General features: G+C 49.5%; 1 protein-coding gene across 1 annotated transcript; it reads left to right on the top strand.

Moving 5' to 3' along the window:
* The first annotated feature begins 40,284 nt into the window (after window positions 1-40,284).
* Window positions 40,285-70,308, top strand: TEKT3 (tektin 3). Its single transcript, XM_031467579.2, has 8 exons — window positions 40,285-40,316; window positions 48,151-48,758; window positions 50,830-50,913; window positions 56,835-56,905; window positions 59,265-59,408; window positions 62,233-62,455; window positions 63,611-63,765; window positions 69,969-70,308. Exons 2-8 carry the CDS (start codon window positions 48,180-48,182, stop codon window positions 70,183-70,185), a joined length of 1,473 nt encoding a protein of 490 aa, XP_031323439.2. The 5' UTR covers window positions 40,285-40,316; window positions 48,151-48,179; the 3' UTR covers window positions 70,186-70,308.
* Window positions 70,309-70,997: the final 689 nt, after the last annotated feature.

Below are 70,997 nucleotides of genomic sequence, written 5' to 3'. Positions count from 1 at the left end.
CCAGGTCTCAGAGCAAAAAGACCAGTTCCGTCTTTCCGTGTCATCTCTGCAGACCGCCCTGCTTTTCACCAGCTCGTCCGGGTTCTTGTCGGCCCCTCATAGACCGGGGCAGAGGGTGCCTTTCAGCCCAGGGAGAAGGCACCTCGTGTTTCACGGTCCCCCTGCTCTAGCCCCTTCCCCGCTTCCTCGTGTCGCAGGGCCCCTCCCTTTCTCCCCGCCCCACCTTTCCCTCCTTCCTTTCCATTTGATCTTATTGCTATTTTTTATTTTCGTGTCATTGCAAAACTAAATGACGCTTGTTTTAAGGGGCACAGGCTCCCTGCAGTGTAAGTGACCAAGTGGCCTCGCCTGCACAAACTTTAGGAAAAGCATGTCCCTTTGAGGCTCAGACGCTGAGGACCTCGGGGAGGTCCCAGGTGCTCTCGGGGAAGTCTGAGGAATAGTCCACAAGCCCGCCCCTCGTGGCTGCCTGTCGCCCTGGCCGTCCTCTCGCCCAGAGCAGCTCCTTCAAGGTCTCGGGTCACTGCCGCCCTGCTTCTCCCCAGCCCAACCAGTGGGACCCTATGGCTTCCCAAAGCACAGCTCTCCTAGGTTGTGACATCAGTAAGTCTGCTCTGAAGGCCTGGGGGTTGCCGAAGCCCAGCGGAGTCCGTTACAGGTCCACTGGAAGTGTCTGAATTCTGGCCCCTGGGGCGGGCCAGCTCCACCTCCAACACGGGCCTCAGTGCATCGCCCCTGCTGGGAATGTGGGTCCAGTCCCCGGTCAGTCCTGGAGATACTGGAGCCAGCTCCACCTTGCTTTCTCTTGTCAAAACCTCCTTCTCTTCCCCATCCTAGACAAACTGCCACTGGGATGCCGAGTGCCTGGCCTGTAAAAGGTGGCTGAGTTCTCCTGGCCTGTTGAGAACGAACCCCACGGGGGTAGCGTAACAGTTCAGCCCTGGTCTGGTAGGTAGAAATGGCTAAATGTTTAAAAAAAACTTCACAAGTGATTTTAAAAATATACACAGGAATCACTCCTCAAGTGGAAACTGTCCCTTTCCAAGTCACCCATGGGACTCAGTGTGAAAAGTTGTGTCCTCGTTCCAAAAACACTGGGCCTGCTCAGAGCCTTTTGGTCTCCATTTTTGGTCCTTATTTTCTGCGTCAGTCCGTGCATGGGCTGTACCCAAGCCCGGCTGCTTTAGAATTACAGAATGGTGGAGGCCGTGGAAGCGTTGCTTGAGATCACTTTACAGAGATCCTTTAACCTCAGCCAGGCATTGTGAAGATAAGGAAACAGAGGGTCAGAGAGGCCCCGGGATTTGGTTGAGGCTTTGAATTCCGTACACCCAGTTCTTCCCGATCCACTGCTGACGTCCGTCGTGGACCAGGGAAGGGGCCGTGCGGTGGGCTAGGGCGGGCGGGCTCCTGAAGGAGCTGGGCTTGAGGAAGGAGTCCGCTGCGAGCGAGGGTGGACGAGAGGGTGGGGGCGTCCCAGATACATCCCAAAGTGGACTGCTATCTACAATTCCTTTTCTTAAAAAAACCGGCAGGCTGTAGATTTTCCCCAGAATTTTGCTGAGATGTTTTTTCCCACCAGAGCACAGCAGGCAGGTGTTGCTCGCGTCCACACCCTCGTCCCAGGGTGGGCCTGCTTTCTCCCGCTCCTGGAGACTTGGGTTTCTCGAAGCTCTCTGAGCTCGTCTCCAAGCCCGCCCTGCCCCCTTCTGTTTACTCCATCTTCGTGTGAAACGAGTTAAAGAGCAGCACTCTCCATGAAGGTCAGGGTGAAAACCACCAGCGGGACACACCGTGTCAGAACTTGCTTTTTTAAATTGAAGTGTAGTTGATCTACAATGTTGTGTTAGTCTCTGGTGTGCAGCATGGTGACTCAGTTGCACATATGTGTATACACATCTCTTTTTCATTATAGGTTATCACAAGCTGTTGAATATAGTTCCCTGTGCTGCACAGTACAGCCATGTTGTTTGTTTTATGTATAGTAGTGTGTATGCTAATCCCAAACTCCTAATTTATCCCTCCCCTGCTTTCCCCTTTTGCAACCATAGTGTTTTCTATGTCTGAGTCTGTTTCTGTTTTGTAAATAAATTCATTTGTGTCATTTTTTAGATGCCACATATGACTGATATCATGTGATATTGGTCTTTCTCTGTCTGACTTACTTCACTTAGTATGATGATCTCTAGGTCCATCTGTGTTGCTGCAAATGGCATTATTTCATTCTTTTCCATGGCTGAGTAGTGTTCCGTTGCATATCTGTACCACATCTTCTTTATCCAGTCAGCCTGTTGTCAGTACTTTAAAGGGCAGAATGGGCTCTGTGGCAGGTGGTCCATGTCCTCTCCCCTCTCTGCTCCCTAGGCACCAACTCCACCTGGATCTTTTTGTTGATGCCTCAGAGGGGACAGGGAGTTAAAGTACCCGGAGCTGCCGTCAGTAATGGCCAATAGGAGGTGAAGGACAGATAGCCCCTAAGTCGACTTCTTTGCCCCTAAGTGGGATGGATAAGGAGGCAAGTCCTATCCTGTCTCCAAGTTCCCAGCAGGACGGAGCCTTGGGTGCCCGAGTAGCCGTCTGCTGGAGGACTCCCCGTCCGTCAGCCTCCTTTTCTGTCCCCCTTCCATGTGCTTCTGCCACCGTCTCCGGGTTTACGTCCCCAGTAGACTCCTTGTTCTTGAATCCTCACCTCAGGGTCTGTTTCAGGGGGAACCCAACCTAAGATGTCATCCAGGCAGCCCCTAGGTTATCCGGTCACCCCATTTCCCCAAGTCCTAATCAACACCATGTACCAGTAAACTTTTTAATTTTTATCAACCTGATCAGTAGATTATACATATTTCAATTTGCTGTCTCTTTTTTCTTTGCATTTGTTCGTATACCATTTGTATTTTTTCTCCTGTGTGTGTGTGTGTGTGTGTGTGAACCACTTGTTTACACGTTTAAGTAGTTTGAAAAATTGATTTGTTGGTCTTTTACTTGTGGTTCACAAGTCCTGTGTTTATATTAAGCCCTTCAATCCTTTGTTCATAACCTGTTTTTCAAACATTTTCCCATCTTTTCATTTGTATTTTGATGTCATTTTAGAATTTTCGATATGGATAAAATTTAAAATATTTGTACAGTCAAACTCGTCAATATATACATTTTTGCTGGAGGTACTGGGGATTGAACCCAGGACGTCGCGCATGCTGAGCATGTGCTTTACCCCCTTCCTACCTCATCAGAATGTTTACTTATGGCCTCTGAGTTTTGTCTTAATTAGAAAATCTTTTTCCTCTCCCAAGACTATGAAAAAATTACCTCACGTTCCCTGCTAGCACTTTTACAACTTTCCTTTTTTTTAAATATGTATTTTCACCACAATTTATTTTAGTATAAAGACTTCAAGGAGGGTTCAGTTGAACTATTCCCCCTGTGGTTGGCCGGTTTTTCCAACAATGTTTATTAAAAACTCAGTCTTTCCCTCGGTGATTGGAAACTCGCATTTCTTAGACAATAGATTACTCTATGTTTTCCGGTCTCTTTGGGGACTTTCTGTTTTGGCTCATTGATCTGTCCGTCTATTTGTGGGCCAGAGGCAAATGGTTTTCATTACTGCAGCTTTAGAATCTCTTTTACTGTCTGACGCAGAGAAGCCCAGAGGGCCTTTCTGAAATTTTTCCTGATTACCACTGAGCCTTTCAGCGAGAGTGAGAGCGATTTTCAGGGAGTAAAACTGCCCTCTATTCTCTTCGGTGACCAGCAGGGTGAGGGGAAGGCAGGCCCTTGATCCTGCTAACTGACAAGCCCCGTTTTCCGGCTGGAAAGTGGAATGTCATAACAAGGCGATGGCACAACAACAGCTCCGTGTATTCCTTCACTTTTGCGAAGTTGTGACCTGCCTGCCGCCTGCTGTCCTGAAGCCGCGCTGAGAGGTCTGGGTCACCTCCAGCCCATCTGCTGGGAAGAGTCCAAACTTGGACTTGCCAGTGCAGGTGGCAGTTTGAAGGCGTGCCCTTTTCCACTTAGAAAAATGATGCCAAAGTAGAAGACAAATGCGAATCAGAAAGAAATTCCTCCCTTGTCGCCCTCGGAATAGGACGGGTGGGGACGAGTTGGTCAGATATATAAGGAAACCGAAAGCATGAAGCAGGGGGCCCCGGCTGTGGCGCCGCCGCGCAGCCCAGATGCGCAGCCCGGCCTCCTCCGCCGGGGCCGCCGGGGTCACGGGGCCCCGAGGCAGTGGGAGCTTGGTATGGCGTTCATGTTTTCAGTGGGTGAGGCGTAGGAAGCCAAAACAGACACATAGACATTTTTTCCTTCCCGGCTTCTTTCTCTTAGAATTTTCCTGGCTTCCACAGGAACAGACCTCCATTGTGCACCCCTGCCCTGGGTGGCCTGGCCAGGGTGCCGTCGGCCGCCTCATGAGAGTGTGCGGGGCGCCCAGTTTGCAGAGCTCGGCCCCTCAGAGAAATGGGACAGCCCAGACTTGCCTAGCGCGGCCCCACCCTGACCTGGGGGAGGGTGCCTGCTCCCCTCCCCCAACATCCATCCCTAGGGCATCACCCAGACCTCAGGGGTACCCAGGGCGTGGCACTTCCGAGCCCAGATGAGCCCACCTGTCCTCACACACAGGCCAGTGAGCTACACGGACAGCTGGTCTCACCCCGTTCTCGAGGACCATGTTGAGATGTGTCTGGGCTGAGAAGGGCAGGTGGGGAGAGCGGCGGGTGAAGGAGCTCTAAGTCCTGGTCAGAGGAGAAGAGGGTCCCCTGCCCTCAGCCCAGCACCCCCACAGGGCCCTCCCCGCAGCTCAGGGTCAGGCTCAACCCGCAGGTGTTTGTTCGCAGGACCTGCCCCGGAGCTGGGGCAAGACGGGCCGGCACACCCGGGAGTGGCCCAGCCAGTGGATGTCCTCTTGGGGCTGGTGCAGGGGCGGCCCTTGTCCCAGCACCGCTGCCCCAGGGCTCGGGCTGACCGTCGGGTTGGTCAGTGAGCCACCTGAGGGCAAGCTTGTGACGCTGTTTTGGGCTAAGTGTGCTTTCCTGTTGCAAAAGGTCCCCATGAGCCTCGTCTGTCTCCTCCCAGAGTTCTCCACTTTGTCACCATGTTAGTCAGGGTTCTGCAGAGAAACAGAGCGGTGGGGTAGGGGGGTGTGTGTGTGTGCGCGTGCACGCGATCTCTCTGTCTCTCTCTAGAGACTTGTTACAGGAATTGGCTCACGCAGTCATGGGGGCCAGGAAGAGCCTCGGTCTCCTCTCTACAGCCTGGAGAAGGAGGAAAGCCTGCCTTGTAGCTGAGCCCGAGTTAGAGGCCTGGGAGCCGAGGGGCTGGTGGTGTGAGTGCTGTTCTGAGGCCGCCAGGCCGGGAACCGGGACTGCGCGACGTGTCGGCCATGTGGAATCTTGGCCATGGAGGGAGGATTTACACCACGGAAATCAGCAGACACTACACATCAGGTTTTTCTGTTTTGCTTTGTTTTGTTTTCTGAAGAGCCTGCTGCACCACCATGACTACTGGTATCATACACTCCTGTGGACCCAGAGATCATCTTAGGATCGGCCCCTACTAACACCAGCACCCCCGAGAGAGGACCCACTCGTGTCTTAACTGGAGGAAACAGCTTCCCCGTATTAATGATGAAGTCCAGTCAGGGAAGGGTTTTACCCCTGAGGGCTTCAGCAGTGGGAGCAGGAGAAAATACTGCTTGGAAAATCTACTCTTTTCGTTCAAGTAAGGGGATTTGCTCTATCTAGAAAGAGCTCCAGAAGCCATCTAGTCTGTCACAGCCACGTACAAACCCTCTGTTCACAGAAAGCTCTGAGGACTGTCAGTCGTGGCAAGTGCAGTCACCGGGATTTTCGTGACGTCTCCTTATTTTGGCGTGAACCCGAGCGTGTGTCGGGAGGAAAGCGAGCCGAGCTGTGGTTCGGGTGTGATGGCTGGCAGGCCCTGTGCGTCTCTGACCAGGCAGTCGGGCCCAGGACCCTGGGGTTGTCGGCCCGGGGCCCCTCCTGTCCCACCAGCTGGCCGTGATCTGTCATTTGCAGTGATCTGTTATCCTCCCCTCCCCCCACCACGGATTAGGAGGTAGTTTGAGGGCAGGGCACAAATTGTATTCATTTCTTCATTCAACAAACATTCCCTGAAACCTATTATGTCCTCCAAACGAGATTAACGGGGGACGAGATAAAATTCTTTTGTTAGGGGCTCACGGGAGGGGGATGCCAGAAAGGGAGGGTGGGACGTTGCTGGGACAGGGTCCTGGCGGGTAGGTGTAGCCTGAGAGTGCCCTGGAGGTAGAGGAAGGGCGGGCTCAGTGGAGGCGGGCTGGGGGTGGAGGGGGTCCGGAGACTTGGGACCGAAGGTGGCAGCGATGCGGGCCCTGCGACTTCAGGGGGAGAAGCTCAGTAGCGACAAGGCCCCTGTGCTCACACGAACTTGGCTGTAACAGAGCAGTGAAAGGGGAGCCCGGGGCCGGCAGAAATAAAAGGTGTGTGTGCGGTCAGAGCCCCCAGAGCAGGGCGAGCGGCACATCCGAGCGCAGCACGAGGCTGCGCGGAGCCCTGAAAGCTCAGTGGAAGGGAGCAGGCCGGGGAGGGGCGCTCGGGGCTGGGCCCCGACCCCGACCCCCGGGCCGGCCGGCTGCCTTGCGAGGAGCTGCGCGCGCCCCGAGTGCCCGCCGTTAGCCCGGCTGCTGGCTCACACCCCTCGGGAGTCACCGGAGACCCTGGAATTCGGTGCTCGGAGCCCCAGGCGTGCAGAACAGGCAGGCCGAGCAGGGAACATCGTGCCTTCCCCCGCCCGGAGCTGATGCCCGCTCTGCAGACCGGCGCCCCTGAGCACGCGCCGGGGGGAGTCCGGGCCCCGCCAGGTGGTGGGGAGCGGCCCGTCCTGAGGGCATCAAGAGTGCCAGCTGAGGGGGTGTTCCAGAGAGGCGCCTTGCATCAGCCCAGGGCGGGGGTTAGTGGAGACGAAGGTTGTTTCTCACGCTGAAACCCTATCCTTCTGTGCAAAGGCACTTGTGCTGGCCAGAGATATTTATAGACCAGGAGTCCATAAAGAAAGCCTGGTACTGGGAGGGCAGGGCAGTGTGCCCAGAAAGCCTCGCTAGGTTTCCAGTTGGGCCTCTGCCTCCCCTGGTGCCCCTGGAACTAGATCACCTCACACAGGGTGTTGGGCCATCTGTGCATAGGGCCCCTTCCCCAGTGACATGGGAAGCCCCCTGGAGGCCAAGACCCTTGTTCCCCCAGCACTGAGCTGGGGGACAGGAGCCCCCACTCAGGGCTGGGAGCAGAATTAAAGGGGGCCTCAGAGCCGGCAGCCACGCGTGGCTCCCCCCAGCCGCCCTGCTTACTGCGCCCCATCCCCACATGTGAGAACTTTAAGTCAGGAAAACGGCCCCTCGCCCTGTGTCCTTAGGAGGTGCACCTTTGCAGCTGGACCGCCCAGCTGCGGGGAGATGCCCAGCCCTGTGAGCGCGGACCTGCCTTTTCCAGAAGGCGCTTTCTGGGGAGGCAGTGCGAGCTGTGGAACATCTCCGTGCTCGTGGCCTTTCTGGGGAAGAAGAGCTGGTTGTCTCAGTTGGCTTAACAATGAAGCATTAGTTTGATACATACAGGACCTGTCAAGAACATCCCAGCCAAAGCCTGTCTCCAACCACATAGTTCTTGATTTTGGCGGCTGGAGCGTCTTCCCTGGGGACCCATCTCCTCTCACACTCGAGCTTGTTTCCTGCTGTGTTGAAGGTGACTGTTCTCATTTCAGATGAATTATAGACACACATGTCGACTCCACGTAGCAGATGTGATTCTGAAGAGAGAGCACAGGTAAGTTGAATGTTATACTTTGAATGATTTTATACGCACAGAGAACTCATTAGCTAAACCAGTGGCACATATTGCATATTTATACATGAAGTACATAAAACAAAATATATTTTAATATATAAAATAATATGGCTGATACATACTATATTATATATAATATTTATCTACTTTTTGTAATCACTGATATCTTTCTTCCAGTGAATCATGTTGGGGAACTGGTGTGTCAAACAGGTGAAAGCTGGGTGGTCTGCTTGGAGGCAGGGAGGAAGGAGGGGCTCTGGAGTCTGGTCCAGCTCTCTCCCTTTTCCCTGGAAGAGGCCACTGGAGCCTTGGCGTGAAGCCTTAGCAACACCCTGGGACCTCAGGAGGAAAACGACCAGTTTTAAGAAGCCCTACAATTATGAATCCTCTAAGACATGATTTAAAACATTTTCCAAATGTAAATTGCTACTGTCAGGCACCGTGCTCCCCCCACCTGGTATTCCATGCCGAGGATCTGGGTTTAATGCAAACCTTTCGCTCCCTCTATGGAACCAGGAGGGGGACTCCTTCCTGCCTCGAAGCAGCAACACACCCCTCCCCCCATCATCCAGCCGCTCCTCCCAACTTTCCTCCAGCCAGACCTCTCTGTGCACTTGTCCGCCCGGCTCCAGCCTTCATCCTAGGGGCTCTGGGTGGATCATGGGAGGGTCGTCCTTAACTGAGCTGAAACAATATTCTCTAGCAGTGCTGTTAATTCAGCCTTGTGGAGTCATGTTAACTTTGAGTTTAAAAGTCCAACATGTGCATATACCCAATAGCAGAGGAGAAAACGCTTTAAAGGGGTCTTTAAAAGTCTGCTGCGATATACTGTGTGGTATTATGACATCGATCAGATTGTCTTTACATGGTAATGCCTTTTACATGTTTTTATTATATTCCAACTCAGTGCTTTGTAATCATATAAAACAAACAACATTTTTAATAAGGTGCTAAATAGTTAAATATGAAAATTTAATGTACTACTTTGATCATGTACCCGGATTTAGGGAAAATTAGATTCTTTTATCTTTCATTCCTGAATCCCCAAAATAAAGAATGTCAGCGTAAGGAAAAAAACAAAGTCCTGCGTGCAACAGCCATCTGCCAAAACAGCCTCCACGGATCCCAGGGTCCTCTCGAGGGCTGTTGGGGTGAAAGCTTCAGGCTTATTCTGTGGACACAGGAGATCCAGAAAATCTGGACAAACTTGAGGAAACACCCCCATTAGAGGGAACGTTTTAAACCAAACTCTCTGGGATTTTTGCATCACCGCACAAAAGTTTGCCATGACTGAGATGACTGAGAGGGAAAACAATGCTGTTTTTCATAAACACTTGGATCCCTCGGCTCAGGGGACAGTGATCGGGGAGAGATCATGGACATGCCCCCAGGCCTCTGCAAGATCAGGTGCAGAACCCCCAGAACTGTCGTCCAGCACCGGTCCTGTGTGGCGGCTGGCTGTGGTGGAGGTGAAGACGCGCTGTGTGTCTCACTCAATGCCCTCCCTGGTGGCGGAAAGTGAACGCCGAGATACCTGGCATCCTTAGCGAGCATTCTAGGCCGTCCCGGGGCGCCTGGCCAGCCCGGGCGAATTTAAGAGGAAAGAGAGGGGAGGGTACAGCTCAGTGGTAGAGTGTGGGCTTAGTATGCACGGGGTCCTGGGTTCCAGTGCCTTCATTAAAAAACAAATGAATAAAGTAAACAAAAAGAGGAAAGAAATCATTGTCTTCTGGGACACCCCCGTTACCAGAAAGGGACCCTTGGTATCTCGTGCTCTCCAATGGCTGGATCAGCACGACCCCCCCAGCCCGGCAGCTCCCTCCTCCCCCCTTACCTGTGTCTCAGGGCGACTCAGAGGAGGGACACAGAAGTCATCTCCTGTGGGTGGTCGCTTTCTCGGGGTGCAGAGTCTGCTCACACCCTCCCTGTCCCGGGAAGCTCAGGGCTGCTTGACTCCACAATTAGGGGCTCTTAAAGTCAGCGCCCCTCCCCCCGCCGTATATTGTACAGGAAGATCCTGGCAACTTCAGAGAGATGGTACTGGGAATTACGCCCAGAGGCCACGCCCACCCCCATGTCACAGTGGATCTGATTTGCCAGTGAGGGGTTCGGTCCTCGCCGCCCCAGCCCCCTGAACTCCAGGGTTAGGGTACTTCCAGCTGGACTTTCAGCAACCTGACTACTGCAGTGATGGTCGGGTTTCTGATCAAGGCCGCCTCTGTCAGAACAGGTTTCGTCCCACCTTTAGGTGGCATACGAGACCCGTCTGGGGGACGGATGTGTCTGAGGTGAGGCCTGCCCCCGCACCCAGCTCATGCTGAGAACACGCCCTGCTTCTGCGCCTCGCAAAGGTGCATCGCCCAGAAACTGGACGTCTGGTTCCTGCCAAGACGCCCAATAGCTTGTTAGTTTCTTGTGAAAGAAAGCCCTTGATCTTTAGGTCAAAAGGCTCCTATCTTTTTAATTTTTAAAAATTGTGGTCAAATATGCGTACATTGAATAGACTGTCTTAGCCATTTTTAAGTGTGCAGTTCCGCAGCACTAAACCCATTCCCCTGGTCATGCAACCGTCACCACCATCCGTCCCCAGGACCCTTTTCTTCTTGCAAAACTCAGCCTCTGTCCCATTAAACACTAGCTCCCCAGTCCCCCCTCCCCCAGCCCCTGGCAACCACTCGTCTACCCTCGTCTCTGAGAATTCGACTGCTCTGGGTACCGCGTGTGAGTGGAATCGCATAGCAGCTGCCCTTCTGGGATGGTGTTTCGCTTAGCAAACAGTTTCCAGTTTCGTCTGTGTTGTAGTGTGCGACAGGACCTCTCTCATTTTTAAGGCTGAATGATGTTCATTGTGGGTGTATCCACCACATTTGGTTTATCCGTTTGTCTGTGGATGGACATTTGAGTTGCTTCCACCTTCTGGCTGTTGTGAATAATGCTGCTATGAACACTGGTGTACAAATATGGCTTTTTTTGGTTTGTCTTTTGGGGGAGAGATGGTAATTTGGTTTATTTGTTTTTATATATACATATATTTTTTAACGGAGGACTGGGGATTGAACCCAGGACCTCGAGCATGCTAAGCCCACACGCTACCACTGAGCTATTACCCTCCCCTCGGCTTTGATTTTTTCTTTATTAAACATTTTTACTTGGAGATCATTGTAGAGTCACACGCAGTGAGAACGCAGGCCCATTGTCCGAGGAGCCTGCTAATTCCGCTGATCTCTGCGACCGCCGGTGAGCCGCGCCGTGGGCCCGCTGGTGGCGGGGGCTCTACCAGGCTCCATCTTAGGGTTCTGCTGCCTTCGGGGTCCGGTGTTTATCAGCAGCCCGAGCTGGTCCACATCAGAGCTTGTCGGAGGGAGTGCTTGGCCCCGAAACGTACGTGGACACCTTTGGACAAGACAGAGACAGAGGGAGCTAGTGGCTGCTTTGAAAGTGGAATTCCAGGCAGTTGGGAGGGAATGGAACTCTGGAAGTTGGTGTTGTCCCAGAAGGAAGTCTGGAAACTGAATAGATGCCTGCACCCGAGGGGCTAGGGAATTCCACACTCGTCATCTGGGCTGACTCACTGGCCTCCGGCTCGAGGGCCAGCCCCTCCGTCAACTCAGGCACTTCTGTCCCCGCATTCCTCCCGGGACTTGGCACTGCCACCCACGACCAGCCACCTCAGGAGATAGCTGGGATTCCAGCGGCCCACGGGCCTCCTGTGTCAGCTAAAAGCGCCCTGGAGATGGGTGGCTAAGATAAAAAGTCCTCTGTGTGCCCTAGGCTGGGACAATGTCTACCGCGGCCCACACTGTCACTCTGGGGACATTTCTCTAGTGCTTCGTGCTCCGCAGGGAAGTGCAGATTTTCTGCAAAACGTGTGGCTTCTGCGTTGACTGCTTTCCTGGGAGAGGCTGCTGTTCAGAGCCTGAGCCCACCCACCCCCGCCCTCATCCCCACCCTCATCCCTGCCAAACCCTGGCAGGTGCAGAGTGCATTCAGAGCTCGCCGGGGGGGTGGTGGTGGTGGATGTGAGGGGGCTCTGTGTACTTTGTATGAAATATGTTATCATGGTCAGTGTTACCCGTTTCACTTTTTACCTGTGGCGACTTGGAAGTTTAAGGCCACATCTGTGGCTTGCCTTGTGTTTCTGTTGGGCAGCATTCCCTGGGGGGAGGGGGGAGGCTGGGTGTTGTGACACACTGGACCCGGAGTCCCGACGTCTGAGTCCCAGGATCATCTGCGGGCACAAACCAACAGAAAGACTGAGCAGATCCCTTCTCTGGGCCTCAGTTTCCTCATCTGCAAAGTAGGAGGGTTGAAGTAGGTAATGTTCCAGCCATCTACAGCTTTCAACTTCTCTGCTACCTGAGTGATGTGGGTTAACTGGAAAGACATGGTGGTCTGGCCCAGCCCGTCCCCATTCCTGCAGAAAGTCGGGCCTCGCGCTTACCTTTCAAATCAAGGTGGTGACAGCGAATGTGGGTAAGTGGGTGGCCGGGCTGCCGTGGGCACCCTTATTTATTTATTAGCCATTTCCAGCTGGGCTCCCTGGGGGCTACTCCCTCTGGAAACCTGAGCTCCTGAGTGCGTCCCATCCCCACCCAGGAGATGCGATGAGAAACCCCACTGACAGCCAGCTCACAGGGCAGGGCCCTGCTTCTCGGAAATCCATTTCAGGCTGAGGGTGCAAAGGCATTAACTGTCTCTTCCAGGAACCTTTCTACAGAAATCTTTTAAGAGCTGGAGCTGGGGTGGCTGCCTCCGGGCTCTTGCGTTGTCTGTGCATGCAAACGCTGAAATAAACGCTTAAGACGCGTGGTTAGAAGAGCCAAGGAAGCCCGCCGCTGTCTCTCTGCGTTTCACCATCCTCTCTGCCGACCCCTTTCCCACCAGCTGGTTAGCATTTCCTTCCCTGATGCTCACTTCCTTGCCTTACAAACCTGGGCTGGTTTTCCCCTTTTCGGGACCAGAGTCTAGCCTGGGGGTCCCTTGCTCTGGCCCCCGTGCCCCAGCCAAGGCCCCGCTGCCCCGCCCTCCCCAGGTCTGTCCAGCCCAGCCCTGCGGCCAGAGCTCATGGGGTCCCCTCTGCTGGGAGGGCCCTCTCCTCCAGCTGCAGCCCCTGCAGCCCCACCTGTCTTTGTGTTCTCGGCGTTCGTGGCCTGGAACCCCTCCACGACAGCTACCCTTGCCTGTGGGCTCCCTCTGTGTGTCCACTTTGTCTTGCTTCATCCTTGTGAGGACCACACCCCGTGGGACTGTCCCCGGGGAGGCAGATCGGGGAGTCTGAGTCCAGCCACTCTGCTGACCCCCTCCTCGTCAGGATGGGCTTCTCTGTCCTCTGCGTGCCCGTGGCATGGACTCTGTGCGTCTGCTGGGGTGGCCCCCACAAGGGACCACAGACCAGGGTGCTTAAACCGCAGGAATGTGTTTGCTCACAGGCCTGGAGGCTGGAAGTCCGAGATCAAGGTGTCGGCAGGGTTGGCCTCTTCTGAGGCCTCTCTCCGTGGCTTGCAGACGGCCGTCTTCTGACTGCATCTCCCTGTGGTCTCCCCCTGCAGGAGTCTGCCCCGGTTTCCTCTCCTCGGAGGAGCACCGGTCAGACTGGACAAGAGCCCACCCTCATGACCTCACTGTGACTTAATTACCTCTTTAAAGGCTTCATCTCCAAATACAGCATGTTCGTAAGGTGATAGGGGTTAGGACTTCAACATAATGAATTTGGGGAGGGGACACAAGCTCCCCTGAAGCAGCAGTGATCGGGCCCCCTTACGACCGTGGTGGCTCAGGTGAGCGCCTGCTTCCCCCGCGCTAACGGGGCCGGCGTCTGATTCAGGTGTGTGTCCTTCCCGGGGCTGCATCCAGCTCAGCACTTGCAGGGAGGTGCTCCCGCTTCTGAGTGAGGCTGGATCTTAAACACCAAGACAGCGGGGGCTCATCTGTGTGTGGCGAGAGAATGAGTAATGTCGTTCAGCCTCTACCTGAATGTTTCATTTGTGTAATCGAACGGGGGACACAGTCACCTGCTCTGCCTCCCATTAGGAAGGGGTATCAGGAGGCCAGGGGTCCGCTGGGCTTCGGGGGAGGCCCTGGGGTGGGGAAGAGGTCCAGGCGGCAGGGACAGCAGGCACGCAGGTCTCAGGAGGGAGGGGTGCTGTGGGTTTGCCGGCCGCGGTGATGCTTGGGGTACCCTCGTGTGGACGTGCAGGGCGGCGAGGGGGCTGGAGGGCGACACCAGGTGTAGCTCGGTCAGCTTTGGGGTGTTATGGACCGTGGCCCAGGGGGCTGCGCTTTCTTGGGTCCTCATTGCCCAGTAAGTCCAGTGGTAGGTTCAGGTGAGGAACTGGGCAGTGAACGGGCAGGGGGAAAGGGTTGATGAGGTCACGGTGGGCCCGGCCCCTTCCTCTGGGTTGCGGAGTGGGAAGGGGGCATCTTCGGTCCTCATTGTAGCTTTTTTTAAGCAAGAAAGAATCAGCAAATCCTGCTGAACTGCCCTTGGGGCTCCCTGTCGTGATAAATGTCACCATGCAGATGCCCAAGTCAGAAGCGTGACTGCCCCCTGCCCCCAGATTCCTGAAACTCGTCTTCTTTCTTGAGTGAATCCATCTCCAAATCCCAAAGATGCTGCCTGCTGACAGCCTCACACACACTGCACTACCGCGGGCGGACCACTGGGCACCCACCGGGGCCTCTGGGGCTGGGCTTCCTGCCGGGCCCCAGACGCCTCTGCTGCCATTTGTTTTGCATTCAGTGACCAAGGGCACTGCTCTAAAATGAGAGTCACTCTCCTGCTTGGAACTTTCTGGTGGCTCTCTGTTGTTCTTCAGGTTAAGTCCAGGCTCTTTAGGTGACCTCCAAGCCCGTGGAAGCCCTCGGCCCCATCCCCTCCCTCTGTCCCGCCACATACGTCCGGTCGGGCCGTCCACCGCGTGGAATGCTGTCAGCATTATGCACTCAGCTTGGACCCCGAATGCCCCCTTTGTTTGTCTGAAACTCAGTCACCATCTGCATCCAATGCCACCTTCGAGCCCTGGCCTGGGATCACACACCGCTGCCTACAGCCCCTGGAACAGGACGGGGCTTGGCAACGCCTCTGCTCAGACACAGCTCCCGTACCAGGGGTTAATGGTCAGGGCAGGTCCAGGCTTAGAGGTTCCCACTGTGTGTCTGCTCCCACCTGGGGAACTGAGAACACGCGGACCGAGGGCTGTGTTTGCCTTGACGACACTGTCTCCACCTCTCAACAGGGGCCTTCAGACTCAAGGGGAAACCCAGGATGTGACAGAGGACACAGCCTGACGGACCCTGGAGCTTGCCCGGGGCAGACGGTGAAGGCATCGTGCCCTCCCCAGGGCCACAGCTGGTGTGACCCCCCGGAGCGCAATGCTGGAGGTTCAGTGATTCCCAGGGCGCAGCCGTCTGCGACCAGCTGCACACCCCCAAATCTGCCAAACCTCCTCAGGCTGTCAGCTAAAACCCATTCTGGTGTCTGTCCAGGGAAGCATCTTCCATACCGGCCGCCGCAGTGACCAAGGCCTGTGATGCAACCGAGGAGACGGGATACACTCAGGGCAGAGAGAACGTAGCAGCCAAGTGCAAATGGCCACGTGGGACTTCGAGTTAAAGAAGGCAGGTTGGATAAATGTTCACCAAATGCCGTCAGCGTTACAGATGGGGGGCTGAGACAAAGGGGCAGGCGCCTGTGAGGAGAGAGAAAATGAGAGAGAGGTCCATTGCAGCCGCATTTTGGAAGGTATAAAGACACGGACGAATAGTCACTGATTTAGCAGAGGGGGCAGCTCGGTAACCCTGAGTGAGGGAAGATGAAGTCCTGTATCCCCCCCAGGTCCCTGCAAAGCCTCAGGAGTGGCAGCACCATGTGCCTGGGAGTGGTGTCAAAGGACAGTATTCCTTGGAGAGCTTTGTTTCCATTTCCTGTCTGACTGCCTGGCCCACAGGCTGATAGAAAACCAGACATTTTTCCTTCTGGGGATGTTTAAACTGCAGGTCTCTGGACCAGAGGACACTGAGCGCCGTGGACCAATACTTACAAATGGACACTTTGGAATGTGTCCATCAGGCGGTGAGCTGTCCTGCAGGAGGTGGTGGCCCTGAATGGATGAGGAGGGAGGCGGTTTTATGATGGGAGGGATGAGTCATGGTGAAGCACAGAGGCCAAACAGGCCAGTTGTTAAGGAGATGGGCTTGGCTGGAGCGCACAGGGGCTGGAACCGGGTGGACAGGAAGGAGGAAGGGTGAAGTGAGCTCCGAGGGCTGTGATGGTGCCAACCTGGGGGCCCTGACTTAGGAAGAAAGATCCTTGCTGGGTTCAGAAGCAAGACACAGATGATGGAAACAGGATTTCAGGAAGACTTTTCTGCAACTGAACCTCTAGGTTGGAGTCTGGAGAAGCTGGTGGCCAGGAACCCAGGAAAACGCCTTGGACACTGCCGCTGTTTGTAAACACAAAGATTTGGGAGGTGTGAACTCTAGATTTATGAAAGCAAAGTGTCAGCTCTTTGTATTACCGGAAGGAATCCCAGCCAAAAAAAAAAAAAAAAAAAAGAACTTCAGACAGAAAAAAACATATTCTCTAAAGAGATCTTTTTCAATCTGTTATCTGGCCACCCCACAGAGCACTGGATGTACTGTTCACGCTGAGGAACCAGCCAGAAAGGCCGTGAAGTCATGCCCGCTGGTCATCAGGTCCGAAGCCTCCCCTTCCGCTGGCCCTGAGCACCTCCCTGCCCCACCCATTCCCACTCTTCCTTCCTTCCTTCCTTCCTTCCTTCCTTCCTTCCTTCCTTCCTTCCTTCCTTCCTTCCTTCCTTCCTTCCGAGCCCAGCCTCCCCACCGCTGGCTCGGAGCACCTCCGCCCAGGTATGATAAGCGCGAGGCACCTTGCAGGTGGTGAGTGCTCAGGGGAGCCAGCTGTTGGTTTTGACCGTTGCAGGTAAACCTCAGTCACCCTGCTGACACCTCTGATGGACTGACCGTTGACCTGCCAGGGAGACGGGACTCAGGGTTGCCGGACATCGCGGGGCTGGTTCCACGAGCACCGTGGGTGGGCAAAGAATGCTGGTGACTAACTTCGTCCAAGGCACGTCCAGTCTGTCTGTGAAGCTGCCGCGTCTGCTCGGAGTCTGCGGGGGAAGCTGGGAGCCCCCTCCACAGCGACTTTATTTTATATTTTAGCGGAGGTACTGGGGGTTGAACCCAGGACCTCGTGCGTGCTAAGTGCTGGCTCTACCCCTGAGCTGTGCCCTCCCCTCCTCAGACGTGCTAAGCCTGATCTCCCGACCGTATTTTTCATGAACGGCCTGCTCTCTCTTGCCCAGCTGAAGAACCCTCCTTCTAGCAGTATGGAACTCGGGAGTGCCTTGGAAACCCTGCTGTTTCAGCCTCCTTCCAAATGTAACCTTCTCTGCAGCCTCCTGACATCTGGTCTCAAGACCCTGGAGGAAAGTTCACCACTTAGTGAATGGGACCGATTCCCTCCTGGGCCACTCTGATGCCCTCGAGCCCCGCCAGCCTCTCTGTACTGTTGCCCACCGACCCCTGCTCAGCACATTCCAGAAGGTTCTTCCTGTTCTACGGGAGAGTTAGGTCAAATATCTGAAAAGTTGTGCAGTCACAGAAACCCTACTGGCTCTGAAGTCAGATGGATCGGAGTTCAAATCTAAAATCTATTGATGTTCCCCAGGGGCACATCATCTCTGTTCCCTTAGCCTCAGTTTACCCTTCTGTAAAATGGGGGGGGGGGTCCCCGCCCTAACTTGCTGTGAGCCTAAGAAGTAGTGCACAAGCAGCCCTCAACATCATTTGTGATACGCGAGAGGCTTGGACATCATTTTTGTTTAAAGACAGAAAAGACCTCTCTGCGGACGTCCCCAGCGCCAAGTCCTGCCCCTCACCTGACAAAATGTCTATTTATGTATAACGGATCCCTTCCACTGGCAGCAGGTTTCCATTCCGTTGAGAGTCTTTGGTTCTCCCTCTGCATTTCAAAAATAGTCTTGCACTTAAGCCTGACTCAGTGATTCAGAGAGGTGGTAAATTGGAAGCAATAATCATCCACCCATCAAATGTTTTTTAACACTGTGTATTTGCACAGAATTAGAGGCTCTGGGTGTTGCTTATGTAACAGTCTATGATTATTTATGTAACAGCTTATGATTATGTAACAGCTTACAAGCCTGAGATGGAATCCAGACGTGTCTATGGAAGAGGGATGGGGTGGGCCCTGGAGAGTGTCTCCTCACAAGGGCCTGAAGGGCCTCCTGGGAAGGTGCTCCCTCCAAGGCATGAGGAGCCACGTACGATAAGGGTCTGTCTAATCATTGCAAGGGAGGGGTGAGTCTCTGGGTGGGTGTCATACAAATCCATCCCCAGCACAGTATGGTATATGGACCTATATCTGGGTTTCAGAAAAAGAGAGGATCTGAAAGTGAAAAAAAAAAGCTGTGCTATTAAGAATGCGGATAGACAGAAGAAAGGAAACAATAGAGCTCAGAGCGGAAGTAAGTGAAAAGATCAATACAATTAAGAGCTGGTTCTTTGAAAAGGTAAACAAAATCAGCAAACCTTTAACTAGACTAACCGAGACAAAAAAAAAAAAAAAAAAGAGAGAGAGAGGGCGCAAATAAACGAAGCAGAAGTGAAAGAGAAGACGTTATAGCTGACAGCACAGAAATCATGAGACTGCTATGAACAATTAGATGCCAACCAGTTGGACAACCTAGAAGAAATGGACAAATTCCTAGAAACATACACACTTCTAAGACCGAATGATGAAGAAATAGAAAATCTGAGTAGACTGATTACTAGTAAAGAGATTGAAACAGTAATCGAAAATCTCCAAACAAACCAAAGCCCAGGACAGAGAGCTTCACTGGCAAGTTCTATGAGAAAGTCATAGAAAATTTAATACCTTTCCTTCTCAAACTCTTCCAAAAAGTTGAAGAGGAGGGAAACCTTCCAAACACATTTTATAAATCTAGTGTTATCCTGATACCAGAACCAGACAAGAACATCAACCCCCCTCCAAAAAAAAAATTACAAGCCAACATCCTTGATGAACATAGATGCCAAAATCCTCAACAAAATAGGAGCAAACAGAAAGAACCCATATGATCCAGCTATTCCACTCCTGGGTGTTGATCTGAAGACCATGTGAACAATAATTTGAAAAGCTATATGCACCTCTATGTTCAGTGCAGCCGTATTTGTAATTAATATCCAAGCTATGGAAACCACCGACGTGTCTATTGATGGATGAATGAATTAAGAAGATGTGAGACCATACACACACACACACACGCACATACACACAGTGGAATACTATTCAGCCATAAAAAGAACAAAGTCCTGCCATTTACATTGACATGGATGGACCTTGAAGGTATTATGCTCAGTGAACTAAGTCCTCAGATATTGCCCTCCTCAAATGTGCTTTAGGAAATTCTTTCTGAGATGTGTTCTGTTAGGAAAGAGGGAATGAGAAAATGTATTGGGGGAAGGAGGTGAGGAGGGATAAATTGGAAGTTCAAGATCGGCTGATACTAATATATATAAAATAGGTAAACAAGTTCATACTGTATAGCACAGGAAACTATACTCAATATCGTGTAGTAACTTACGGTGAGGAAGAACATAAAAACAAATATATGTATATTCATGTACGACTGAAGGATTATGCTGCACACCAGAAACTGATACAATACTGTAAACTGATTATACTTCAATAAAAATATATATACATATGCAAAACCATAAATAAAACAGATAAACACACACACAAATACGGCCAACCTGTAGTCTTTGCCATGCTCATCTCATTTAATGGGTTCTGGGAGGCCGTTTGGATCGTAGAGTTACCGTTGCTTGAGAGGCCACGTACTTGCCTCGGGCAGGAAGGAGTGAAAACTGTGGGTGTCCAGACTGGGCTTTTCTGGGGGAGGGGCCGTGGTGGAGCCACCCGTGACAGGGACTACAGGTAGGGGTTTGCAAACTGGTTTTGGTGCTTGAGTTCTGAGGCACACAAAGCCTCCCCTCTGAGACACACAGGAACATGACAGATAACCCCCTCCCAAGGCAGAGCTCCCTGATCAAGCTGGATGGGTGGAGGCAGCTTCGGTCAGGAGGCCACGCTGACTCCAGGAATCTGGGGTGGTCAGTCAGAGCAGACGGACTGGACCTGCGCATCCAGGCTGGGATGCGGAGGACTGGGAACGTGGGAGAGCCCGTACGTGGATGTACCCACCTTTCACGCAGTGACCTTCCTCCTGGCCAAACTTGACCCAGTGAATTCCCCAGACCCTCCCCCATCAGATGATCAACCCCTCCTCCCTTGGGAATCGTCGGTTCTAAGCTGGAGGTTCCAGTGATTTGCTGGTCTCTGGGCTGAGGCTGAAATGTGAGGACGGAAAGGATTTCCCCCTATTCGCAGCATCTAATGGGGTAAGAGTGTGGATGGCGTTGGGAGTCGTAGGAACAGCCCGGTCTGGGATCGCATGCAGATCATGGGCTGCTCTGAGCTGGATTTTCCTTCTCCGTGGCAGGCCGTAGTGGCTTCTGCCCTCCCCGCCCTGAGTTTGTTGGGGTGCTCTGACTGCGAGTTCCAGGTTTGCTTTCTTGGTTCAAATTCCTAAGAAAGAGAACCTGATGGGAAGAAGCAGGAACATGAAGAAATTCCATGCAGTGAATACTGAATACTGAAGTGTTCAAACAACAAATGAAGACGTGCAGATAACTGTAAAAAAAAAAAAAAGTGTGGAAGCCCAGGAATGAGGGTGGGAGAAACTAGAAATCACAGGGTGACACGGGGTAGGCTGGGGGGTCTCGGAGACGTCAAGGCAGGGTGTGCTTTTGACAGCTAACCCTCGTTTAATGGAAGTATTCTGTCACTGTGGATTTGTCTGCATTATCTAGACTTTTATGCAAAGGGAGGCAGTACAGTCTGCAGCCTTTTGTTTGTTTGTTTGATGTGATTATTTTAAGCTTCATCCCTGTTGCCGCAGAGGCCAGTAGCTCCCTCCTTTGACTGACCAGTGTTCCATCCTGTGGACAGACCACGTTTAGGTTGGTGGGCCCTTAGGTTGCTTTCGATTTTCGGCTGTTAGAAACACAGCTGCCAGACTGTTGATTTGCACGCTCACCGCCGCTCTCCCTGCGCGTGAGCAGGACCTGCCTGTCTTCTCTCTGGTGGATCTAGTGTCGCCTAGAAAGGACCCGCCCACGGGGGAATCTCAAGCATCTGTTGCGTGAATGAATGGCTCTGTCTGGGATGCAAAGGACACTTAGAGTCCTGCCAGGAGCTGGTATTTATTCACCACTGTTTGGGCAAATAGTAAAATAACAAAAGAAACATATTATTCCTTAAAAAAAAAAAAGAAAGCTGTTGTGAACATTTAGGTGTACGTTTTTGTATAGACATGTGCCGTCATAGCTCCAGAGTAAATACTTAGACACGGGGTGGTGGGGGGCTGGGTCATATGGTGAGTATATGCTTTACTTTTAAAAAATTGTTCAGTCAGTGTAGCAAATAATGGAAAACATTCAGATTGATAAATGTTTTTAAGCATTTGCTGGTTTTATTTAAGATGAGGTATCACTGTTTCACTTTTTATGACTTTTTTGCCATTTATTCATGAAATACCTTCCGTGATTCTGGTCTGGCTTTCATTATGAGCGAAATTTAGCGTCTTCTCTGTGGACTAGCCTCTTGCTTCTTTTCCTCTGAAATGCCGGTGCATCTCTGCCCTTTGCCTTCTGAGGTCGTTTGTCTTTTTCTGCTGCTGTTGACTTCAGCGCTCAGTTTACTAGTTACTGTTGACGTACACATTTGCATATGACATGCAGATTTTTTTTTTGCCAGTTTGTTATGATGTTTTGTTGGTGTTTTTTTTTCACATAAGCTTTTTAAAAAATATGTTATTCTTTTTAAAAAATTCTTTTTAAAGCTTTTTTGCGGGGGTAATTACATTTTTATTTACTTATTTGTTTCAGTGGAGGGACTGGGGATTGAACCCAGGACCTCGTGCATGCTGAGCATGAGCTTCACCACTGAGCTACAGCCTCCCACCTCGTATAGGTGTTTTAAATTTCACAGGCAGGACTGTGAAGGGCCAGAGACAGAGATAAAGATTCCAGATACTTTCCATTGGCACTGGGGGACCCCTGGGGTGAGAGGAGGGTTCTGGATGTTATGGGAGGGGAGCGAAACCCATCTGGACTTGTTCAGAAAAGGTCTATGGAAAGAGCAGGGCTGCCAGCGAAGGGAAGGAGTCCTGGGTTCGAATCCCCTGCTGTCACCACTCAGCCGCTGTTCCCTCAGGGCTGGTGCTTGGACAGGGAGAAAATAAAGGATCTGGTCCAGATGAGTGCCCGCGTCTCTTCTGGTTGCAACAGGATTTGCAGCTGGACTGTATCACCATCACCTTAAAACACACTGCTGGGTTTCCTCAGCCAGACAGAATCGGAGCATCCGCCCTGAAGTTCGGGGAGGGTCGCCCCATCTTCAACCTTCTCTACAGCCAGTCCCTCCGCCTGCGTCCCTTTACGGGTGTTGGGTCAAACGATGCAGCTGTGGGGAAGGGACAGGAAATTGCACAAAACCCCTCGGATGGCCCTTGGTGTCTGGGGCGGGTTGGGTGGCAGAGAGGCAGGACCTCTTCCGCTTTGGAGGCCGATGGGCTTGGCCACGATCCCGGCTGTGTGCCTCGCCAGCTGCGTGCCCTTGGGTGGCTCCCGACACTCCGTGGGCCTCTGTTTCCTCTTCCGAAGCATTTCCACACCTGCCTTTCTCCTGGATGATGCTGAGGGTCAACGAACAAGTATGTGCCTTTCCACCCATGTGAGATTACCATGTAATAAATACCCAGCGACTGCAAGCGCACTGCGTTTACTCAGCGCCTGGCCTCTGACCGGTGCTTACTAAATCCTCCTCGGTGAAAGGAGTGCACGGTTGTGGGGGAAGGTCACAGACCCGCTCGCTACCCGTGAGGGTTTTCACGGTGCGATGTGTGCAGGCTGACCCAGCACTATTGGTTTGTACCCGTAAAACATGCAAACCTTTTCATCCAGCAACTCCTGTTTTAGAAACGTTTTTCCCCTAAGAAAATAACCAAAGAATATATAAGGATATTTGGTGCCACATTGTAGTAGTGAAGAAAGACCGACAACATCCTGATCACAATGACGGGAGGACTGGTCTAACAACGCCTGGTCCCGGGGGTTCATGGGGACCCTGCGGCTGCTGTCGGAGGCGGGTAGGCTCAGTTTACAGAACAGGCCTTGGTGCCCGCAATGAAAGCTTGGCTCTGACGCCTGCTGGCTCTGTGGACTTTGGAAAATTTATTTAAGCTCTCAAAACTTTATTTTTCCCCTGTGAGAGTGATTTACATGATGCCAACCTCACAGGGTCAGGAAAATCTGACAGGTGCTTAGGACAGCAGCTGGCAGGTCACCGGGGTCCCTGAACGGCAGGCACGATCGATTCATACAAAAAGACGGACCAAGTCAAGTGAAATAACGATCATTTGTAAGCTGCAAAACCACACGATCCCACGCGATCCCACGCGATCACATTTGTGTGTGGGTGTGGAAAATAAAGACATCTCTACATGTGCAGAGCAGTCTGGGAGGGTCCAGGCCAACGTGCCGACGGCGTTTATCTCAGAGGGGCCCCTGCGGGTGGCTTTTTGGTTCACCTTTTTGTACATTCGGATTGTCTGCTTTTGACTAGTGCTGTGGTCATCTCTGCAGTAAAGCCACATGCACAGTATTCAGTATCTTGATGAAAACGAATCTGAGGAGTATCTGTATGTATGTGGATGACTGAAACATGATGCTGTGCACCAGAAATGCACCCAACATCGTAAACGGACTACACTCCCGTTAAAAATGCATTGGAAGTACATTCAGATTATAAATATGGTGTCATTTCTGGGGTATTCGCGAAAGGGTTTGGCGCTGTTTGGCATGGTTTGGTGGTTTTCCTGATGCACTTTTACTTTAGTCTGAGCGAAGTTTATCTGGTAAGAGGCAGCTTCATCCCTTTTGGATGAACTGACCTAATTTTCCCATCAAGGGGCGTTGGATGCTAACTGCTCCGGGAGGGCTGGGAACGCAGCCCCAGTCACCGTGTGTGCTGCTCGTGGGCAGGTCAGTAACGGCAGTAATAACATCCAGCATTTTCTCTGCCAGGCACTGTCCCAATCATAACAAGCCTGTACTGCAATACTATTAGTACCTTTATTGGGCGGGTTTGGGAATAGAGGTATGAAGAGAGGTTTAAAAATGCTCACAGCCTCATGGCTGCTAAGGCTACAAGCAGGAACTGTTACATTCATTTTTTTGGGTGTTGGTGTGTGTATGTGTGTGTGTGTGTGTGTGTGTGTGTGTGTGTGTGTGTGTCAGGGGAGGTAATTAGGTTTATGTATTCATTTTCTTTTAATGGAGATACTGGGGCTTGAACCCGGGACCTCATGTATGCTAAGCATGCGCTTTACCACTGAGCTAAACCCTCCCCCCGTGCAACCGTCACATTCAAATGTGCTGCCTCCCAGCTAGAAGGTTCTGACTACGACGCATTTGACGACCCCCACGGACAGTTATTAGGCACCAGCTTCGTTAGTCGATGGATCTGGTACAAGTTTCTTCGTCGATAACACGGCAATATTACTGGTGCTTGTGAGGAATCCATGGGCTGCTGCATGAAAAGCCCTTTATCACAGAAGCCAGATGAAGTCACAGTTTTCGTACCGTGTGTGCTGACGCTGGTTTGCACTAAGTGTACGCGGAATCCTCCCCAGCAGGGGTCCACGGCCGCCCCCCCCAACCACAGCTGATACGGCAGATTCACTTATCTGCATTTCCTAGATGCTCTGACGATGTCATTTCAAACAATAAAAATGCAAGCTCTGGTTGAACATGTCTGTTCTTTCCCGTTCCTGGGCTGAATCAAGCTCCCACCGTCATCCTGGGGCTGGTCTTTCAAGCTATCTTGCCCTCCGTTTTCCCCCGGGACAGCTCAGCTGTTAATACACACGGTGCTCACGATAACTTTCATTATTTTGATGCTTCCGACAATCCTGTTTTCTAGATGAAGGTGCACTTAAAATGGACGTAATGTATTTTTACTGCTTATATTTGAAATTACCATTAACGGTGTTACTTGTAGTCCTTCCTACTTCGTCTCCTCTTGCCCCACTGCAGTCTTGTCACATTTCGTAGCCACCCTTCTTTTTCTCCTGATGAGATGCAGCATTACGTGAATTTGCAACATTTCAGTTCGCAAGTTCGACCTTGGAAAGTTTATTTATTCTCTAAGGAAACGGGATTGTGGTTCGGATGAGCTGTCACTTGATGGGCAGTCCTTTGGCTACACAGCCCCGACAGTAAAGATGTGTGTTATCTAAGATTTATCTGGAGATTAAACAGCTGCGTGGGACGCAGTGAATCACGCCTCTGACTCCTGGCCCAGTGGGTGTTGCCGCACGCTGTGTCAACATCAGCCGCATTCTGATCTCCTATTCTTCAAGCAAGCAGAATATTAACGATCATAAAAAGAATATTGTGTGTCAAAGTCCTGGGGAAATAAGAAGTTATTACAAAAGAGAGAAGGTAGTGTTCTCAAAAGTGCCTAGAAACTCACGGGTGTGTGTGGCTGTCATCCGAATGAACGCTGCAGCGTTTCATTCCATCGTTCTCTGTTACTGTTAACAGTGTGGGGCTGCTTCCACACTTTCAGGCACAGAAGCCCGGAATGAGGTCCTCCCTGTTTGGGGCTTCACCCCTTTCTCTCATCCCTCAGGGAAGTGGGATGGTGGCAGGCGGAGGGTGAGAAAGCCAACAGGAACTGGATCCTGACCGTTATTAAGCACTTATGACACGTTAGACGCTGTTCTGAGAATTTTGTCTACTCTTAACCCTGTTAGTCCTCAGACCCACCCCGTGCAGGAGGTACTTTTGTGAGCCCGACGCCACAGATGGCAGAGCTGAGATACACGAGAATTTGCCCGTGTGGTGTGTGGTGGTGGCAGGTCTGGACACACAGGGTCAGATTCAGTAACCTGGCTGTAAACCTGTATTGTATTCTGCCTCCTCCTTTGCAACCTGGGTTTTTAAACCACAGCAGGTCCCCATTGTTTGTGGATTCTGTGTTGGTGAATCTGTCTACTTGTGAAAATGTATTTGTAACCCCCGACCCTGGCCCCGATGCAGCACCCGCCCTGTCCTGGGCTTTCTCACGTGCACAGGGGGACAAAAAAAAAAAAAAATCCTCCAGAACCCCCAAACGAAAACAGAAATACGAGGAGTCTGAGGTAAGAACAAAGCCACTTCCGCCTCCCTGTTCCGAGGCTTTGTCTGTCAGCAGGTGTCCTTCGCACAGTGTGCTCAATTGCCTGGCTTGTTATGTTTTTGTGCTTTTTGCTGGTGATTTTGCTGTTTAAAATGGCTTTGAAGAAGAGCGCTGAGATGCTGGCTAGTGACGCTGCGCCCGCGAGGGCCGTGACGGGTCTCACGCAGGAAACGCACGTGTTGGGTCCGCTTCGCGGGCCCGCGTTGCAGCGCTGCCGGCCGTGCGCTGAGTGAAGCAGCAGTGCATGTTAAGTAGGGTGTCCTCCAACAGGAACACACATAAAATGCGGTTATGTGTTGACTGCTTGGTGAAACTATCGTGACCAAAGGCTCACGGTGGCCCGGCCCTGAGTTTCCCCCAGGGGCGACGGCTCAGGGCGCGCTGAGCCCTTGGCGAGCCTGTGGAGCGTGCCTGCCGGGAGCAGTGAAGGCCCGCATTCACGCGCTGGGACTCGCCGCGTCACAGTGCAGCCGCCCCGGCAGGACGGGAAGGCAGCTCCCCCCGTTAGGACCCGCTTGGAGCCCCCGCCCTCGCAGGGCCGTGGGTCGGGTCAGGCTCTCGCCAACCCCTGGGACACGGTGACCGGCGAGGGGCAGCTGTTATGCAGACGACAGCGAGGGCATTCTGAATCATTTGAGGTGGGTCTGAATGGGCCCGTGAGATGGTTTTCAGTGGAGGCATTAAACCCACACCCTGGTCCCACCCTCCCACCGATAAAAAGTTCAAACTTCATGAGAATTAAGTTATATGCCAAAGTCCAATGGAAATGAGTCATCAGAGGTGAAACACTTGAGAAAAATGTCCTGTACGAGGCAAGAAGGTGCCTTTATCACCTAGTAAGGGCCCAAATCTGTCTTGTTGTCCTTTATTCTTATTCTGCAAAGGGTCTGCACCTACTGCTCCCCGTCTGACAGCTCGGAGTTGGTTCCATTCAGCTGAGATCACCATGCACCTTTCAGAAGAGTGGACTTGCTCATTTTTAAGGCGTTTGGCTGGAGTCTGGCCTCGAGGCAAACCATGGTTAATTTTCACAAAGAAATCAAGCTGCAGAATTGAATGTTTCTAGAACGATAAGAAAGCGTAGATGTGGATTCATTTCCTCTCGTTATTTGCCCAGATGAAGAAATTAAGGCCACCCGTGAGTGGGCGAGGCAGCCCCAGGCCTTGACGCCGTGCCTTCCACTCAGGTCTGAGCACACCCCCTCCCTAGAGTTGATGGAACAGATCTTGTATTCTTGCAGAAAAGGAAGGCTAGGGTGTCCCAGCCAGGGCGGACACCGGGACGCCAGGCTGTGCCCTGTCCACCTTCTCCACTTGCCCAGTGGCGGCCAGCCATTAAGGCATCTGCACTTAGCGAACGTCCATGTTACCAACAGGTGCGTCTCCCGGTCAGCCCCTTCTGAATGTATGTGATTAGCTCAACATGAGACTGAAAATACGCGCGTCAGTGTGAATCCCTTCAAGTTGGAAAAATCTCTCAGAGCACACCCTGCTCGCCTGGGCCGTCCCTGCCTCTGTGGGCCTTGGTGCAGCTGAAACAGGCCTGCTTCCTGCTTGCTCGGCGCGGGTGCCATTCTGAGCGCCCCACGCTCTCCAGCACTCAGTGCTCGAGAACAGTTAGAGACACTGTCGTCACGACCGTTGTGAAGCTGGGGAGAGCAGAGCGCAGAGCTGTGCTCGTTTGACAGCTTATGGTCCACGAGGCCGGATTCCAGCGCAGGCCGTCTTACCGGGTGGTGGATCTGATCTCCAGGTAGGGCAGGCGGATTGAGATGCAAATTCCAGCTCCGTCAGTTGACCTCCGTCCAACCAGCTAACCTCTCGGACCATCAATGTCCCCAGGTCCGAAGTGGCAATAATTGTACCTCCCTCGTGAGCACGTTTTACTGTGCGTGTCTGTAATTGGAGGTGGCATGGTTTTAAGATTGTTTAGGACCACTGTGAATCCCATGGCCAAATACATACTCCTATGTGTCACGAGGGAGCTGGGTGTGGGCACAAGGTGAGCGAAGGTGGTACCTGCCAGCCCTACAAACACACTTGCCTGGCTTTCTAGAGAGCTCTAGAGTTTTCAGAGCAACAAACCCTCAGCCATGAAATGAGCTCTTTTGAAAGCAGCGACTTCTCTTGAAGAGGTATTTGCTCTCCTCCTCCTTGGATAGACCACGGCCCACGAATTCCTGAAATAGTTTCACTGTGAAAGCCAAGATCCGGGACATCTACAGTCGACTCTCTGGATTCTGTCTGTGTTCACTCCCACTGGCTGGAATTTTTTATGGGAGTTCGGACAAAGGCGATTTTGTGGCGACTCCCTCTGCCCCCTGCCCAGAGCTGGCTCTGCTGGAATGTGCTAATTGCTGCCAAACAAAAGGACGCCTGTGTCCCTCTCTGCCCCATGGCTGGGCGTTGATTCTTCATGGTGTTGGGATCAAAACTGCCAGTGTTTCCTCTGGACGGTCTGCTCTCAGGGCAGCACACAGCCTTGGTCTCCTGCACTCCCGGGAAGCGCTGGCGAGGCTGTGGGATGCAGGAAATGACAGGTTCCCTTTACCTAACAGCCCGCGGGGGGAAGCATCTTCCACCAGCCACAAGGGTCCCTTTTGTCCGTCTGGGCACGTGTCGCTGGGACTCAGTGTGGGGAACCACCTAGCACTTTTCAAAAGTATGAAATCCAAACCAGAAATGGAAAAAGCAAAGGAACCACGAAACAAAATATTTAATAGAGGGGCAAAAAGGTAAATGGAAGTCTCAGGCTGTTAGTTGGGCAGAGTGACGCTCACAGGGGCCCCCCGAACCCCGTGTTGACTCGGGCTGGGAGGTGCTCCACCCAGGCTGGTGCCAGAGCACCTGCGTTCTGTTCCAGAGTCTCCTTCCAACAAAATGACGTTGGCAACTCGCCCAGACGCCCTGGGCTTCACTTTGGTTTCCTTGTTTGTAAAGAGATGCGATTGAACTGCGTGATTTTAAAGTTTCCTCAGATTCCCGATACTCTTGCTTTAAGAGGGAGAGGCCGGGGATGAACTTTTCCCGGAAAAAACCGTGCAAGCATAGAGACTTTTCACTTCCTGTGGAATAAAACATTGATGCCAGAGTAAGGCAGAAATGAAAATAAAGCCGTTTGACATCCTTTCTGGTTTTAAAAGTCTGTTCCCCCTTCATTTGGCAGAGTAACCATTGAAGGTGAATTTAGGGTGGTCAGTATAAGTGTGACGATTGTGGAATAGACTGTCAAGTAAAAAGGCACCAATTTCCACTTCCGTGAGGGCTTGCGCTGGCCTGAGCCCTTTCTGGCGGACCTAGCTGAGATTAGGGCATCTCTACCAAACCTATTATTCATTCAATACTCGCTAATATTTAAATCTTAAAGCACATTCTTAAATCTTGTGGTTATTTTTAGCCAAACAATCTACTGAGCTAAACAACATAAACTTACTATTAAACCCTCAAAGCAAAATTTTCTTGGAAATGCACCTCTCCATGAGATAGATGATTACTGTAATTCATGCACGTAGCACTGCAGAACTGAACTTAGTTTCAGCATCAGTCCTGTGCCAGTGACTCATTTTTCCAGCTGTTGGTGTTGAGAAGCCTTGTTCGTACAGATCAGAGAGGACTGGTTGGAGTAACCCTCGATCAGTGCTGCTCCATTTAAAATGAAGCTCCTTCTGAGTTACATGTCAAAAATAACAAGATCATCTACCACCAAAAATTATTTGATGAACAGACAACTGTTTAGGTCTTCCTTCAGTGTTGTGGGAAACCAACTGGAAATCAGCTGGGTTGGCAAAAGAATGCATGACCTAATTATCAGAGTGATACACTTTCTGAACCCATTACCAGGTCTTGGAATAGTCCCATTGTTTGGCACCCTAGGATGTTTTACACCCAAAGGCAACACACTATGGAAAGTGAAAAGAGTGTTTGTGGAAGGGATGGGGAGCCAAGAGGTTCCCAGACCGTGCTGCCCTCCAGGCAGATCCGTTGTGGAAATGAATTCACACTGAAGTTGGAGACTGGACATTGATGCTGAAACCGTTGGCGGGCCCGCATGCCCCCTTGGTCATGGCCCAGTAGTCCTCTGGTCTCCACTGGGCTGATGGAGGGAGCTGAGTGCACCCCGGGTGATGCCCCGGACCCAGCTGAGACCCTTTCCTGCCCTTCCCGCTGCGCTGCTACCTGACGACAGTCCTCAGAGCTGTGTCCTCGACTTTCTGCGCCTCCATCCCTCGCACTCTCTTCCTGGCTCCTGTGGGCACTGCAGAGAGAGACCTTGCTACCAGGTGCGCTAGAATTCCAGAGCGTGTGGTGGGAGTCAGGCCGCCCGTTTCCGCACGTGAACTCTAGGGATGTGGAACCAGGGGAAGAAAAATTAGCCACGGGACTCCCAATCCTCCCTGATCTAAGTTAGTTCTGGGCCGGTCTGCCTGCAGCTGAGAGGAGAGAGAAGAACACTTCTGTTTTGCTTTCGGTCTAGTTACTTAAACATAGTTGTCACCTTTCAAGAAGCCCGTGGTCATTCTCTGTAAGGATGGTGAGCTCATCCAAGGCTGCGGCTGGATTTCAGCCACGAGTGATTAAGTCCCGTCCGGCTGTGGTTCTGCAGCAAGACAATGCGATGCTTCCCTCCCACCTGGAGGAACCAGCCGCCGGGGGCTGTGCGGGCTCCCAGCACCCCCCAGGCGCCCCTCCCTGGGTCCGCAGGAGCGACGGCATGCCGAGTGGGCGGGGAGGGAGGGGTCAGCTCACCTGTGTTCGCACTGAACCTGCCTGACGAGCTGCAGAGGCGGTGTTAGTACCCCAGCACTACTGAGCAGGAAGCTGAGCCTCCGTGAGGCTTGCGTGACTTGTTCATTGTCTTGGACCAGTAGGTCCAGGTCTGTCTCATGGCTGAGCCTGTGCTCTTTTCAACACGCCATGGGCTCACTTGAGACAGAGGACAGCTCTCATCACTCTTCTCCTGGCTGGAACACGCAGCTCCAGGGCAGGGGCAGGGACCCCGATGGGGGCGCGGGACGTGGCGGCAGGAGTTGACCGTGGTCTGCAGAAGTGCCTAGTGGATGTGAGGCCAGAGCAGCGCCACTCACCCATTCCACATCGCGGCACACAGAGAAAAGGAAAGCGTGCATTCGGCAGTTTGGACTACACAAAGGGTGTTGGCTGAGGCTGGAGGCAACGGGCTCAGCCTCCACCGGCTGCTGAAGGCGGCTCGCTGGGACCCGCGCTGCCATGGATGCTGGGTGCTTGTCAAACACGGTCCTTTTTTTGGGTTCACAGCGATGACACCCTTCGTGGGCTTGGAGCCCTCGTGACTTCACATGGCGGGGTCGAAGAATGTGAACCGACCCAGGCAGTTCTGAGTGACACCTCTTGTCCCCAGGGCTGGGAGGTGGCCCGAGATGGCTCACGGATCAGAGCACTGCTCACTGGCTTCTCTCCTTTGCTTTCAGTTGGACGACAATCCAAAAGTTGTGTCGAATGAGATAAGAAGAAGTAACACAGTGCAGAGTTGGTGACTCTCACTTTGGATTAAAATAAATAATTTCCAGGGAAGCAGAGAGCATACAGATGTGTGTATGTACATGCACACACACACTTCTGTACAGATGTGTGTGCACATAGACGTGTGTGTGCGTGTATATATGTGGAGAGAGGGGGGCAGAGAGAGGATGGACAGATGTGTATATTCTCAGCAGACACGTGTTAGCAGGATCCAGGGATTTAGGTAAATGAGGAAGACGTGAAAATATCTTGAGACATGATGAAGTTTGCTTTTGTTTAAATTTAAAAAATTTAACCTTGAAGGCTCTTCTTTAGGGAAGCCTCGAGGCGGTGATGGATGGATGGATCGTTCATAGCTAGCGTCTCATCTGGCAGAGGGAACGCAGCGCTCCCTAGGCGGGCCGCGGTCCGAGACGGTAAGCCCATCCCTGCTCGGCTGGGCCAGAAGCTCTGTTTGCAGAACAGAATGAGGGGAAAAGCTCCAGTGAAACGAGAACACTCACACCAGGCCCCTGGGGTGCAGGGGGACATCAAAGGGTGTTGGAGGCGGGTCTCCCAAGCCACTTGGGGGACGTTGGGCAAGCTCATCAAACTCGTTGGCCTCAGTTTCCTCATCTGATAAAGGGGCTGAATTGGGGCGCTATTCAGACCCTTCTAGACTTCACTTTCTGTGATTCCCCTAACTTCAGTTCAGCTACCTGAAACCTCTTTCCAGACAGCGTGTGCTTCACTGGACAGGTGAGAGAGATGTGAAGATTCCTCCTGGATACTTAAACATTTTTTTAAACTTAATTTAAATGAGGAATATAAGTAACTATTTAAAAAAATCTCACTTACAAGCAAAGAATTGGCCATTCCAATGCAGATTGTGTCAGTACACAGACGTCCGTCTCAAACAGGTGTAGGTGCCTTCTTTGACTTTAAAATTCCCCAAATTTTAAAATAAAGATTAAAGTAAGGACCAGCTGAACAAAATGTAAGATCTCGTGTCTGTCATTGGTCCAATCCAAGTCAAATCCTCCTTTGTAATAAAGTTTGCCTGGATTTCCGGGCCCCACCCTAGACTTACTAAATCCAGTCCTCTTGGGGGGAGATCCTGAAATCTGCATTTTTAAAGCGCTCTGGGAAATTCTGATGTGCCCTGTTCTTCACTTGGGAGTGTTCTAGCAGAGCAACAACGTCCCTGTGTTGTGACTCTGGTGAGTTAATCATTGGCCTGAGCCGAGCCCTAAGGATTTTTACGAGCATTCCAGAGAAGCGTGGGGTGGGCGCAGAGGGGATGATGCTGATTCCAGACGAGCCCAGATTCTGTCTGTCTGCTGGAGTCTGGAAAATTCTGGGCTTCCATCTCCAGTATGGACAGTGGTGGTTTGGTTCCTCTTCTCCCCACCCTCTACCTGACCTGTGGCCCCAAGGATCACTCAACCTCCGATTCTGAACCAAGATGCCTGTCCTAAGCAACTGCCTCTTTTTGGACCCGTAGCTGGGCTGGGTCAGACCTCCCTTCTGGATCTAGTCAGCAGGCAAACCTGGGGCAAGCCTGGAGAGCGTGCCGCAGTTTTCACTGGTCACTAGCACGAACGTGCTTTCTGGAGCAAAAGGTATCCAAGGACTGAAAAGCACCTCCAAGCCGAAGCGCACAACCCCCTGGCTTACAGCCTCTCTCGCTCTTTCTGTCCACTCTCTCTCTTCCCCGAGTTTCACTTACACCCGTCTGGTAAGCTGAGTAAGGAAGATCTGAATACTAACTTGACTTCATGTTGCTTCTGCTTGAATCATTACGGCCTCCTTGATAGTTTTCCTGAAGAATTTCCTTTTTCCTGGAGAATCTGACAACAAGTGGCCGGAAAAGTGAGTCCACCGAGGAGGTGGTTTCTAGCCTGTGTTTCAGGTGCTGAGAAGCGGAGACATCTGATCACCCAGAGTAACGCGGCTTCTAGGAAGGAGATGTGTAGAAATAAGAAATCTCACGGAAATGGGAGAACGTTTGGAAACTGGACAGTCACGGAGGAGGCACGAGGGTGCCAGCGGCAGGGTGTCTGGTCGCTCCCTGCCAGGCTGAGCCTATGATTCCTGACTCAAGGCTTGCAACTGCAAATGTGATGGCTTGGCTACTCTGTGTGACTCAAGATCAAACTTCCTAAGAGAGCGAATCTGCTTAGACAGCTCTAGTCTACGGGCCAGACTAGAGTGGGGCCACCTGGGAGCCCACCTGAGGTCCAGTCAGCTGTGGCCAGGAGCACTGGAGTGGGTGGGGACCACGTGATGTGAAACACGGCCATCGTCTCACGTGGGGTTTCTCTGGGGATTAGTGTGAGAGTGACTTACCAGACAATGTCCCCTTGGGAAAGCTGGCAGAGAGATGAGGCCGTGGGATCTCGAAAAGAAGCCAGGAGAAGCAGGAGTGCGGTGCCCGCCAAGCGCCCAGGAGACGTGGTCAGTTGAAGCTGACATCAGTCACACCAAGGCCAACACCAAGCAGACGGATATTAACACTCCAGCTGTTTCCACTTTATAAACAGGAGAAAACCTATTTTCTGGATAAAGATGATGTGGTGTATGTATACAATGGAATATTACTCAGCCATAAAAATGAATGAAATAATGCTGTTTGCAGTAACATGGATGGACCTAGAGGTGATCATACTAAGTGAAGTAAGTCAGACAGAGAGAGACCATATGATGTCACTTATATGTGAAATCTACCAAAAAAATGAATTTTATTTATAAACCAGAAATAGACTCACGGACATAGAAAACAAACTGTGGTTACCAGGGGGGAATGGTAGGGAGAGGGATAGATTAGGAGTTTAGGATTAATAGATACACATTACTATATATAAAATAGGTAAACAACAAGGACCTGCTGTACAGCACAGGGAACTATATTCAATCTCTCGTAATGAGCCACAATGGAAAAGAAACTGAAAAAATATATAAGTATACATGTATATATATAACTTAATCACTTTGCTGTACACTTGAAACTAACATCATAAATCGACAACACTTCAATAAAAAATAAGAATAAAGAATAAATTAAATGACTGGTAATTAATGGCTATCACCAAAAAAAAAAAAAAAAAAAGAAAAAAGAAAAAAGAAAAAAAAAAAAACCCAAAACCAAACCACATACACACAAGACAAAAGAGAGAAACTATTTTCAACCTTATCAACAAAAATAAATTAACTTCCTTATTCAATCACTGAGAAATACCGTTTCAAATACCTCGTGTGAGTATAGCCCGTCTCTGCCCAACTCCGTGTTCATTTCCACAAGCTCTCGTCAGTCTGAAAAGCCAGGTGATTTTCCATAGAACTTGAAAACTAACCTTTCAGGAGTCCCTGGCTGAAAAAAGCCCCTGCTTTTCCCTCTTCAGGACTCCTGAGAGACTGAGTTCCTTTCTGACCATTCTCACCACCCCGGCGCCTGCACCACAGGGGTCTTGCCCAAGTCCCACCAGATGATAACCTCTTTAAGGATGAGAACAGGGGCCCAGTGCCAGGGGTGTGAACATTTAACGGCTGGATCTCTGGGGAATGTATGCATATACACATACATAAGTTTATTATACATTTTAAGGATATAAAGGATACATAGCACACAATTTATAAATGATAATAGAATGTGCAATACTCTGCCTTGTAAATTCCACACAGCCATTTGATTCTCACAGAATGCTTTGACTGATTTTTGCGACGTTCTTTTATCTCTGGCCAACCTCTCGTTGCAATGGATGCACAAGAGGAGATACAACTTGAATGCTGGTTGACGTTTTCATTTGTGTTCGTGAGTAAGACAAAGCTGAAGACATATGTTGAAACTTCCTTTAAGGACATGAGCAGCTTCTTTGCTGAATCACATATTTGTTTTCAAATACTGAAAGAACGTAGCTTCAGTATTTTTGCTTGTCGCACGTAATGGCTGTAGACCCAAGACATTTTTAAAGTTTAATCTGCTGTATAGTATTTTCTCTGACTTTCTTGAGTCTAGACAGTCAACAAAACAAAACAAAAAATCAAGCCTGATCTGGAGCTTTTGATGATTTCCATGGTTTAAATACTCCCTCATGGTCAATTTCAGGTTACTGATGGGATTCATTACACTTAAAAATGGGAAGGGGGTACTGCCATTATGTGTTTCCACCATAAAGACACAACAGATGAAAATAAACTGAAGAGGTTGAAAAAGAGTAAAACATTGTAAAAGAATGAGAAAGTGATGTTCTGAGATTTATTGCCATTGTTTCATTATAATTTATTTAATTATAGATTTATATAATTTAGTTTTTAATAATGACTTTAATAATTGGCTTGCAAAATTCCTGCACATTTAACGATGGGCTCTTCTGAGCCAGTATAAACTGGTTCTGGCAAACCACTACCAGTTACCTGTCTAATTCATTGCCTTGAATGCCAAGGGATAGAAAAATGTTCAGTGATTGTATGAGTGATTTTAGTCCAGTGAATTGGAGACATTGCCTCTCTGACTCTCTTTGATACATTCTATCTCCTAGACAAAACGTCAACCACCTCCCAGTGGTAGCTGAGTTCAGAAGCTAATTTTTCTTGACTAATAAAGGATTATCTGGATGAGATGTGGTGTATTGCTGATAAAAACCAGCTGACTCAGACCTGTTAGTCTCTCTCTCTGCTTGTAACAGACACATTTTAGAAACAGTACAATCTTTGCAGAATCATAGGGAGACGATGGCTGCAGCTCTTTTAAGTAGCTTTGATGTAGTCCCGTGTTTTCATGCAGAGCGGGAAGTATAATCTATACCAACACTTACCATTGTATGACTCTTAACTTTAAACCCCAAACTCCCCCCTCTCCTCCGCGCCCACCAAGTGTCCTGTTTGTGTCTTTGTCTCTTCGTTTAGAGGCTTTTTTTTTTAAGTTTTCATTTTATTGAGTTATAGTCAGTTTACAATGTTGTGTCAATTTCCAGCGTACAGCACAATTTTTCAGTCATACATGAACATACATATATTCATTGTCACATTTTTTTTCGCTGTGAGCTACCAGCGAAATTTTCCCTGTGCTGTATATTTCCCTGTGCTGTACCGTATAATCTTGTTTATGTATTCTGCATATGCCTGTCAGTATCTACACATTTTGAACTCCCTGTCTGTCCCTTCCCACCCCCCGCCCCACTGGCAACCACAAGTCTGTATTCTATGTCTGTGAGTCCGTTTCTGTTTTGTGTTTATGTGCATTTGTCTTTTTCTTTTCTAGAGGGTCAGTCTCTTCGCATGAGTCATCTTTACTGTTGATGATGATTACTTGATGACGCTGGACTGTCAATAAATACCAGGACCTTCCACATAGAGCTTTCAGATTAGATTTCAGAGGTGTCCCTGATCATATGAGAAAAGACTTTAGGTCACGGAGATCAATGCATCGTTTAGCCATCTTAGCTGCTGGGGCATGTGTTGATTAATACTCCCTAACACACATCACCTGGAGACTCCAACACGGATTGCTTTTCCCTTCAGTTTAATTTCTTTCAGGGAGAAGGAGAAGCCGTCCAGTTGCCCATCCCTGTAGCAGTGTCATTCCCCTTAGATGGGCTAAGTACTCTTAGCTCTTCCAGAGCAACTCACAACTGAGCATCTGGATTTCAGTCTACTTTCTAGGAAGGATTTCAATAGAGCATCTGATGGCTTCTCTTTCTTTCGGGCCAGTGAAGCATCCACGTCCCCATTCTATGGGGATTTGGGGGTTTGCGTATTATCACATGTCCAGTAAGTACCTGGGAGGGCAGCTGATCTCTCTTTCTCCAAGTGCTCTTCCATTCAGTCAACAAACATGCACTAGGCGTACACCATAGGCCAGGCTGGATGTCTGGTGCTGAGGATAAAAGGAGAAGGGACAGGAAGGAGCAGAGCCATTTGCTGTAGGGGACAGACCCTGGGCTTTGGGGCAGACAGATCTGGGTTGGATTCCAACTCTATAACGTCTTGGCTAACGTGATCTTTGTCAAGTTACTTAGCCTGTTAGTCCCTGTGAAAAGGGACTCATAATACCAGCCTTGTGGGATTGTGGTGAGGGTCATAAATGATGTGGACGAGGCTGGCACAAAGCAAGCGGTTCCTGTCACTCCCAGGGACATAATCTCATGGGGGATGCAAGATGTGAAACACATGGTAGTGAGATAACGATCCCAATGGAAACACAAAAAAAGAGAGCCCGGTGGGAGGCCATCATTTTCCGTTTGCAAACAAAAACGTGACCTTCGGCACATCATTGAGCCTCTGGACTCACAGCTCGTCACTTGCTAAACAAGGGAGCTAGAATATGATCTGTAAGCGTGACAAGGTCTGTGGACCTTGACTCTCTGGAAATACTCCCAACAAGGCGTGCCCTGCAATTTCATGCTATGAAAAAGTCATTCAAGTCAGAACGCCGATGGTGAACCCCACCCTATAAAAAACCCTAGTAACGTAAGCAAAACAGAACGGTGACAACTGATGTTACCTGACCGTTGTTGTCAATGATAAAATTCTCAATGAATGCATCACACGCTCTATTAAGTTTCCCAATAAATCCTCCACGATGCACTTTTCTGTAACCATTAGTGTTATAGTCTGTGCATTGAGTCCATTTGGGTCCCATACCCAGTGATGGATAGACGCTGTTGTTTCCAAAAGTCCTGATTCTCAGCACAACACTCAAGGGAAAGAATGTCACTGACACTTATGGTGCAAGTTGGAATAAAATGTCCCAGATCGGTTTCTGAGTAATTTCCAAGCACAATGATAAAGAATGTATTTCAAGAACTTAGGTTATTGTAAAATTTAGACTGCAAATGTTCTTTATCACCTCTCCCACCTTTGACAATGCAAGTATTTCCAATTTCCCTGTAGGACTTGCCATAACAATGGAATTATGGAATTAAAATAATTTAGAAAGAACAGGCAGATTAGACACGGTTGGCTACAGAGGCAATATTTTCTATTTCCTTTTTCTAAATGTCACAGGACAACGTTGGCAGTGCCCGGATGGCGTCTGGGAGCCTAAACTCAGCGTGTCCAGTTTCGTGACCATGCTAATGCTTAGCTTTTCGTCATTGGATGTTGGTCCGTGGATGTGCAGAGTATAAATGCAGAATATTTTACCCTGACTGGAAACTTTGGAGTTTGTTTACTTTCCTGCCGCACCGTTTCTTTTCAGTTTTTGTTGTGATCGAGTGCAACATGTAGTTTATGTTTTTAGATGTGATTTACAGAAGTCTGGTGAGTGTAGTGGTGTGGTGTGCAGTGTCTCAGAGTGTGTAAATGATTGGGGGGAAAATGTGTTTTTTTTCTTTTTGTTTTTCCCTAAGATCAGGGGGTTGCTGGGAGCAGTTGGCCAGAAATCCTTGCCAGTACTGCCAGAGCGCTGCTGTGAAACACCTTGAAATGACTGTCTGTGGTTGTTAGTGTTTTTTTTTCCTTTGTGATTACTTGTGTGGTTTGGCATCAGACGTTGTTACCTCTTTATATTGTTTGAGGACTGAAGTAAAACAGTATAGTGCCGAAAAATATCCTGCATTTGTCTCCACTGTCAGAGGTGCCACGCTGCTTCATGTAACCCTAGTGGTGGCATTGCAGCTTTTGGACTTAAGGCTCGGTCAGCCTGAGGTAGCGCCTAATAAACCCGGAAAACACTCAACCAGACTTCTGAACTGGCAAAGTGGAGGCCCCAGCCTGTAATCACTTCACTGAGGTCTGTTAGGAACTGGCCAGACCCCCTCATCCTGGCAGCAAGAGCCCCAGTGTCACCCTTCGGTGGAGTGTCACCCAGGGGTTCCCAGACACACCGAGAATGATTAACTGGGGGCTTCATTCTCTTTGGCGCTGGTCAGAGCTCCCCGAGTTCTGCTGCTCTCTACACACACAGGCTGCTGGCTCGTGGGAAGAGTGCCTTGAAGTCTGACAGATCTGACTTTCATGACTGGCTCTGCCACGTATTGTTTGGGTGACCTTGCCGAAGTCAGTGAACTTCTCCCAGCTTCAGTTTCCCATGTAAATCGTAAGCTCTCAGTGCACGGTTGTGAAGCGGCTGCTTGGAAGAACAGTGATGTGTGTGAGACACGTGGCCCGGCACCCTGTCGAAACAGTAAAGGCTACTGTTTACGGAAGCCCCGGATCATTTCCAGAGGGCGAGGAAGGGTGGGAAGATCACTAGATAATCCCAGCATGAAAGAAGCTCCGCTGGGCAGCGGACAGTGGAGATGCGGGGCTTGTCAGCATCCCGCGCCTCAGGATGGGCCACCGAGCTCTGCGCAGCTGGGAGAGCTCGGAGTCAGGCGCCGCAGGGGATCCACCACCCCTCGCCCCTCCGCCTCCGCGTCTCCCGGGAGCTGCGGTTACTAAGTGCGAGAGCGTCCATGGCAACCGCCGCCGGCCCACCCGCAGGGTCCCTCCGCTCCCGTGGCCCGCCTCCCCTCCCACCGGCCAATCGGCTGCCGGCGAGCCAGCAGGGGCGGTCGTTGAGTGGTCGGCGGGCGCTGACGTCACAGGGGCAAGGCGGGGCCGGGGCGGGGCCGGCCGGGCCGGGCCGGGCCGCAGCGGGTTGTAGGTGGTGGGGCTGCGACCCTTCCCGCCCACCGCCCCCTTCCCCGCCCCTCGCCCGGCACCGCTGACAGGTGAGTGGTCCCGTGGGCTCTGGCCGGCCGCTGGGACGACCCCTCCAACGTCTGGCCTCAGAATTTGGGGTGAGGTCGTGGAAACTCTGGAATTCCCACCCCCCTCCCCCGCCTCCGTCTCCTCTACTCCCACCCCTCCAAATAAAAACCGTACAGGCCCACGGGCACCCTTGCGCTGGCCCCCTGCCTTCCTGATGTACGCTTCTGATGCTCTTCAGGCATTGAGAAGTTGTTTCCAAGTGCGGAACCAGGAAAGGGGCGTCCGAACCCCCGACCCGCTGCTAAATCGTGTAACATCTTACACCTGTCAGCAGCGCCGCGCTTTTCAGCGTGGTGCTTGTGTGCCCCCACCCTGTTCCCTGTTCTCCCAGCTTTTTTAGCCGGGTCTTCCAAACGCAGCCACGGGGAGGGCTGTACAGCCCTGTGAAGCTCTCACTTGTATTTCGACGGTTTACACCAAGTCCCTGTGTTTTCTTCCTGGATGCTTATGGTGGTGTATGATGGTGGATGCTTATAGATAATTTAGAAACAGGTAAAATCACTTATTTGGCTATTGTGAAAAGAGCAAACAAATAGTTTGACTAATAGGCAAAGTGTTTTGAGGTATATGATAAAATATTCTACTTTTTTCTTTTTAAAAGAAAATACGTCACAAAATGAGAAAAGTGTTCAAGCAAGCATGGACCCACGCCTTGTTTTTAAAAAACAAACAACTGTTACGGACCCTAAAGAGGCCTCCTCTCAATCCCTCTGGAATCACATGCCCTTTTCTCCTTCCCCACATGCCAGAATTTAGTGTTTACTTATATTCTGCATATTTTTACAATTTTAATCTTTGGGTACTTATCCAAAACCCAATATATAGTGTCCTTTACAAAGTATATATAACGGTACCATTCTATACTCGCTCTACGTCATTTCTTTAAACTGTTGTGTGATAATTCTCACATGAATTTACCACAAATTATGCATGCATACTCCTGTCGATGGGCTTTTAAGCTTTCCCCTTTTTTAAATTTTAATTTAATTTAATTTTTTATTTATATAAACGTTTTTTATTGAGTTATAGTCATTTTACAATGTTGTGTCAAATTCCAGTGTAGAGCACAATTTTTCAGTTATACATGAACATACATATATTCATTGTCACATTTTTTTTTCCGCTGTGAGCCACCACAAGCTCCTGTATATATTTCCCAGTGCTATACAGTACAATCTTGTTTATCTATTCTACATTTTGAAATCCCAGTCCCTTCCCACCCCCGCCCCCCCCGGCAACCACAAGTTTGTATTCTATGTCTATGAGTCTGTTTCTGTTTTGTATTTTTGTTTTTTGTTTTTCTTTTTTAGATTCCGCATATGAGCGATCTCATATGGTATTTTTCTTTCTCTTTCTGGCTTTCTTCACTTAGAATGACATTCTCCAGTAACATCCATGTTGCTGCAAATGGCGTTATGTTGTCAGTTTTTATGGCTGAATAGTATTCCATTGTATAAATATACCACATCTTCTTTATCCAGTCATCTGTTGATGGACATTTAGGCTGTTTCCATGTCTTGGCTGTTGTAAATAGTGCTGCTGTGAACACTGGGCTGCAGGTGTCTTTTTGAATAGGCTTTTCCCTTTTTAAAATTATTAGAAACCCATTCTTGTACATTCTAATGTTCTCTTGCACATACTCACTTGAACTTCTCTGGGTTTATATCAGAGAGTTGAACAGTTGAGTCATAGGGAACATGCTTTTCAGCTTAACAGACGCTGCGCATAGCTCTCCAACGTGCAGTGATGTATACTTCTACCATCAATGCAGAGTTCCTTCTCAAACTATTTTTAAGAGGAAAGACATTATTCAACTTTCTCTGCATCCTTATTTAATGTATGCATCTAGAGAAATTACTGAAACGTTGAGATCTGATGTAACTCCTTCTAATTCTGGCACTTATTAATGTATTGAGGGCAGTGTTTTATTTCTGCTCCGGTTTGAATCTGTGTGGAATTAAATATATACGACCAAAGGAACGGGGTTGTATGTGATCCTTTCAAGTCTGTGCTGGCCACTGAGCCGAGGCTAGGTGCGAAACAGGTCATGGAAACTTTCTGTACTGGTCATGCCTTCTGCAGAATCTGATCTACAGGTTTTTATACCATAAAATATTTATGATGGTGAAGTCTTGCCTAAATATGCTAATAAAATATGCTTCTCCAACTTGAGGCCACCTTTTGGGTTTTAAATGGAGCTTTCCAGGACTTACAATCTCTGTGTGATTAATTATATTTTTAGCATGTTAATATTTATAGAAGACTATTATAGCATTTTTTCCAGTATGTAAATAACTATTCACTCCACATTCAGTGAATACAGTCAAATACTGTCTTTGACTTTGTAGCAGGTCTCATTTCTTAAAATGCTTTTTGGTCATGACTTAAAATATAATAAGAAACAATTGCATGACTTAGGGCATGAATTTTTCCACAGCTATTTTCAGTCATTTCCCCAAAGAATTTGTTTAGTTTACTTGCAAATTATGAGATATTTACAGCATCAGTTGATGATCTTAGTATGTGCTGCACGTGGCCTCTTAGGAAGAGACTGAGTTAGAATTTAGAGAATAATTTAAATACTGTAAAAGTCACCCCACCCAAGTAAGCAATAGGCTTTTAAAACCTGGTATTATTTCTTCCCTGAAAGTTTGGCAGGATTATCAGTGATCCCATCTGGGCCTGAAGTTTTCTTTGAAGAAAGATTTTAAACTATTGATTCCATTTCCTCAACTCCTTATATGGCTATTCAGGTTGTCTGTTTCTTCTGTGGTTAGTTTTGGTTGTTTGTGTCTTGAAAGAATTTTGTCCATTTCCTCTCTGATGTCCGAGTCCCTGTCACAGGGTGGTCAGCAGTATTGCTTTATTAAATTTCTAATGTTTGCAGGGTCTTTAATAATATACTCTTTTTGATTTCTGATAATAGTTACTTTTCTCTCTTTTTTTAAAAAAAATCCTGATCAGCCTAGCAAGATTTTTTAAAATCAATTTTATTGTTAAGATTTCATTGCTTTTTAAAAAATTTGTTCATTTTCTACTTCATTGACTTTTTTATTATTTCTTCCTTCTACTTTGGGTTTACTTTGCTTTTTTTGCTGTAGCCATTAAGTGGAAAGTGTAGAGCATTGATTTTAGCTCATTCTTATTTCCTAATATAAGCATTTAAATCTATAAACCTCACTCTAAATACCCTTAGCTGCATTTCACAGTTTTGGTATGTTGTGTATTCTCATTCAATTCAAAATATTTTCTAATTTCCTGTGTGATTTCTTCATTGACCTACAGGATACTTAAAATTGTATTGTTTAGTTTCCTTGTCTTTGAGGATTTTTCCAAATACGTTTCTATTATTGGTTCCTAACTTAATTCTGATAAGGTCAGAGAGCACACCCGGCAGAGATTTAGTTTCTGTGGATAACATCTATTGATACTTACTATATTAGAAATTAAAATTGAAACATTAAATAACCAGAGCATTTAAAAAATAACCAGAACAACCTGTTATATAGTAACATAAATAACACTTTTCATTTAAAAAAACTATGTTTTCTGAAACAAATTTAGTGAGAAGAATGGTATTGCTTTATATTCTTGGTAAAGTTTTAAAATTTCTCCTGGAGCTGGGTTCTTGTGTCTGCTTCTGCACTCAGTCTGTTGTGATATCGCGTATCATGTCACCTCTGGAAAATGCTGTTGTAAATTTGTGACAAAACAAGAGCGAAAAAGGCAGATTGCATCTGGGGATTTACTATAGAAATAATTTTGACCTTGTCACCCCCAGAGAAGGTCTGAGGCAGCCTGTGGTTTCCTGGGTTGCGTTTTGAGAACTGCTGCTCTCAGGTTTACGGTAAGCATTTTTAACTTACTGCACTGTGAGTTTACATAACATTACTCCATTGTAGTCATAAGACGTTTACAATAATACTTTTCCGTTTGTGCTCTCCCATCATTTGTGCTATTATAACCATATAATTTACTTGTATTTTTATTATAAACTCCACAATACATTTTTATTATTCTTACCTTAAGCCACCATCTTTTAAAGAAATTGAAGAGTCAGAAAAGAATTTTTTTCTATCAGCACACATCCTGACCATTTCTGACACTTCATTTCTTTGTGGAGATCCAAGTTTCCATCCAGTATAGTTTCCTTTTACCTGAAGGATTTCCTTCAACAACTCTTCTAGCTGCTGGTGAAGCAGCTTGGCTTTGGCTCTTATTAAAAAAAAAACAAAACAACTTTCATTTCACTTTTATCTTTGAAGGATATTTTCATTGGAAATAGAATTCTAGGGTTACACTTTCTCCCCAGCCCTTGAAAGAATGCTGTTTGATTGTCTTCTGGCTTGGATAGTTTCTGACAAGAACTCTTCATTAATTTTTATCTTTGTCCCTTTCTGCCTAATAAGGTTTTTTCTCTGATGTCAAGTAATCCCACAGGTTACTGAGGCTCTTTTCATTTTTTTTTTCCAGTTAATAAAAAAGTCTTTGCTTTGGTTTGGTTAGATTTGAGCTCACTAATCTTTGCTTCTCTAATGTCTAATCTGCTCTCAGTCCACTCTAGTGAAATTGCACGAGTATATATTGTATATGTATATATTGTGTGTTTTACCCCTCAGGTTCCACTTGGCTCTTTTGTAAGCCTTCCGTGTCTCTCTTCATTATGTTCTTGTTTTCCTTTAAATACTTGTGAATCACAGCTCTGCTGTGTGTATGCCTCTTGCTGTTGACTGATTTTTCTCCTAATTATGGGCCACATTTTTCCTTTTTGGCATGTCTGGGATTTTTGATTGGATGCTGGACATTGTGATGTTATATAGTTGAGTGTCTTGATGTTGTCAGGCGATTTAACTACTTGTAGATTAGTCTGAACTCTTTGAGGCCTGTATTCCAGCTTTGTTAGAGTCCTTCGTACCTTCATTCCAGAGACAGGCCAGTTTCACCCTAATGTGTGACCTCTCTGGGGTCCCCAGTGCATGCTCCAGGTGATCACTGACCACTCCCCACTCTGACTGGTCTGGGTTCAAGATGTCTCCCTGCCCTCTGTGACCTCTAGAAAGTGCCATCGTTCTTTACCAAAGTTTGTGGAATGTCCCTTGATGTCTGTGCAGCCTGTGACTCGTCGAAGACTCAAGTGGACCCCTGCGTACAGTTGTGGGGCTCTCTTTCTGCATAACTCATTTTATTCCAGAATCTGCTGCACGACGTCCAGCTGTCGCAGCCTTCCCAAGTTCTGACCTCCTCCTCAACCCACACGTGCTGCCAGGCTCTGTTTGGTTTTCTTCTGGTTTCTCTGTAGGCGAAGTTGCCTCCAGGCGCCCAGACGAACCCCCTGGGTTGTTTCTCTTCTCTTAAGGACCAGCGTCCTGTGCTGCGTGAAAACAGTCGCGTCATATGTTCCGTCTCGTTCTTTAGATGTGAGAGGCTAAGTCTAGTTCCTATTACTCTGTCCTGGTTGGAGGCAAGAAATCTGCTTTGAGTTTTTAGATATTTCTTAGGCCATGACATTCTCAATTTTCTTGACCAATAACGCCCCCTAAAACAAGACACTGCCATGCTGTTGTCTTTTATTCTGTCCTCTTGAGTGACTTATAAGCTGGCCTACTGGAGCTAGAGCTTCAGCTGTGGCTGTGAAATACTGTCTCTCACGTGAAACTTACTGCCCTCTTCCTGCTTCACATTCCACATTCTAAATTATATCCCATCCCACATTACAAACTATCACTGGATCTCTTTGTAAATTGTATTGATTTTCTCAACTCGTGCGTCTCCTCTGGCTTGGGAACCTCTGCACTTCCCACATCACCCCTTGGAGTCGATGACTCACGGTTCAATATTTGACAAACATGGGTTGCGATGCCTCAAGATTTCAACATAATAGGTGTTGAGCAAATACACGGGGAAATTCTACACCTGGAATTCCATGCTTGAAGGACCAAGTGTGGCGTTAGCTTTTGAGTCATTGTCGTCAGGAGTTAAGGCAAGCCGAACAAGGGTGGTCCGACCCCCCTTCTTGCTGAAGGAGCACTGACTGCATTATTTCTAGACGTGACTTGGGGAAGGGGTTGAAACTAAAAGCAGCCATAAGGACCCTAAGGTCTCAAGCTACTTAGCATTTCCTTTTTCAAAAAGCAGTGTTTCAGTTTCAAACTGAGGTGAGAAATGGCAGGTGGTTTGTTTTTCACCACTGTACTCTAGCTCGGCCAGGATAAGGTGTCTGGAGGCTGAGGGAGGGGAGAATTAGAGGAAAACGTCAGGGAGCTGGGGTCATGAGGGCTGCCGCCGGTGGCAGCGGGCAGCTGTTTCATGACATGTGGTCCGAGTGGGTTTTGGCCACAATTCTACAAATAAATTATTTTGTAACCTCGAGACAGCTATTTCAAGAATTATTGAATGTGTTTTTGTTTGTTTGTTTGTTTTTTCTGAGCAGCCTACAGAACTGGATTTGATACTGTTTTTCCTTTTCAGTCAATGGATCCATAGACATTAACCGCAAACAGAATGATGATGTTTAGATGCTGAAAAGTACGTCACAGTCTATGGCATCCTTGGCTTTCTGGACTAACAATGACCCAAAATTCCCAAGACTAGAATATATTTCAGCTAGTAAAAAGGACCAAGTGGTTCTACATGTTTTAACCCAGGGAGAGGTTATATATATGTGTGTATGTGTGTGTGTGTGTGTGTGTATATTTTTTTTTTCAAAAATGCATGTTCAGGTATGATACATAGAATGATTCCGATAATTCAATTTTTGTATTAAAAAGCTCTGTGCATATGTATAAATGTTCTGGAATGATACATATAATGATTAAGATAATTCAATTTCTGTATTAAAAAGCTATGTGCATATGTATAGAGGTAGATGTATATAGATTTAAAAATGATATACGTTGTTATATGAAAAGGCAAAAATGTGGAATGATACAATGATTAATGAACCAATAACACTGCCAAGTTCTGAGGCGTTTACTTGGGCGGGGGAAGAATGGCTATTTATCTTTTACTTTATATGCTCCCCCATGCTAGCAATTTTAAAAGCTAACATTTATTGAGCGGTTACTGTGGGCCCAGAACTGTGCTCAACATTCCGAATACTGAGCATCGTCTTCCTCCATCCTCGCAGCCCTGTGGCTGCCGTAACCTGCCTGTTGATATTGAAGTTGCTTAGAGGCGCCGAACTGCCAGGAAAAGGGGATCTAGGTACTTTCCAGGTACTTCCTTGAGCTGTGTATACATACCAGCCACACCAGTGTGACCGGGTTGTGGGTTTATTTAGGAAGACTTGGTGGTGGGGGGAGGTGCTACGCAGCAACCCCTTGGGGCTGATGCTGCTTATAACGATCCAAAGTAGTGCCTACTGTTGTTATTCCCAAGTTAGAGATGAGGCGCAGAGAGGTTAAGTAATTTGCACAATGCCTCCCAGCTAGGAAGTAGCAGAGCCAAGATCTGAATCCCACACTGTTAAAAAAGCAGAGTTCAGACTCTCAATGTGAATTTGTTACAAGACAGTGTTACTTCATATAATTTAAAAAATATTTCAAAAATTCAGATGGCCAAGCTAAAAAATGTGATTTTAATATAGTCTAGAGACACAGAAATAAAAAAAATTGGAAAAAATGGAAAAAAAATGTTATCACGTGTAAAGGTGGGTATCAAACTAGAACAAGTATCTACCGTGTGAGAGACCACTGCTACTAATGTTAAGTCAGGTGTGACATTTGACTTGTAAGTTTTCACCTAAAGTTAACTTCTGTGACTATTTCCCCCCACCGCCCCCACCCCTTTAAACAGGAGAGATTTACAGATAGCGTTCGAGCGTCATGGAGCCTCTAGGTTCTACTTTGACGGCGACTTATGCCCACCCCAGGCCAACACCAGCCAGCTTTCTCCCAGCCGTCAGCACCAGGGCATCGAGCTACAGGGACCGCTTCCCCCACTCCAATCTGACCCACAGCCCGAGCCTTCCTTGGAGGCCGAGCACGTACTACAGAGCAGCCGCCAACTCGCCGGCCTTGGAGCCGTACTGCGCCAGGTCCCAGAGGGCATCCCAGAGCGCCATGCTTCCGTTTGTCTCCAGCAGAACCACTCTGCTCACCAGGTACACGCCCGATGACTGGTACAGGTCCAACGTAACCAACTGCCTGGAGTCCAGCACTTCCCGCCACAATTCAGAGAGGCTGCGGGTGGACACGTCTCGCCTGATTCAAGACAAGTATCAACAGACAAGAAAGACCCAGGCTGACTCCACCCAGAATCTGGGCGAACGAGTCAACGACATAGGGTTTTGGAAATCTGAAATCACTCATGAGCTGGATGCAATGATTGGAGAGACAAATGAACTAACAGATGTTAAGAAAAAACTGGAGAGGGCTCTGATGGAGACAGAAGCCCCTCTTCAGGTAAAATATAAGACCTTACTGAAAGGACACAGCATGCTAACGATTATAGCCCAGTGGTTGAATTTCTGAGGTTACTTACCTGTTGAATTATATTTCACTTCCCCTGTGGAGACCAAGCCCTTATCAATCACTCTGTAACAGGTTTCAGGGACGATAGAAGGAATTCTGAATGCAGGGCCATGGAGGCTGATTAAAGCGACACTCTTAGGACAGGCAATGTTTCATGGTGGAAAAGCTATCTTTCCATATCTGAAATAGGCTGCTTGGTCATTGCTGTCCCTGGATTAACATAAACGTTATTTGGGAGGGAAAAAAATAACCTGTTCGTTTAGGCTACGTCATGAAATGCCTTCCGTGCATACGTTATGATTCAACTTAAGGGCACAGTGAGATGATCAACTCAACCTTCTTAGGAGATGGAGTGAGTTTGATTAAATAGAAAAATGGGACTGAGGTTAAGCCAGTTGTGGTCAGGGAGGCAGCCTTTTAGTTGGTTGCTGGCCTCTGACCTGGCTTCTTCTTTTTATTTTTTTAATTTTTATTGAAGTATATTCAGTTTACAGTTGACCCGGCTTCTGAGTGGGGTCCAATTACCTCTAACCCTCTAAGTGTGTGATGGGCCCCCAAACCCATTCTATGACTGTTGAAAGAAGACATTCTGTCCTTGAGGATGTGCAAAGGACGGACGTTATTTTAGAAGTTGTATACATGTGGCTGGGCCAAGCTGACACCGTTTTCTCCATGTGTGTGAGACTCATTTTCCAGGCGACAAGCGTTTTCAGCAGGTCTTCGCTGTGGCATCTGTAGCAGATGAGTTTAGAGAACCAAGTAGCTGGACGTCTGGTGGGCGGAGGGCTGTCAGAGACCCCTGCACACCGCTGCTTCAGAAGAGGGATTGCAGACGGTCAACCGTATATAAGAAAAAAATTAAAACTCAATAATAAAGATGCAAACTAAGTCAATGAAGTTAGCGTCTTTGGCTTATGAAATTTGCAAAAATGAAAACTGATTATGTGATGGGTTGGCCAAAGGGCAGAAGATGGATACTTCACATATTGCTAGCAGACTACAGATGAGTAGAAACTTCTGGAAAGCAATTTTGTAATACACAGGAAAAGAATCAGAGTTCCCTTCAATCCATTAATTCATCTTCTAGTAAATGTGAATTGTACTATTAAAAAAGAGTTGCACTCAAAGATTCTGTCCAGTGACATTGTATCCAGATTACGGTGTACATATGCTTGTCTTTAATGCTTTTAAAAAATTTAACATTGTACGGTCATCCCAGGTCATGAAATACTCTTTGAAAGAAGTATTTTGGCGTTTACATAATGTTCTTTCATACATAATTTAGTTGTTTGCTATCTGAGCTGCTTTCCGTTGGAGTCATTAACATGCTTTGCCTCAAAGACTCCTTCAGGCCAACTATTTAACAGCAACCCTAAAAAGCCTAACGTGAAAGTTTAAGGACATTGTAGCTTCTATTCTGTCAGAAACAAACAAATAAAACAGTGATAGGACTATGGCTAAATCATCTTCTCTCCATTTTTCCTCTTGAATGGATAAGGCGTGCCATTTATAAAATAGGAAGACAGCAAGTGGCACTTTAACAACACTCACCTGGGTTTTTGGCTACACAGGTATTTTTGGTGTCTGGAAAGATAATCATTTGTTTCTTCCTCACTCTTCTCAGTAGAACATGTTTGGAAATAATACGTTGAAGACTATGTTTTAGGTCACTGAACTATTTCTCTAGAAGGAATTCATGCCAAGTAAGTTTCTCAGGTGCTCATTTGGGGGGATCAAGGAGAGCCATGACTTCATTTTATCAGCTTTCCAAATTAGGAATTTTTTTCAAACTACTTTGAAGATCTAATTCTACTTTTTGCTAGCAGCAGGGATCTCGTTAGCTGTCAGATGATGAGTCTCTTGTTTGACGTCTGACAAAATGGCTTGAAAAGTTGGAACTGGGAGCATCTACTGACTTGGTGTAGAGACAGGTCATTAGAAGTGCCAGTCCCTGGTTCTTGTCAGTTTGTGTCAGCGTTTTCCATCCTCTGTGTGTCTGCAGGTAGCCCGGGAATGTCTGTTTCACCGAGAGAAGAGAATGGGAATCGATCTAGTGCATGATGAGGTGGAAACCGAGCTGCTGACGGTAAATGTGGGGGAAATCCTTCACTAACAAGGAACTTTAGTTGCAAACATGCGGTTAATGTTTAATGTATAGACACAAAAAATGATGTTCCATAGAGACACTTGTAAGGAAGGAGTTAGTGTCAGAAATTTATAACATTTAGAAGAGATAAATTGTTTTTGGTTATAAAAGTAATGACTATTTGAGAGAATTTGAAAATTCAGTAGAGGATAACAAAAGATAATGAAAAAGAATATGAAAAGGAATATATATATACAAATATATTTATATATATATAAACGGAATCACTGTGCTGTCCACCAGAAATTAGCACAACATTGTAAACTGACTATGCTTCAATAAAAAAAGAAAAAACAAACTCACCCAAAGTTCAATTAGACAGAAATGACTATTAATTTTTAATAATGTTTTAGTAAGAGGTCTTTTTAATAATAAGAGTATAAAGACTTTAGTAAGTCTTTTTAATAATCATACTTAGACATCACCCAACTTAAAGACACACAACGTATCTTCAAGGCTAGAATTATACTGTATGTTTAAATCTGAATGGCGCTTTTTTTGTTGTTGGCTAAATGCTCAGTGATGTTTATTCTTAAGTATAGATGCAGGAAGCCTTTTTTTTTTTTTTAAAGACTATGTTATAGAGCATTTTGAAGTTCACAGCCAAGTGGAGGGGAAGGTGCAGAGATTCCCCATGTGGTTCCTGCCCTCACACATGCATGTTACTGATGACTGTACGCATTTCTGATTGTTTACTTAGAATACATTTCAGAAATGTAATCAACGTGTCAAAGGATATATGCATTTGGCAAACGTTTGCTGTGCAGCCAGACTGCCTTGCAGAAGTTTCTAGTTCCATCTGCCCCACGTGCTGCTCCTCTGCTGGCTCTCCCTCCCCTCCACCAGTTAAACCTGGTCTCGTTCTGCATTCTCGGGGCTTTTCCCCCTAGGCTGTCTCCTGCATCTCTGCCACTCCTTCAGCTTTCAGCTTTTATGTACCTGGGCCCCTTCCCAAGCTTCATTCATTTTTTTAACCCAGAGACTCTGTTAAACGTTTGTTCTGCATCCTCAAGTGCCAAACATACTTACGCTGGGGACTCATTTTTGGGCTCACATTCCTAAAGCTTCCCTTCTGCCCTGACGCCTTCTGCTTTCCCCTTTCTGCTGAGGGCCCCGAGGGGCCCCAGTCACGGTGGCGCGGCCTGCTTGCCGGCACCTCCCCTGCCCTGTAATCACTTCCCAGCTCCTGCGGACTGTTCCTCTGATTTGCTTCTCACCCCCCACTTTCCATTTTCCCCACCTCTGTCCTAAATTGTCCCTTCCTCCTCCATAGCGGGCTCATGCCAAATCCCCAGACCCCTTCTCTTCCCCCAGTTCCACTTGGACAGGACTGCCCATGATCACCTGTATTTCCATCCGCTCAAAACCCTTCCTGGACCCTGTCATCCCACTTGTTCCTTCCACCGCGTGGCTCTCACCCCCTTCTCAGTCTCACTTCCCATCCCGACTTGCTGAGATTCTGCTGCAGCAAACGATTAGCTCACTGTCCCTGAGCCGGCTTTGCAGGGTCCCCACCTTTTGGACTCTTAATGGCCCCTGATAAGAAATGGATCCTTTAAGGAAGCACATGTCACTGGCCAGCAGCCTGGTCATCAGTAATTTTGTCCTCACAAGTCATCAAGGGTCCGTCTCCACATCGCATTAAATATTTTCAGTAACCCATTAGCTGAAGGACGATAAGCAGAAGTTTTTTCTTTGCTCTTTCCTTTCCTCTACTTCCTGATTCCCCGAAAGAAATGTGAGTTGAAGTCATAGACTCAGAAAGCTCTGGCTGCTACAGAAAGCCCATGCAATCGGCTTTGTAAAAGCCGCAGTCCCTGCCGGTGCAGATGAGTGATTAGGAACAAGACGTCCTGCGTGAAGTAGCTTTACCAGGAGGGGTTCCTGCTGGTCCTTCTTTCCTAACCTCTGATGAATCTCACAAGCCAGAACAATCTGTCGCCTACTTTGTCATCCCAGACTGGGGTGGGGGGAGGTAATAAAAATGTCCTACAGTTGTTTCTGGTGATGGTTGCACAACTTTAGAATATACTAAAAACCACTGAATTGTAGTTAAATATGTGAATTCTATTGTATGTGACTTATATCTCGATAAAGCTATTTTTTAAAACACAAGAACCACTACTTTAGAGGCGAATATTTTATAGGTCAGTAGCAGAGGCCGCTTTACTTCAAAATAAATGAATCTGCAATTAGAGTAATGATTTGTTAATTGAGGGGGGAGGGCTGGGGGGCACTGGTCATTGCCAATTAATTCAAGCAGTGAACTTGTACTGTTGACTGTGAAGCGCATTCAGCCAGTGATATTCACCAAATTCTTACCGAATGGCTTCTCTTGGGGGACCGTTGATGGGATCACCTCCTTGGTACTCCCAGACCACGCTAACTCCCTGGACTCTGAAGCCAAACGAGCCTCCAGCGCCACGTCCCCTGCAGCGGCCCTGGGCTGCTCTTCCAGGCTCAGGCTGCGGCTCTGCGGCAGCTCCCAGCAGGGTAGTTTCCTCCGTAAGTGGCTCTTCATTCCTTCTTGTTGCAGAAGCAGAAGGCAAAACGCTGCAGCCTCGGAGGCTTTTTGAGAGCGTGCAGGCAGTGAGGTCCAGAGATGCTGGCAAATAGAGCTTTCAGCATTTTAGAGCAAGGGAGGCATTTCAGCAGGGGCCACCCCAGGAGGATTCTGCTCTGAGACAGTATTGACCAGAACCCTGATACCAGCCTGGGCTGGACTCTCTCCCCCAGGAGCGAGCAAGGCCGGCCTTCCTTTTCTAGGATTTCTTTTTTGTTGTTGTTGTTTTGTTTTGGTGGGGAGAGGTAATCAAGTTTATTTATTTATTTACTCTCAGAGGAGGCGCTGGGGATTGAACCCAGGACCCCGTGCGTGCTAAGCATGCACTTTACTGCTGAGCCATACCCTCCCCGCTCATCTAGGATTCCTGCCTCTAAATCGCCTGTGGGACCGGAGCTGCCTCACAACCAGCCGAGGCAGGAGGGGCAGCTGGTGGGTCATCTCCAACTGACTCAGAGCACAGACTGAGAGTGCAGATCTCCAAGGAAACGCCCCTTCTCCCCACACTCGAAGATAAGTGCGGCATTTGAGAATACCGTCACCAGACGGCATCGTGCACAGAAACGGAGTGCCTGCTCCCGCAGGTGATGCTCTCCGCTAGCCGACTCCACCGGACTTGTAATTTGATTTTTTAATGCAGTTCTTTTTAAAAATAAAATTATTTGTGTTTAGGTTTTTTTGCGGGGGAGGTAATTAGGTTTACTTTTGACTTATTTTTCTAATGGAGGGACTGCAGATTGAACCCAGGACCTGGTGCACGCTGAGCACGTGCTCTACCACTGAGCTCTATACCCTCCCCCTGCAGTTTGATTTTAAAAGTTTGCCTTCAGTAGCCTGTTCTACCTGCTAGGAGGGTGGCAGTGTAACGTAGAAAGGCTCACTTAACACGGATGCCCAGAACCGCGTATGCAGCCTCCGTCCGCAGGAAGCAGCGTCTGGATTGAACAATGAGGTCCAAGAAACGATCGTCCAGCAATAACTTGGGACAGAGCCGAGAATCGGCATGCGGCCCCATCTGTGGTCAGAACTCAGTGTTCTCGTGACCTGGCCGGTGTTCCTCAGCTGAGAGCAGGGTGGAGCTGAGAATCAAGTGCTAAAATCATGCTGACCGGCCGCGTCACCACATCATAAGGCTTACCATTCATTGAGGTGGTAACATCCGCGAGGCACAGAGTTAAGTTATCTACCCAACAGCCCGGAAGGGTGGGTGTTATCACCCTTCGTTTATAACTTGCCTTTGCTCCTTGTGCCAGCATTCGCAAAGCCAGCATCTGAACCGGGGCTGCCGGATGCCAGGGCATGTCTTTAACCGCCACGCCACGTGAGACCCAGGAGGGTGAGGCCACAGGGGGCTTCACTTGAGGTGAAGGGAAGCCCGAGGCCGTGAAATCTCTATCCCACCTCCCCAGCCCCCCACCCCATCCCAAGATGACCGTGCCCGAGAGGAGAACCATAATGAGATGCTTTGTGAAGGCTTCAGCTGCTCCACGAATAGGATTAATTCAAGGTTCTTCAGAGCACTGGCTGGGATTCCTTGTTCACTTTCCATCTTAAGTCACCATCTCTTCATTTTGGTCACTGAGATGCTGAGAGACTCAGAGAGGTGACTGTGACCCTTTTGTTTGTTGGTTCTATTATTTCTCCCCAAGTTCAGGATCCAGAAGGGAGAGACCCACTTGACAGGCTCTTAATGTGTGGTTCTTGGATTTTCTGGCCTGACTTTCGTGTTTGTGGGTGTCAGGCAGCAGCTACAGGTCTGAACACATCCAGGCTCTTCTTACATCCTGCCTTCTCCCTGCACGCATCACCGTCCTGTAAACTGTCTTCTCACGGGCGCTGGAGGGAACAAGGCCTGTGCCCTGCATTTGCTGCCACGGAGGCACTCCCAGGCCGGCCCCAAGCATGAGCACAGACTAACAGGCAAATGAACACTGGGGACAGTTCCAAAAGTCTTTGCTTTTAGGCATTCCCTGTTTCCATGAAGCTTTCTGCCTCCGTGATGTTCACCATATGACATTATTTAAGTTCAAATATAAACATGAGTCTTGAAGGATTTTTTTTTATAGCAAGAATCTCATTAAATGCATTTTTTTCCACTAAAAGTTCCAGAAATCCCCTCTACGTGCATTGTGCACCATAGCGTAAAAGCGCACGAGGATTTGGGGTTTTAAGTGGTGCTTTCTAAGAGTGTTCCATGAATCCTTTGCCAGTACCTCCCTGAAACAGCTACACACACACACAGCAAGCCACAGAGAAACATGAAGACTGAACGACGCTAACGTCTAAGGCGCGCACAGCCCACGCGGAGGACGCGCGAGACGTCTCTGCTCCCTGCGAGGGCGGGGCGTCTGGTAACGTCGTGGGAATTTAGTCTTTCGTTTACTCCATTAATTCAGGGTACCAAAGAATCACGCAGGGGGGTTATCACTGAAACAAACTTGAGGCATAATATTTTTATGCTAACCAATTGAACAATAAAAGACTAAGAAGATTATATAATTGAGTAATAATTAACATTGGCACGAAGAGGACTTTAAAGCAAATTAACAAAGACAGAAACCAAAAGGGAATGTTTGCTTGCTTGACAACATAGGAATCATGAATGTATATCAAAAACACCACACACAAAATAGAAAGGCAAGGGCCAAACTGGTTAAAAAAAATATATATATATTTTATATCTGATACAACACGTTATGCAACAGCATATACATCCCAGAAGCATCAAGATGCCACATGTGAGGCATGGATAATACAGCTTTTCAGGTGAGGACAGGAGCTGGGCTGCAGGGCAGAGGCAGGATGGAGGCGAGGGCTGGCCTCCAGGGTGGAAGTCGGCCTCTCTCTGCAACAACAAGCCGGGTCTTATGGAGGTCACATGCATTACCAGAGAGAAGTCCCTTTTAGACTGTCCTTTTCCCGCCCAGATTTGCTTTTCTTGGAATAATACTTAGGATAGAAGAAGCCATGTGTTACATTCAACCTTGCCCATCACCCGAATTCGACTGATGGATTATTTTAATTAAGGACTAGCGACAAAATAATAAAGAAAACTCCTAAAAATTTCCCCCTGATCCCAACTTATTCCGTAACAAATTCTCTATCGCCCTGTAAAGGTTGAACCTCAGTCTAATATTTCGACAGTAATATCATGAGGGCCCAGAGGTAAAAAAGTGAGTGTAGAATTGTTTTCCCCAGAAACAAAGTTTTCCTTCCTGTTTTGTTACATTGTTGACTTTGAATGTTACGCTCAATAATCAAAACATTAATGTGGTTTTTTTTTTTTTCAATTGAGTAGGAAGTTGATATTATTCTGTGTTGTCAAGAAAGAATGAAGATGCACTTGGACAAAGCCGTTGCCCAGCTGGCGTAAGACATTTATATACAATTGTATTATACACTTACAAGTCTGTCATGGAACGCCTCCCAGTCAGATTTCTCTTAGCGTCCTACACAAGGATTTCTCATCTGGGGACACACACCCACACACACATACACGTTTTTATTTAGAGGTTAAGATAAGGGCTTGGAGAATTTGTTTTAAATTTTTCTTTAAAGAAGTAATTCTTGCAATGCTTTCAAAAGGATTTTTCTTCCCCCTAACTTGGAGTGTGGCTAAGATTTCTTTTAACTCAAAAGACTTTTATCCTCTGAAAGAGATGGACTTGTGTATGTTCAGCCCAACACTTGAAAAGTGATGAACTGTGGAGCACTTTTCTATATACTTTCCCTTCCTCCTTAAAAACTCAGCCTTCTCTGCTTTCCTGGCCACCCTGGTCCCTGCTCCTTGCTGCCGCGATTACACCGCTGCGTTCACTGCATCCGCTGCACTGTAGCTGTTTGCTCCCTAGCAGAGGGCAAATTCTTCTTTTCTTGGCAATAGCAGATAGTAGGTACTTAATATTTATGGGGGCATTTGAGGCAAAAAATAAGTCAGAGGAAGGTTTGGAGCAATGATGACAGCTCTCAGCATAGAAGCTGTATTGGCTGAGCCTGCTGCCTCACAGGGATAGAAAGGTCAGCATTCATTTGGTTACAGCCTTGGAAAGAAGTAGTGTCGACCGTGCCACACAAAGGAAGCGGTGAATCTGCCCCTGCCGATGCTCTCAGGGACATCGGCGAGGCAGCCAAAGGAGCGAGGTGCCGCTCCCGCTTGCTTGCCCCGTCCAAGGGTGGGCGCGGCGGCAGCCGGGGAGGGCTGCGGGCTGAGCTCTCCTCAGGCTGCCACGGGAAGGGGCTCTTTAATTCAGAAATTGGTGAGGAGGGCTCCAGATGGGTTGAGGATGACTGACCGCGCATGGCTTGGGTAACTGGACGGTTTACTTCATCTGTAAACACAAGGCAGGGCAGCTCTGGTATTAATTTCTTGCTTCTGCTCTCTGGGAATTGCAGAAGCAGTTTAGCGCGGTTCCAGTCATTGTTCTGTTCTGTTTCCTTCCGGTCCAGTTCCTAATCCTCATTTTTTTTTCCCTCGACTAAAATCTGCCGCCCACCTTCCGTGTCCTTGGCTCTTCTTGCTCCTGCCTGCTGCCCCCGACAGCTCCGGCCCAGACCGCCTCCTGCGCGGCCCCGCTTCAGGCCTGTGCAGACGGCTCTGTCTCTGCGTGTGCACTTGCTTGGCATCCGCCTGCTAACGGGGTCTCTGTGTCCCCTGCGGTCTCTGCTCAGCCCAGCACAGACTGATCCTTTAAACTTGTAAAGCAGTGGGTTCTCATTTCACTGCGAGGAAAAGCTGACTCCCGCCAGGGTCCACCTGGGCCCTGCTCTTCACGTCCTTGCTCAAGCATCACCTTCTCAAGGGGCCCTACCCTGACCATCGTGTTTAAAATCCTCACTCACGTTCCCGGCCCCTCTTCTGCTGCGGTGTTTTCTGCGCTGTGCTGCTGACGAACCACTCGAATTGCTTACCCCTTCTGAGTCCGGCCTGTCACCTGCAGGAGGCTGTGAGCCCCTCTAGGGACGAGACGGCTGCTTTCTCCGTGGTGCGTCTCAGGCACACCGTCGGCACCCTAGAGTTACTCGCTGGATGAACCACTCCACAAGTCAGGACGTGGCTCACCTGTCGCCCACGCCTGCCCCATGGGCCTGTGTCTGGCACTGAGCTGCCGGCCGGGTGGGTCCCGGGTGGGTCCCCCCCTGCCTGGCAGGGCAGGAGCACCACGCATCTCAAACCCACCAATTCGTCTTCCTTCCCGGGAGGGTGGCTGCTGGAGCATGAGCCTGGGGGGGCCACCCATTCCTCCTCTCTTTCCAAGCACTCTGACTCCTGCCCCGGAGGTTGGTTCTGACCCTCAGTTTCCACCTCCTGGCAGACCTCTCCCGCCCAGCACCACCACAAACTGAGGTCGTTTACAGAGGGAGGGAGGCTGGCTCTAAATACTTCATACTGTCTCAGGGAATTACTCCCAGAATGGAGACGGAAGACGTTAGGATGTTGAAGGGGAAAGGGAGGTCCAGCTGTGGACAGGTTACTCCAAACCAGCGCCCTGTCTGGAGCAGTTTGTGGGTTAGGAAGATGCGCCCCGAATACGGGACCTCTTCTGTCCCCGGACCGGGCAGTGCGGGCAGGGTTCTAATCACTCACATGTGCGGACGTCTCCAGGGGACGCTCATCTCGTGGAGAGGTTGGATATTATGTGAAGGAGGAGGAGCGACCCGGAGAGCTGTCATGGGTGGGGGTGGGACACGGGACCTGAGCCTGAAGCTGCGTCTGCCCTCCGCGTTTCAGAGCCAACAGAGCTTCCCAGCACGAGCTGGAGAAGGACCTGAGTGACAAACAGGCGGCTTACCGCATCGACGACAAGTGCCACCACCTGCGCAACACGTCGGACGGCGTCAGCTTCTTCCGCGGAGTGGAGCGCGTGGACGCGACGTGAGTGTTTCGGCGACATTTCGTTCACCCCTCCTTTCAAACGGTGCAGCGCACAGGCTACGTCGGAGGTCACGGGGGGCGGGGGGGGGGAGAGGGAAGACGGCCTCGTCTGAGCAAGTCCTCAGGACGCACGCCTGTCCCGCCGTCTCTTGCGTCCTTTACAAAAGGGTAAACGAAGACTTGTTTGTATTTCTAACTATGAAAACAGCGCCCGCTTGATGCAGAAAACCTAGAAAACACAGTTAAGCATAAAGAAAATAAAATGGTACGAGTGTGTGGGGTGCCCGGGCGGCAGGGTTGGGGCGGGGCGGGGCCCAGGCTGAGAAACGGCTCAGCGCTTCATGATTCTTTCCGCCAGGGCTTGTTAGCCTTGCTCTGTCAATGGGATTTTTTGCCAGGCTCCTGGATGCAGCCTTGGCTTGATGGTCTCCACGCGTTATCTTAGAAAAAAAAAATCAACCGGACTGAGGTGAAATTCACTTACGCTAAAATGCGTTCGGTGTAAAGGCCATTTCGGCGCGTTCTGGCGAATTCGTGCGCCTGTGTGACCGCGACCGCGCAGCTGCCATGCCTCCATCATCCCCCAAAGCGTTTCCTTGTGCTCCTTCCCGCGCTCATGCCCTTCCCCTCTTCAAAGTGACCCGCAGTGGATTCTTTCCCGTGAGGCTGGCCAGCCCAGAACAGCCCCTCTCTTGGCACTCCTGTGACAAACAGCAGCAAGTGCCACCTCCAGGCGTGAATCGGATTCAGATCCTAGGTCCTCAGTGGTCCCAGTGAAATGCCTCTTCCTGGGCCTGAGGTGAGCAGGACGCAGCTTCCTGTTCTCCTTCCAGGGTGGGGCGGGCTGGGGTCCCAGCACACGCCCTGACCACCTGGCCCTCTTCAAACGACCGGCCTCGATTTCCAGCAGGGATTCTTGGCCTTGCAGAGTGTCGGGGCTGTGGCCCGAGCTAAAACCTCAGGTCGACAGTAAGAGTCTCACGTGATACCCTTGTTCCCTCATCAAGCAAAGAACTGTCGCCGTACGCCTGTCTCACAGAGACGCCCAGTGTTAACTCACCGCCAGTCCTTCCGGTATTCTTCTACGCATGGCGATGAAGACTTAAATTTTTAAAGAATGGTATTATTGCACACGCACTGTTACAGCCTGTTTGATTTTTTTCACTTAGTGATACAGCAGAAACCTTGTTTGTGAAAATTCTCCTCTACAGTGTGAGTCTGCATGCTGTGTGCATTACTTAAAAAGTTTTTTCGGGAGGGGAAGTGATTTTGCTTGTTTATTTTTATGTATTTATTTTTTAATGAGGTGCTGGGGATTGAACCCAGGACCTCGTGCATGCTGAGCACGTGCTCTACCCCTGAGCTACGTCCTCCGCCTTGGATTACTTTTTAGAATGTGCCATAACTTAGTCAACTTTCCTTTACTTTTGGACATTTTAGGGTGCTTCCAGTTTTTCAGAGATTGGCATTTAAATATTGCTTAAAACAGATACCCTCACACGCACATCGTTGGAGTATTCCCTCCTGATCAGTGTTTGTAGTGCCCTGTTCGGTGGCACACATACCAACACAGAAATGATGAAAGATTTGCAGGGCGCCTGCACAGGGCTGACGGGCAAAGTCAGGAAGCATTCCGTGTGTTCAGTCCTGGGGATGGGACGTACTGCATGGTGACTCTGGTTAACAATACCGTGTTGTCTGAACGTTGCTAAGACAGTAGATCTTAAAAGTTCTCATCACAAGAAAAAAGACTGTAAGTGATGGATGTTAACTAGACTTACTGTGGTGACCATCTTACAGCGTGCACATAAATCAGGTCATTATGAGGCACACCGGACATTGTGTTATATCTCAATTATATTTAATATTTAAGTAAAAGCGATTCCTCGACGTGCACACCTGAAAGGCTCTGGGTTTACAGCGCCCTCAGCACGGGGGCACCAGTTCACTCTCCCCACCGGTGGGCTAGGAGAGAATCGTTTCTAAACACGCTCGCCAGAAAGTTACCACTCTCTTCGCTCTTCACTGTTCTGACAAAGGGTTATTAGGACGTCGCTGTTTTCTTTAATACTTCTTTGATTGCTCTCGAGGTCGAATACTTTTCTGTAATGCTTGTTGGGCCAGTGAGACATGTTTCTAATGAACTACACTCTCCATCAACCCCTTCCCCCCACATTGGCAGAGGACCTGGCTTATGCTGTGGATTTACAGAAAGTAAGGTAAACAAGGAGCAAGTAAGAGAAGTTTAAAGTCAGCTTTGCTTTGGGGAAGGGGAAGGTACAGCTCAGTGGTAGAGTGTGTGCTGAGCATGCATGAGGTCCTGGGTTCCATCCCCAGTCCCTCCATTTAAAAAATAATAAATTAAAAGTAAATAAAAAATGCTGTATGACATCACTTACATGTGGAATCTAAAAAAAAAGGACATAAACGACCTATTTATTATTTATAACTTGATGACTGACTTCTTGAACGTGTGCGAGCACACCTGACTGTCCTTTGTGACCGGCTTACTGCATTCTGTTGATTCTCATTTTGTGGTTGGCTTTATTCCTTTGATAACTACGTAAGTTTAAAAACCTGACGCTCCATTCTGTTCTTAGGAACAATGAACAGTACATATATGTACATTTTTAAAAATAAATAAATAACTGGCTACCCTAAATTAATAAATAAATGAGCTTTGCTCTGATGGTTACGTTTCACCCAGTAAAACCAGGATCAGGTGATCTGGGCCTTTTTCTCTCGGGATGGATGGTTGCCTGCGGATTGTCGAGGCTGATTCATCATTGTCACCGTCGTCTGGTTCTACTTCCTTCTTTCTCAGGGTCTCAGTGCCCGAGTCCTGGGCCAAATTTACCGACGACAACATTCTTCGCTCCCAGAGCGAGCGAGCTGCCTCGGCCAAACTACGGGACGACATCCAGAACCTCCTGGTGGTGACGGCCAACGAGATGTGGAATCAGTTCAACAAAGTGAACTTGGCCTTCACCAGCCGCATCGCTGAGACTGCAGACGCTAAAAATAAGACCCAGATCCATCTGGCGAAGGTAAGCCGAGCCTGGCGGGGCCCCCGCAGCTGCCCTGGATCGAGGGGGGCGGGGGCTCCGGGACCACAGATTCCCAGCGCAAAGCACACGACTTCCTGGCCACACAGCCTAGGAGAAGTGGAGCCCGGCACGAAGCGCACCCGTATTTCAGCCAGGTAGCCAGGCGTCCGCGTGAAGCTGGCACCTGCTGGCGTGGGGGGCGCGAGGAGTGCACGGTGTCACGAAAGGTTCCTAGCCTTTAGTAGAAGCCAAAGGACTGTCATGAAAGCGTAACGAGTCTCTGTTTGTAACTAGGAGGTGAATTTATTATTAGAACATATGGGAGGCATGTTTGCTGTGAAATTATTTCAGGCCTTTTTCTGGAGCACAAAGCCAAGTCCCGGGGAAGCTGTTACGTGGTTCCCATGTCTCTGGTGTGGAACGTTCTCGAGTGCTTTAGGGCAAGTGGTTTATAATGACAATCAAATGAAGGACGTAGGCACAGTCGGTGCGTCTCAAGCTAAACAAGGAGCCCTTGCTTTGTTTAGCGTCAGCCTCAGAGCTCCTCTGATTTCTGAGGACTGTGCTGCGTGTAGAACCCTGCACTGTCGACCGTGACAGCACTGGAGCGCGGGCGCCGTGTGTGCCCCGGGCTGCAGTGACTTCCCTTTCCTTCTCATGGTGTCTTTGGGCCACAGACAGCTGTGGGGCCAGACAGCGTGCTACATTCTGTGAAGGGCAGAGGGAAGGGGAACCTGTAGTTTTTGTTCCAGAAAGCTTAGGTTCGTGGAGAAGATGCGCCTCATACATGCAAAGCTCATGCACAGCTAGTAACACCAGGAAGCTACAAATGGTGGTTGCCAAATGACCAATACGAAATTGTTTTGGGGTTTGGAGGAAAAGTGAACATGCTGGTGGGGCCACATCGTGGGCGAAGCCTCGGGAGGTAGCCAGTCAGAGGCTGAGTCAGGCTTGCAAAGAGACCAGGCTGGCTGGCAGGGATGGTGTGTGTCCTGGGAGAGAAGCTTGGAAAGGTGGTTGGAGCCGGTGCAGGTGCGGGGATGGGGCTGGAGGGAGGAGAACCCCGCTTCCCATCTGGGGGGCAGGGGGCCCCAAATGCACGAGATGGGGAGGGCACAGCACCCAAGCCCCCGGTGTTTGCTTCTCCTTGTACAGACCCTGCAGGAGATTTTCCAGACTGAAATGACCATCGAGTCCGTCAGGAAGGCCATCAGGGACAAGTCTGCCTTCCTGAAGGTGGCTCAGACCAGACTGGATGAGCGAACCAGGAGACCCAACATAGAGCTGTGCAGGGACATGGCGCAGCTGCGGTGAGGGGCGTCCGGCGTGGGGCTGGGGGGAGTGGTGAGGGGCACGGTGGGGAAGGGGCGCCCTGTTGGGGGAGACCAGGTAGAGGGGACAGTGAGACAGGTCGGGGGATGGGACGGCGAGGGAGTGAGGGGCCCTGGGGGGGGGGGACAAGGACAGGGAGCCCCGGGAGCTGGGGGCAGCGCGGGCTCTTGGGAGAACTCCCAGCCCGCCTGCAGCTCTGAGATGCTGAGGTGCGTCTGCAGCGCGCTGGGATGTGGAAGGTCGGAGGGTGACCCCGGGGCGGGACTTTTCTTTAAAGCGTCAGTAACGAGGGTTAGTGGTGAATGAGCCCGAGCTGCAGTCTGGGGTGAGAGGACGGTCTCCGGGTGGAAGTTTGCACAACACTGTGAATGTACTTAATGCCATGAGCTGCGTATTTAGGAAGAGATGAGGTGGTAAATGTTGCACTATGTATTTTGTACCACTGGAGAAAAAAGGAAATGACCTCAACACACACACAAGCAAAGTGTGAACAAACTTCGGCCTCATCCAGGGGGCGAGGTGGCGGTGGGGGCCTTTGCACCTCCTTGGAGTCTCTGGGGTTTCCAGATTCCTGGTCTCGGAAGCAGCAGGGAGGTTGGACGCTGTGTGCTACGCGGTGTCCTGGACGCGTCAGAAAAGGGACTTGTGCACCGACCATCCCCTCTCACCGTTGCTCTCATCGGCCTCTTGGGGCGGTTAATACCTGAGGCCCTTGTTAGAAGCGTCCTCACGACCCCCCAGCCCCTCGATGGCTCATTGAGGTGCATTTCAGTTTGTTCCGCTCTCAGCAGGAATTGAAAGCAGCCGGCCTTTTTCATGAAGCACCTCCCTTCAGAGTTCAGCCACACTCTTCTCTGCTAAACACGAGGTGTATTTTATTCTTATTGTTTTAACTTGGGAGGTTCCTTTCAGGATGGGCTTGTGTGGAGTTGGCCCAGCCCTACCCCCACCCCCCTTCTGGCTTCCTTTCCAGTTTCTTATTCCCCAGTACCTGCCTGCCTGACGCCTTCTGGATTCCATCACTGCTATTCTTAGGTCCTGAAGCACGTCATGCAGAAGCAAATCAAATTTATAGCAACCGGAGGAACAAGGGGCAGCACTCGAACTCCAACCCCCCCTCCCCCGCTGCAGCGGGAGACGCCGCTAGCCCTGCCCTGCGCCTGCTCCAGCAGTGGAGCTCCCTCACATCCTGGGGCCAGAACGTCTTTGAGCTCTTACCTAAGAGCCCAGCGGTGGGCTGAGGCTGTGGGTTCCCTGCAGGGGACAGCATGTTTGTGAGGCCGAGAATGATGAGAATGATGATGAAGATGGTGATGGTGGCAGCAACTGCAGCCGCTTCCATTTACTGGTCTTGCTCGGTGCTGGACACGGTCCTGCCTACTTTACCTCCTTCATTATCTTCGTTTTACAAATAAGGAGACTGAGGCAGAAGCGGCCTGGCGGCCTTGGCCCATTTGGCACCTCTAGGGAAGCGGGAGAGGCAGAGGTTGACCCCTTGCCTGTCTCCTGGAAGAGCTCCGTTCAGCCAAGCCAACGACTCGCTTCTGCTCCTCCGTCTTTCATCGGACGGTGTTTTTGCCGTCCCTCCTGTCCTGTGCCCGAGCTCATCTGGCCTTCTCAACAGCCACGTGGGATGGGTCAGCAAGACCGGTGCTGGCTCCCCACCCTTCTCTCTACGGCGGGTGGCGCTGAGGGTCACGGAGGCGGCGGCGTGCCTGCAGAGCCCCGTACACGGGTGGCGCGCGTGTCGTCTGTGTCGGATGCTGAGATGTCGCCTTTTAGAGGGGCCTCGGGCAGCGGCCTGCTTTGACGTTTTTGACTTACCCGCGCTTTTACACAACGGGCCATTCATTCCCAGCTGCCCCTGAGAAGCTGGGTGACTTTCAGTCTTTTCTCCCCCTTCACGGCTGAGCAGAATTTGCTTTTCCTTTCCCTCCTGCCGACCCTGTAGGGTGTCTGTTTCCTCTGCCCCTCTACTGACTTCAGGACAAAACCGGCTTTTGTTTCTGCAAAGATTTCTCGGTAAAATATCATTGCCAAAAATATGGTCCTCGAGTAACCACGGCGGATTTCAGGATGATTATGGGGGGAGGGGAGTACTTTCCTTGTTCAAATGCTCATTCTGACCGCAGCCCTCGGGCCTGTAGATGAATTAAAAATAAGGACCAGGGACTCAGGGGAGCGAGGCCTGAGAAAATGTGCTATTTTCATTTCGAGACTTTTTTTTCATTTGAAGCTTTTGAAACGGGTTCTTTGAAGAATAATTCTAAACGTTTCCGTTGGCATCCTTGGTGGTGGGCCAGACCAGGCTCCGCTTTACTTCATCTTGATGTGTGTGTGTATGTATATATATATATATATATATATATTTTTTTTTTTTTAAAGTGTGGTGGTTTTATTTGTATTTGAACGCAAAACGTTTTTCAGTTCTCTAACTCCCCCAAAATGAGTGGTTTCAGCAGAACAGCTCTCTGCCCTCTGCCAAGAATAAGAAACTGAGAGCGAAACGCGGCCTTGACCGATGAGGGGAAACGTGTTTGTGACGGTGCAAGTTGAGGGAGGCGTCGGGCCACTGGGCCGCCTTCACGCAGCCACGGGAAAAACAAGGATGTTAACTGCCTGTGTCCTGAGAACCCTGAATTCCTTTAATTAATTTAAAACAATTGATATTTTAATGCATATTTTTTCAGAAGATCTGTCACTGATAAATTTTCTACTAGACGAGCATTTGGCTGCAAGAAGTGAAGGCTGTCAAATCATCCTGTTCCACCCCTGCCTTTGGATTCAGGGCTCCTTCTGAGGTCGCGGAAGCCACTCAAGGGGAGTGGGAGACGGGAGGCAGGCTGGCGTGGCTATAAACAGCCTGCCCTCAGAGACCCCATCACCGGCTGGCTCTAGCAGCCTCTCTGAAGGTCTGCTTCTTTGCTAGTGATGCTTTGTACCCTGGGATCTTCAAGAAAGGAACTCACTTTCAAAAAATCCAACTGGACCTCAACAACGACACCAAAACATGCTCTTAGAGCAGGTCTCAGATGGAGTGCTTATGCCCGTCCCAGACCAAAAGAGATGCCAGCACTCACGTTCAATTCCTTCCCTCCCCGTTGGAAGAGGGCAGACGGGCTCTAAGATGGACGGGGGTGCATGGTGTGGACGTTGTCTCGCTCTGTTGTTGCCTCCGTGAGCCTTTCTGGGCGCTCTGCGGGGCGCTCGCCCTCGGGCTGGCTGCAGGTGGCTCCCTCTGGCCTGTGCTCCCTCTTCACTGCCCGGGGTCTGCTTCTTGTTCTTGGGAGACCTCATGGATGTGGGCCTCCGGGCAGCTCCCTACCTCCCGTAGGGACCTCCGTCACTGAGGACACGGAAGTTGGTCTTCACCCAATGAGCGTTTTTTGCGTACCTGTCAGCTGCCGGTGGGGCGGTGGGTGCTGCCTCTCTGGGCCTGGCAGCTGGAAGGCACCCCAAGGACTGCAGGGGGTCGGTGCTCCCGGGACACACGGCCGCGGGCTGCGGAACTAGTCCCAGGGCTGTGGGAGGGATGTCCCTAAGAAGTGTCTGTCCACGCGGGCTTTGAGGGTGGCATGCATTTGTGGGAGGAAGAGTCGGGTAAGAGCGTTCTGGGCCGGGGGCGTAGCAAGGGTGTAGGCTCTGAGGTCGGAAACAGCAAGCACATTGGAGGATGTGCCTGTAGGCTGGGAGGAAGGGCGTGCAGGGTGCCTGGTGAGGCGGGGGACCAGGATTTTACGACTGAGGGATGTCGGGATGCGAGGAAGAGGGTGGGGTCAAGGACGAACAGGGTTTTGGTTTCAGCACTGGCAAGGATGATGTCACCACTGCCTGAGATGGGACAGGCAGGGGGCCTGGGGGACTGGTGACACGTCTGCTCCTTTCCCCACCTTGGCCTGGGTGAGCCCGGCCTGCCGTGCCCAGGAGGTGGGCCTGCAGAGCGGTCCTGGGGAGTCTCCGAACCACCTCTGCTCGTCTGCCGAGGCCTCGGACGGAGCTGCGACATCTGCCCGCTGCGCTGCCCGTCAGCCGGGTCGCTTCCCATCCCCTCTCTAGAGGTCAGAGAGGTCAAGTCCCTAGAAATTGTGTTTCATTTTTGAAAATTACTTATTGTTTTCTCTCTGGCTTTAAGAGTTGTATCTGTTCTTGATAGCAAATCAGAAAATGAAAGGAAAAAAATAAAAACCGTCCTTAATCCCCCTTGCCTTGGGTGGATAACCAGTGTTACCCGCCCCTGGCACGTGAACAGAATCTCCGTGGTGTGGCAGGAGGGTTCCACATCCTGACTTTGCCAACCAGCGTCCGATTCTGAGTTTCCCTCCCCAAGGCAAGAGCTAATTCTTTTCTAGAAAGTGCCGCCTGCATAGTATTCTGTCATCTGGCCACAGTGTCCACTGCCGTCAGGTGTTCACGCTCCCCCTTGTTCTCTCATGATGCGGTTCAGCACAGGACGACACGATGGGGAAGCCGTTCCTTTGTCCTTTTATGTCAAAGTCTTCACTTTGTTTAAACTCACACGTGAGGCAGGGATACGCTCTGATTTTGAAACAAATTCAAACACCAGCGACCTATATGGGGTGCAAAATAAGAGCCTCTTTTCTGCCCCCCCCAACCTGAACCACACTGATTCGGTGCACCTCCTTAGATGCACTGACAGTTTGTCCTTTAGGAAAAGGAGAGGGTTTTGAGTAGAAAGACTGTGGCTTAGGTGTCATCTTGAATTAATATTCTGCGAGAGCCCATTTTGGGCCTGTACTGTATCGGCTCCTGTGGTGGGGTTTCCAGATTTCGCGAATTAACAGCCAGTTAAAAAATTTTTTTTAACACTCTATATTTGGTGGTGGGGGGGGTAAATTTGGTTTATTTATTTATTTGTTTAACTGGAAGTACTGGGGATTGAACCCAGGACCTCGTGCATACTAAGCATGTGCTCTGCCACTGAGCCACACCCTCCACCCATTACTGCCTTTTTGCAAACCTGTTTCCTAGTCTATTTCTTGACTGACCACGTGGCCATATCCTTTGGATGTTACTGGCCTAATCAGTGGGTAAAGGAGTCCTTGCTTAACTGAAGAGAAAGTTTCTAAATAGACACACAACAGAAGAAATCACAAAGAAAAAGAAAGATTTAGCTTACTAAAAATTGAAATCTTGTCTATAGCAAAAACATCATGAACAAAATTAAAAGGCGAAAGACAAATTAGGGAAAACGTTTGCCACAAGCTTAACAGACAGAAAAAATGAATACGCCTAATCGTTTCAGAGCTCTTGGCGAACATTTAAGGTGATTGGTGACCCCCAGTAGAAACATGAGCAGAAGACAGAGAGAGGCAGATCACGGAAAAAATGCAAATGCCGGCAGATACTTAGGAAAGGTTCGCTAATAATCAAAGACATAAAAATCAAAACAGTATCATTTAAAATAACCGGACAAGGAGCTGCTAGACTCTCCCCGCGAAACGATGCCCTTTTTCCTCTCTCTCTCAGCAGAATCAGAGCTGTAACTTGTTTGATGGTTTGGGTGGCTGACTGCTGCATGATCAGTGTCATGTCTGTTAGGTTTTTGTCATTTCGATATTTACTCTGGAAGCCTGAGGCGTTGCTCCGGGGGCGGTGCTCTGGGGAGGGGCGTTGTTGTAACTGGCAGAGTGCCCGGTTCACTAACCCTCCACCCTGGCAGGATAGGTAGCAGGTAGGGCTGAGTTCTAGCCACTGAATAAAGTTGGGCCCTCCCTCTTCCCGACTGTATAAACAATTTTCAGTGAGAAAGTACGTGCAGAACAATTAAGCTCTTTGGATTTTCCCCATCTTTACTGCTAAAAAACGTCAGATGTTGAAAAGCTTCCCCTCTTTTTATGTGTCATGTTTCACATACGTGTGCAGTGTGTGCAGGGACACTTGCTGGTGTCCCCCAGAGGTGCTTGGTGTGCCTTTTGGATTCTGGGCACAGACCACGGGAGGGGCTCTGGTCTGAGAGGACCATGCACAGGTGCTGCGTCCTTGGCGACTTTGCGACTTGAAGTAGTTCTGCCGTTGGTGGGACCCGTGTGCGGCTCGCGGCTGGCGTGCGCCCAGCCCAGCAGCCGCAGGAGCAGTGGGAAGTCAGTTAACCAGGCGCCCCTGGTGGCGTTAACGCCAGGGTGACCTCCGCTAGCCTAACGGGTGCCTCTTGCCCACGCAGCCTGGTCAGCGAGGTGCACGAGGTGGACGGCACCATCCAGACCCTGCAGCAGCGCCTGAGGGACGCGGAGGACACTCTGCAGTCACTGGTCCACACCAAGGCCACCCTGGAGCACGACCTGGCGGTCAAAGCCAACACCCTGTACATCGACCAGGAGAAGTGCATGAGCATGCGCAAGAGCTTCCCCAGCACCCTGCGGCTGGTGGGCTTCTGCTAGGACCCCCACCCCCACCCCCCGCCAACCGGCTCCCCGCGGGAGCAGGAAAGGCGGAAACGGGGCGCGTGCGCGCACGGCATGAGCCCTGATGCACCCACTTTATTAAAGGATCGTATTGATAGACATGTACCGGGCTCCTGTCTTGGAAAACCTTTCGTTTGTGTCCAGACCTTAATTCTCTACGATTTACTGGGCTTCTGGGCTAGAGAAATATGACCAACGTAATAGACCAGGTGAACAAGATTATTCGCAGTGCTTTTGGTGTTCTCTGTGTAACAGGAATGGGCCGGAAAGGAGAAATGTGTTTTCTCGGAGGCCGTGGGGTCAGGAATCCCCCCAGGGCGGATTTTGAGCTGTGCCTCCAGGGAAAGGCGGACAGAGGGGGACAGGTCTGTGGGGAGGTGGTGGTCGGGGTAGTCTGAGCAAGGGCGAAGATGGAAAAAGTTAGCTGCACGGGGACAGTGGTAGGGAGACCAGTTTGTGAGTCATAACGCAGGTGGGTGCGTATGAGAAAATAGGGTGGGCGACTGGAAAGGGGGAGGGGCTTCACCCCCAGGTTCAGGAGTTGGGGGAGTGACGCACAGCTCTGCGCAGGGACACGGCCTTGTCAAGCAACGACTGAGCGAGGAAAGGGAGCCGGAGAGATGGCTGTGGAAGGAGAAATGCAGAACGTGTTACAGGAAATGGGCGGGACCGGCTACCTCTCCATGTGCGAGTGATGCCGAGTCCAGGGTGAATGGAGGCTTGGGTGCTAGGTCGGCTGGGAATCCGCACTTTGCTTACGCTCTAGGAGGCTCTGTGTTATCTCAGTG

This window comes from Camelus dromedarius, chromosome 16 (assembly GCF_036321535.1).
Source record: "Camelus dromedarius isolate mCamDro1 chromosome 16, mCamDro1.pat, whole genome shotgun sequence".
NCBI classification, from domain to species: Eukaryota; Metazoa; Chordata; class Mammalia; order Artiodactyla; family Camelidae; genus Camelus; species Camelus dromedarius.
Note: the sequence above shows the minus strand (reverse complement) of the source record. Positions and strands in the feature narration are given on the sequence as shown.

Excerpts from the sequence above, each read along its gene's own strand:
- TEKT3 (XM_031467579.2), top strand. The coding sequence starts at position 48,180 with ATGGAGCCTCTAGGTTCTACTTTGACGGCGACTTATGCCCACCCCAGG. Across the intron at positions 48,759-50,829 it reads AGACAGAAGCCCCTCTTCAG|GTAGCCCGGGAATGTCTGTT; the intron begins GTAAAATATAAG and ends GTGTGTCTGCAG. Across the intron at positions 50,914-56,834 it reads TGGAAACCGAGCTGCTGACG|GAAGTTGATATTATTCTGTG; the intron begins GTAAATGTGGGG and ends TCAATTGAGTAG.